At 44.5% G+C, this 72,089-nt stretch overlaps 1 protein-coding gene and 1 long non-coding RNA gene across 2 annotated transcripts; one reads left to right on the top strand and one right to left on the bottom strand.

Moving 5' to 3' along the window:
* Window positions 1-57,546: 57,546 nt before the first annotated feature.
* Window positions 57,547-58,689, bottom strand: LOC105528023. Its single transcript, XR_001004304.1, has 2 exons — window positions 58,204-58,689; window positions 57,547-57,730 (listed from the first exon to the last, which is right to left on the bottom strand). It is a non-coding gene; the product is annotated as an uncharacterized LOC105528023 (long non-coding RNA).
* Window positions 58,690-68,792: 10,103 nt separating this feature from the next.
* TNP1 (transition protein 1 (during histone to protamine replacement)) lies at window positions 68,793-69,398 on the top strand. The gene is made up of 2 exons (XM_011964570.1): window positions 68,793-68,961; window positions 69,161-69,398. Exons 1-2 carry the CDS (start codon window positions 68,823-68,825, stop codon window positions 69,187-69,189), a joined length of 168 nt encoding a protein of 55 aa, XP_011819960.1. The 5' UTR covers window positions 68,793-68,822; the 3' UTR covers window positions 69,190-69,398.
* The last annotated feature ends 2,691 nt before the right edge of the window (window positions 69,399-72,089 follow it).

The raw sequence follows: 72,089 nt of genomic DNA, 5'->3' as shown, positions 1-72,089 counted from the left end.
ACTTGTGGCAGAAATGGCTAGCCATTTAACAAACCTGTGTCCTTTCCTGCCAAGCTTATAGTTAGACTGCATTCCCAGACAACATTACAACCTGTTCGTGTGACTGAGTTCTGGCCAGTGAAATGTTAGACCTGGTCCATGAAAGAACCCCATGCATCATGGTCCAGTTTCTCTTTCCCTGTTAGGGGGCTGGATACTGATGCTTTTGGTGACCTTGGAAGCCACATGTTAAAGATGAGAGGACCTCCTTCACCCTGTGTTCTTACGAATGCTCTCCCAATATGACTGTATAAATAACTAAAAGGTAAACTTCCATTATATTAAGTTACTGAGATTGTCAGGGATTGTTGTTACAGCAGCTAGAGCTACTTTGCTAGTCCCCTGTGGCTAGTGACTCTGCCCTTAGCAATCAGAAAATCCCCTCTCCCTGACCACTGAGATTGTGCCTGTGATGGATATGAGACTCAGGCTGGACTAACAGAGTCACTTCCTGAATTGTGCTATGTACTCTCTTTCTCTGGAACCCATGGGGGCATTTTGCTTCCACAAAGAAAGGGAGAGGGACTTTCGATGACATCAATGAACTCCTGGGTCCAGCTATACCTGAAGCTAGACCACTCCTTGGAATGCCCAGTAGCATGAGTCAGCAGATGTCCTCTGGGCAAAAGTTATTGCCAGTGTATTTATATTCTCCCCATGGAAAGGGGTCTAACCAACACTGGAGGATTATTTTGGATTTAAGAAGAGTCCTTGGAGACCAGTATATCCTGAGTTCATCATCAATGATGAGACATTCAGAGCACCCCATCACACAAGGTCCTGCTGGTAAATCAGTGGGAGCTTGTATTTTACATTAAGGTCATTTTACTGTATTCCTTACACACCAGCTAGGCAGGTAGCTCTGATCTAGGAAATGAATCCAGGATTAGAGACAAGAATCAGCTCTGCCCCGGGTAAAACAGAATATTTGCCCCAAAATGGTGTCCTTTTAAGAATTTTGAATAATTTCGGAAGTATCTCAATTCCAAAGCATGGTGGTATTTTAAAACTTAGGGATGGTGTCTGGGAGGTGGAAGGAGGCACATAGAAACACATGGGGGTGCAAAGAGGAGGCATCAAGGACTAGACAGAAGGTGTATATAATAGGTTAACATTCCATGTTTAAGGGAAATGCCTGAGCATTGATCTGCCACACACTCATCCTTTGCATTTGCTTTTGTTCTCATCTTTTTATCACCTACACTTTGCATATATTCCCATAGTAGTGGTTTGAATTGTGTCCCCTCAAAATATATGTTCACCTCCTGACCCCCAATACTTATAAACATGATTTTATTTAGAAATAGGGTCTTTGCAAATGGCCATCAATGATAGACTGGATAAAGAAAATATGGTATACACACGCCATGGAATACTATGCAACCATAAAGAGAAACGAGAATGAGATCATGTGCTTTGCAGGGACACGGGTGGAGCTGGAAGCCATTATCCCCAGCAAACTAGCACAGGAACAGAAAAACAAACACCATGTGTTCTCACTTATAAGTGGGACCTGAACAATGGAACACACGGACACAGGGAGGTGAACAACGCACACTGGGGCCTGTCAGGGGTTGTGCAGGGAGGGAGAGCATGAGGATAAATAGCCAATGCATGTCGGGCTTAATACCTAGGTGATGGGTTGATAGGTGCAGCAAACCAACATGGCATATGTTTACCTATATAACAAACCTGCATATCCTCCACATGTATCCCAGAACTTAAAATAAAAGTTAAAATAAATAAATAAATAAAAGAAATAGGGTTTTTGCAGATGTAATCTAGTTAAAATAAAGTCACTCTGGATTAGGGTAGACCCTAAATTCAATGACTGTTTAAAAAAAAAAGGAGAAGAAAATTGGAATACAGAGACAGAGAGGACACACAAGGAAGAAGTCCATGTGATGACAAAGGCAGAGATTGGAGTGATGCAGCTACAAAGCAAGGGATGTCAAAGATGCTCAAAAAGCCATTGAAAGCCAGGAAGACGCAAGTAAAGACTCCTCCCTAGAGCCCTCAGAGGTAGTGTGGTCCTGCCAACACTTTGGATTTCAGTTTTTTGGCCTCCAGAACTGTGAGAGAATATATTCCTGTTGTTCGTTGTCTTAAACAACTAATTTTGTGATAATTTGTTATGGGAGCCCAGGAAACTAATGCATCCATGTTTCTCATATATGCATGATATGGTTTGGCTCTGTGTCCCCACCCAAATCTCACCTTGAATTGTAATAATCCCCAAGTGTCAAGAATGGGACCAGGTAGAGGTTATTGAATCATGGGGCAGTTTCCTCCATGCTATTCTCTTGATAATGAGTGAGTCTCACGAGATCTGATGGTTTTATAAGCTTCTAGCATTTCCCCTGCTGGCTCTCATTCTGTCTGCTGCTTCCCTGTGAAATGGTGTCTTCCACCATAATTGTAAGTTTCCTGAGGCCTCGCCGGTCATGCAGAACTATGAGTCCATTAAACCTCTTTCCTTTGTAAATTACCCAGTCTCGGCAGTTCTTTATAGCAGCACGAGAACAGACTAATACAGTGCACAAATGCAGACAAAAAAGAGGCACATGAAGCAGTCAGTTCAGTCATGAGCTAAAAGAAAATAGGTCCACCCAGCTGGCTAAATGCAACATATTCCAAAACAAGTGCTTGGAAGAAAGGATGTGTTCTTATATCTTGTTCTGTGTCTTCTCTGCCTGTGCCCATATGCAGGTAGATTCAGAATTACTCTCTAAGGATGATATTAAGTTTAGGCTGTGCCAACCCACTATAGCCCTGTGCCCAGCAGTGTAATAAGCCAAGCCTAGAAAGACTGCTCCCCCAAATTTTACCACTAAGGAGAGTGGAGTGGTTAAGGGTACAAGTGTGAGAACCAGACTTCTCTACTGTGTGACTTTGAGCAAGTTCTATATGTTCTCTGAGCCTCACTTTCCTTGTCTGTGAAATGGGCATAATCGCAGGGGCTACCTCCTGAGGTTGTGGCAAAGAGTAAATGATCTGATACCTATAAGGCATACAACATAGGACTGGCATACAGAAAGGCCTCAAGAGTTGGCTGTAAACTTTATTAGCAATTTCAGTGGAGACAGACCCTGGCAGATAAGCACAATGGAAAATCTTATGCAAAATAGCCTTCTCTGGGCCCTTGTTCCCCATCTCTCTTTTTCAGTTTCCTTTTCTTTCTCTGTCCTGTTTCTCTCTCAAACATTCACAATTTCACGGGTTGTCCCTGCCCCCTCTCAGTCTCTAGTTGCTCATCTATCTCTTCCTCTTGTCCTTGTCCCCAAATGCTCTACCTGCCTGTCTCTCTGTCGGCCTCTCCCACCCTCACACACGGCTTCATGAGGACCTCCTCTGCATCACATCATCTCCCATGACCACCTGCTCCATCGGTACATGACATTATTTATTAGGGATCTGGCTGACTTCATTTAAGGGACAAAACTCCTAGCCCCTCACCCTCCTCCTGCTTCCTCAATTTGAGGTGGAGACATCTGGAAACCGGTTTAATAAGGTGGCTGACAGGCAGCTGGTTCCTGAACTTCTCAGGGAGGCTCCAGGGAGCCATTCCGCAGAGGAAACCGGAAGCCAAGCCGGTGATGGACTGCCGGTCTCAGGGAGAATCAGGTCAGATGCTCCAGGCAGAGAGAGGGCTACCTCCCACCTGCACTTACAGGAGGGGTCCACATTTGTAAAGAGGAAGGAACAAAGGGGTGGGGCCGCTACAGAGGAAAGTGTTCTGTCCTTCCTGTGGTGCCCCCCACTAGCTCTGTAACCTTGGGCAAGACACTAGACCTCAAGGAGTCTCCTCCATTCACAGATGGATCTGACCAGATGAGTCTCAGGTCCCTTCCTGCCTTAACATTCTAGAATCCTGGGGTGCGGCAAAGCCACCTCGTCAGAAATAAGACAGGAAGAAAGAGCAGTAAAAGGCCAGCCACAGTTTATTGAACTTGACAGAGACACTGGGCTGGGTGTGCTGTGGGACATTGAGATAAATAAAAGGAATTTTGCAGGTTAAAAGAAGAGACGAAACATGGATCCCAATAATTCTCAGTGTTCCACATCAGAGCGCCCAGGAGTAGGAGCTTTTCCCAATGCTCTAGTCAGTTCATAACCAGATGGGTGAGACAAAACTTTCATGCACAGAGAAAACAGACTAGCAGGTGCTGAGTGGTATTGGTCAGGCATAGCCCCTATAGAAATTGAGGACCGACAGTTACCCAGAGAGCAGAGAGGAGTCCGGGAAAGCTTTCTGAAGGAGGTAGGACTTGAGCTGAACCTTGAAATATTTTTTCTCATGGAAAGAAGAGAGTAGGGGTTACCTGGGCCCAGTGAACAATGGAAATGCAAGGCCCCTTGTTCAAAAATGCCTTGACAGTGACAGCAGAGCATTAAACCAAGTGCAAGCCCTTTTAAGCATCAGAGAGGTCACGCTGCCACGAACCAGGCCCTAACACTGGGATACCTGTCCAGGTGCTGGAAGCATGCTGCTTTTTCATCTAGAAGATGGTTATATGAGCACATGCCTATGTAAATATCCTCCAAGCTGTACAGTTAAGATTAGTGTACTTCATGCACTTCTACTGTATGTATGTTTTGCCTCAAGGAGGAAGGTTAATACATACAAAAATTAAAAGCAGGACAAGAAATCAAAGGCTGCTCTCACACACGGCCTGGTTAGCCTGTCGCCCTTCCTCCAACTCTGCACACTGCCCAGAGTCTTCAGCGGCATTTATCACTCATAAACTCTCTTGAAAGGAGCTGTGATTTGGGGATTGCCACTGTCACATCATACTGCTACCCTTGGTACTCACATTGTTTTCTCCCCACTCTAACCACCATGCTCCCGGCTGAGAGTTTAAGCTGCTGCTTCTGCAGGGATTTTGCTTTCTCCTGCTATCGGGGAGGCAGCCCCTATCCTCTGTCTCAAGTTAACTAGAGGGGTGTGCTGGTATGAATAGTGTCCCCCCAAAAAATTCACGTCCACTCAGAACATCAGAATGTGACCATATGTGGAAACAGGGCCTTTGTAGATGTCATTAATGAAGATGAGGTCACACTACAGTAGAGAGGGCCTGAAATCCAAACTGAGGCTTTCTCACTTGAGATGGTGTGGCTCTGCTGAAGTCTTCCCATCTTCCCCTACCCAGGTCTGTATTAGGTCCTCTTAAAATCAACAGAGATGGAGCAATGACCTAAATATAAAAGCTTAAACAAAAGCTATCAGAAGAAAACGTAAGGGTAAATCTTCATGACCTTGAATTTGGCAAGGGATTCTTAGATTTAACATCAAAAGTACAAGCAATGAAAGAAAAGAATTTAGATAAATTGGACTTCAGAAAAATACAAACTTTTACGCAACAAAAGATGTTATCCACACAACAGGGGGGTTTTGTTGCTTAGCAGGTGACAGCCCAATGGCCACAGCCAGGGAGGATTTAGAAGGGAATTTGCAACAAGTAAGGAGAACATAGAGGGTAGCTCTCCAAGCAGTGTTCCCCTGAGCTGGGATCTGGGTCAGGTTTTATAAGGATAGGGTAAAGTGGAATGATCTGATAGGATCTTGGAATGAAGTGATGCCGGGAGGCAGGATCTGACTGGATCCTGCTATGTGTGCTTTCCGTTTCTTAATTCTATTCCCATTCCTTGGTCCAAGCACTTAGATTCCCCTTGTGGTTGCACACTTGGTTCATCTGGGCATGCTAAGGTTACCTGACCTTCAACCTGGGGGGTCATGGCAACTGAGAAACAATTCACAACTTTACTGTGTAAAACTTAAACCACATTCATTTGATGCAGTTACAAGGGCATTAGCAAGAAAGTAAAAAGACTACCTATAGAATGGGAAAAAATATTTGCAAATTATACATCTGATAAGGCTCTAACATCCAGAATATTCAAAGAATTCTTCCAACAGAACAATAAAAAGATATACAACCCAATTAAAGTACTTAAATGGATATTTCTCCAAAAAAGATATACAAACGAGCAAAAAGCTAATGAAGAGATATTTTGAGATTTTTTTTTTTTTTTGGTTTGTTTGTCTGTTTGTTTCTAGAGACAGAGTCTTGCTGTGTCACCAGACTGGAGTGCAGTGGTGCAACCACAGCTCAATACAGCTTCAAATTCAAGGGCTCAAGCAATCCTATGCCTTGGCCTCCCAAGGATTACAGGCATGAGCCACCATGCCCAGCCAATGAAGAGAGGTTTAACATAACTGGTCATTAATGGGATGGAAATCAAAACTGCAATGAGATAACACTTCAAATCCACTGGGATATCTATTAATATATTAAAAGACAAAAACAACAACATCAAAAAACAAAAAATAACAAGCATTGGTAATGATGTGGAGAAATATGAGCAAGGCAGGTGAGCCCCAAAATTGGGGCTTAGCCCGGGAAGGCTCTTGACTTCACTTAGGAAAGAATTCAAGAGTGAGACAGTGGCAGAAAACAGCTTTATTGGGGAGGCAGTTTTAGAACTCCATGACTGCTCCTGCAAAGCGCAGCTACCCCACAGGCAATGTGCTGAAAGTAGCAGCTCAGGGGCAGTTCTGCAGTCATATTTAATTACCCACTTCTAATTATATGCAAACTAAGGGGCAGGTTATTCAGATAGTTTTAGCAAAGGAGTGGGTAACCTCCAGGCCATTGCCATGGCAGGGGCAGTAATTTCCAGGTGTTGCCATGGAAATGCTAAACTGTCATGGTGCTGGTGCCTCTTCCCTGTTTCAGTCAGTCTTCAGTCTGGTCAGGAGTCAAATCCTACCTCCTACCTCATTGGGATGTAAAATGGTGCAGCCACTATAGAAAACAGTTTGGCAGTTCCTTAAAAAGTTAAACATTCAGTACTGTGTGACTTAGCAATTCCACTCCTAGGTATGTACTCAAAAGAATTGAAAATAGATACTCAAACAACTATTTGTTCATGCATGTGTATATCAGCCCTATTCACAACAGCCAAAAGGTGGGAAAAAACCAAATATTCATCAACAGATAAATGGATAAACAAAATTTAGTATATCCACACAATGGAAGATCATTCAGCCACAAAAAAAGAACAAAGTATTGATTCATTCTACAACCTCGATGAACCTTTGAAACAAGTTAAATGAAAGAAGCCAGACACAAAAGGTCACATATTATATGATTCTTTTTATATAAAATATTCAGAGAAGCCAAATCACTAGAGACAAAGCAGATTACATTGCCAGGAGGGTGAAGAAGGGACTAGGGAGGGATAACTTAATGGATATGGAATATTCTCTTGGGGTTATTTTTAAAAAGATTGAAACTCAAGAGAAGTGGTGCTTGCACAACATCGTGAATGCACTAAGTGGAACTGAATTGTATACTTTTTGTTTTAATTTTTCTGTAGAGATAGAGTCTCACTATTTGCCCAGGCTAGTCTCTAACTCCTGACCTCAAGTGACTCTCCTGTCTCAGCCTCCCACAGTGCTCAGATTATAGGCATGAACCACTGCACCTAGCCTGAATTGTATTCTTTTAAATGTCTGATTTTATATGATGTGAGTTTCACCTCAATACAAATAATGAATAAATAAATAAATACATGATTTTTGTAAAAAAAGGTTATGGAGAAAGAATAGTGAGTTGATTCGGACTCCTAGGAAACACTGATATTGCTATCTCGTGGAACACTGTAGCGTGACACATGTAGCATGTGACACATGTAGCTACACATGTGTAGTGTGTACACATGTAAATCACAGGTGTACATGTTAGCAGCATGGCTCTGGTGCCGATGACCTGGGTTGGTATCCTAACTCTGCCTCTTGCTAGATGAATAATCTTGGGCAACTGACTTAGCTCCTGTGCCTCATTTGTCTCATCGGCAAATGGAAACAATACTATTATTATAAGATGACTGTGAGAACTGAATCAACTAATACATGTGAAGTGCTTAGAGCAGGCCCAGTTTGTGTTAAGTGCCTAGTAGACCTGAGCCATTCTCATTCCTAAAAGTTTAGGAATTTCAGTCTAACTTTGTCACCTTCTGCCACACCTACCTCCTCAGTGCCCTGCCATGTTTACGTTTAAGCTCAGGGTATATTTATGAGGTAGGTAAGTGGGGCTACATCCAACCTGGGGGTATTTAAACTGCATAGAAGGATTGCTTACCAAGCAAGAGCATTTTGTGACAACCACTAGTTCTAGGAACAGAGCTGGCAGTGAAAAGAATATAGGACAAAGGAATAGCAAGGGGAGAAAAAGCAGAACTTTGGCCCTACCAAGCTCTTGGGAATATCTAAGTGAGCCTCCCACCCTGTCTGGTAACACTAAATTAAAGGTTTTGTCCCTTCCACCTCCCTCACCCTCACAGCTGTGCCACAGATGTTACAAGAAACATTAGAAATAACCAACATTAGGAATTTGCATATGGTTTCTGTACAGCTATTTAGTTAATACTTTGATTTAAATGGACTTCCTTTTTTCCTTCAATAAAGTTATTTATAGGAAATTTTATATTACTACTCTAAGTAACAACCTGCCAGCCAAATTCAGACATCCACCTGTTTTTTCAAATAAAGTTTTATTGTAACGCAGCCACGCCCATTCGTTTTGTATTGACAATAGCTGCCTTTATGCTACAACCACAGAATTAAGCAGTTGCAACCAAGCCCTTGAGACCTGCAAAGCCAAAAATATTTACTAAGTGGCTCTCCGAAGAAGAAAGTTTGTCCCTTCTCTAAGTGAAAACCAGTGCCACTTACCTTAACTAGAATGAAAACACGAAAATAAATATTCAAGAAACAAAATATTTAAAATATTGAATTCTTAGATTCTCTCATTTCCACTCAAAAAATATTTGTCCATCCTATTCATGCTGTCATTCTCTATCTGGTACCTACTTAAGACACGCTGCAAGGTCCTGGGATGAGGAGATGAAAAAAGTAGAAAGACCCCTGCTTTCACAGGATTCATGTTCCAGTGGGAAGAGACAGAGACTAAAAACTTAAGTATCCAAGGTTACCTTTAATTTTTATTGCAACAGAAAATCACAAACAGCACAGCGCATAGTGGGGTGACTGTGTGTTGAGGAGAGGGTCATTTTGATTGGCGGTTTAGGAAGACTTGCCTGAGAAGGTGAACTGGGCACAAACTCTAGCATTCCTAAAAGAGAACATAAAGTGCAAAGGCTAGTACGGGCTTCATAGATTTTTCTAGGTAACTGGATGCCATAGCAGCTGATGTCATGCCCCTCACACTCTGGTGGCTATGGATTTGACTTGGTCAGAACGGGTTTTTGGAAGGCTGCACATCAGCTTTACTGGTTTTGGGGAGGGACTGGACCTAAAGAAAGATTCTGAACCACAGGGGAGAACTGTGAAGGAAGGGTTCTCTGAAAGCAGATGCTGAGATGGACTTTGGGTACCTGATGTTTATTAGGGATCACCACACGTGGGAGAGGATAGATTGAGGAGTTGGGGAGGGAGAGATTAAATGCGATGCAGCCTGACAAGGTCTCGGCCAAGCTGGTGGGAAGCTCTGAAGTGGATATTGCTGGTCATCCCATCCTGGGTCAAGCAGAAATGGCCAGGCCTGTATACTCTGTCTTGCCCAGTCACTGGAGGTGGGCTGCCCTGAGAAGGGTGTGACCTTGAGCAAGTTTATTCTCTGCAGCTGAGGTCAACCCCAAGGGAGCTGACAGCTGAAAACCATCTGCTGACCACACACCCATAGCTGGGCAAGAAGTCCTGACCTGAACGGGGGTCTGGGCAGCGTGCCTCCCAGTCGTCCACATAGAGGAAAGGCCTTGCTGTTCTGCCCTGAACACCTCTCCCATTCTTCCCCAGAACCTCATAGCCAGCTGCCCAGAAGGGTTTGAAAATGACCTGAAAAGTGAAGCCTCGCTAAGGTGTCAGCTGGAACGACTTACCACACAAAACTTTTCTCTCAGGACTCAAATACGGGAAGTCATCAGGACCCAATAAATAAGCAAAGTTATTCATTCAGGCATCCAATAAGAAATGATGAGTCGTATTACTATGCATCGCAGTGAAAATCTCAGGGGGGATCTGACACTCGGCTAGGTTGGGGGTCGTGAATATTTTGCAGCAGTCCTTGACGCCCACTTCCTGAAGTGACTTGCGGTTCAGCCTATTGTACCACCCAGGACTGTTCAGTCCCCGGCACAGTCAGCCACCAGAGAAATGGGGAGAGATCTGTGATTCAGTTACTCACCAAAAACCACTGGACCAGGTCAGCTCAGAAGACACCCTGGAAATTCCCCTGAGGACCCCAGGAGTGCCTGGAAGTGAGACAGCGAGTAAGTGTGGCCAGGACTCCTCCTCAGGACAGGCTCCTCTGGGGGATGGCCCAGCAGTGGAAACCTCTGTTCATAGAAAACCATTTGAGAACCTCGATTTAAGCCAGTCATCTTGTTGAAAATAGAAAATACACGCTGTTGTGTGTAACCAGTGCCTGTTAGACTCCAGTCTCTGATATGTCCCCCAGGCAAGCAGAGGCCCATGGAAGGCAGGTACCATGTGGAAGGACACACAGCCAGCTCCTGCAGGCCAGGAGGACAGCCCCAGTCCTGGCCCCTTCGGTCCCCTGTTTTCTTTGTCACTGTCCACTCGGTGTCCCACCCTTCCCATGGCTGGTCCTCCCAGCTGCTTGGTTCCCCCATGGACTCCGTGCTGGGCGCCAGCTCCCCTCCACCCTGAACCCAGCTGGCCTCCTGCACATTGGCAATGCCATGTCTCCTGCAATCTGCAGCAGGCTGTTGCCATCTCAGCATCACCTAGCAATGCCTTCATCCATGTGCTTCCCTGTACACATCTAAACAGGGGTAGCTTTTCCACAGCCACCACTGCCCTGGAAAGCCCTGAGGGGGACAAGCATAGCAGCACACAGCATCCAGAGAGAGCAGCTGTGTAAGCGCAGTGTCTGCTGTAAGGGGGGTGCTGCCCAGAGGGATGAGTTTACATAGGAAGTGGGAGTGGCCTTCAATGTCCCTAGAACCTCTCCACTGGCCTCGAGGAGAGGTGCTGATGACTCTCACTGCCTCTGTGCCCAGAGGGGCCTCCAAGCCATGTTGGGGGCTCCGGGTTGGGACATGGTCTCCTGCTCCCACCCGCTTTGAGAACTCTGGCTTTATCCTCCAGAAAGCTTCAGAAGCTGCTGTTTGAGGAGCCAATTTCTAGTTACTTCCTTACTATCAGCCCACAGGCCTGAGCCCCAAACTGAATCCTTTGAAAAATAGAAAGTGAATTTACAAAGGTAAACACAGGGAATTAAGCGCCCCCTTGGTAGGATTCAGCAAGAGGATGATCTAGATTTGGGTGAAGGAGGGTCAAGAGTCAAACAATCTAGGTGAGTGTCTTTTTACCAGGCCTTCCTCCTCAGAACCCCTTGGCCGTGTGTTTAAGGTCTAGGTTCATCAGGCCCACTGAAGGGGAGCACATTAGGAGGTCTGGAGAGGCTGCACTTGACTCCACTTCTTGGGTTGCTCTGAGCATAGTGAGCCGTGAGAACCACTGACCAGATAGAGCCTGGTCTTGTGTCCACCACAGGACTGGCGAGCTTCTGGGGACGTTGGTTTTCTGTAAAAACGGATTGCATAATTTCTTTTACTTTTGGAGATTTTACTGTTTACAACACACTTCATGTATATGGTCTTGTTTGGTTCTCACAGCACCCTAGGATGTGGAAAGGAACTGTCACTGTCAGGAAAGGCCGACTAAGCCAAGGAATGGGGGTGGAGCAGCAAGTAGGGTAGGAGAGGCAGGCAGAGGATGTGGGCACTTGACTGGCTGAAGGGGCCTCCTAACAGCATGTACCCCCTACCCAACCCCACAACCAAATAATTCCAGCAAGAAGAAGAAAGAGTGAGGAGATCTTGAGGGGGTAGAGCTGCACCCAACAAGAGGGGAGGGGAAAGTCGCATTAAGGCACTGGAAGCCAATAGGACTGGAGTGGGGCGCATGCAAGGAGAGGAGGGGCAACAACCCCTTGTGCAAGGAGAGGAGGGTACCTGGTGGCTGGTGGAGGGGGAAAGAGCTGGGAGAGAAGACGCCCAGTATTGGAGGGCGTCAGGACCAGGCTGGTGGCCTTGGGAGAACCCTGAGAAGATCTGTTCTCTGCAGGGACCTGGAAGGGAGTGGCCAGCCCAGGATGGGTGTGAACAGGTCACAGTTCCTGAAGGAGACATCTGTCAGTCAGCATCTGTTTCCAGCCAAGCAGAGCAGGAAAGGCTTTGGGATGGCTGTGAGCCCAGGATCTGAGATGGGAAGTCATGACGGCATGAATCACCGGGGAAGGAGAGAGAGGAGAAGATGACCAAGGCATGATCCTTCCTTCTTCCACTCCACCCCTGCTCATCTCCATTCCTGTACCTCTCTCTACTCTGTCCCAGTGGCTCAGAGCCAAGGGTGGCTCCTCCTCTCACCTGACAGGATCCTCCTGAAGGCTGACTGCCAGTCCGCCCACCAACTCAATCATCTTTGAGGACAGTGGCAAAACTGCCTTTGACCTTGATTGTTTTTTTTAAGGCTAAAGAACATGATGTGAAATTAAGAAATAAAGAATGGATTAACATGAATGCCTTAAAGCAGGATTTCAATATTGCATGGTAGAGAAACGTATGTAGAGAACAATGAGGCCCCTCAGAGGCCATCAAATCTGGACAGGATCCTCTTAAAAGCGATAATCTTTCAGTCTCCCAGCTTCCACCTGGCCGTCCCATCTTCCACCTGGCTGTCCCATCTCCCCCCTTGCCTGTCTTCTCTGGATATGAAGAATACCTAATTCCAGGCCTTGGCATGATAATGCTCACCCCGTCATAGGAAAGAGAGTCACAGTTTCATTGCACTCATCCATCTTGCCCTCTTCCCCTCTCCCAGGACTTTCAGAGCAACAGCCTGGCTCTGAAGCTGACCAGTGATCCCAGGAAGTGTGGGAAGAAAAATAAAAAGACCCCAAACCAAGGTTTAGATGACTGTGCCAGGCCAGAAATGCCAAAAGCCAGGACAGGTAGGAGAGCTCAGCCCCCAGTGCAGTTTGCAGTGGGCCCTGGGGGCCTGTGGGCATGACCACTCTTACGCCAGACACTCTGAGCCACAGCTTGGCAAGCGACGCAAACACACATTTATACCTTCAACTCTCCGGTCCCCACAAACAAATGCATTTGGAGTGCCTAATTTATTTTGCTCCCCTCTTTCGTTCTGCATCCAAGACTTGAGTGAGAAGTGAATCAGTCTCAAAAAGCAGAAAGAAGGAGAGTAGGAGCACAGCCAGACCCTTGCAGGAGACGATGTCTGTGCCAGCCCCTCTTCCCTTCTTCTCCCCTGAAGGTCACCCATAGCCACTCCAACAGCTTCCTACCTCAACCACCATCATCTCTCTGCCCTGGGGCTTTCTCTGGCCTCCGGAATATGATCCACTTACACATGGGGCAGGTTGAGAGCACAGAGAAGTCAGCGTCTCAGAAGCAACAGATGAGGAATGGGAGTTGGTAGATAAACACCCAGTTTCCTCCTCAAGGGAGTGCTTCTCCGAATATCCCCATCCAGTCTGAGCCCAGGTACCCACACAAACAACCTGCTCATTAACACATCTGCTCCCCACATCCCACTTTCCCTATTTTCTTTTCTTTTTTCTTTTCTTTTCTTTTCTTTTTTTTTTTTAAGACAGACTCTCACTGTGGAGGCTGGAGTGCAGTGGTGCGATCTCAGCTCACTGCAACCTCCACTTCCCAGAGTCAGGCAATTCTCCCGCCCCAGCCTCCCGAGTAGTTGGGAGTACAGGCGCACGCCATCATGCCCAGCTAATTTTTGTACTTTTAGTAGAGACAGGGTTTCACCATGTTGGCCGCGCTGGTCTCGAACTCCTGACCTCAAATGACCCACCTGTCTCGGCCTCCCAGAGTGCTGGGATTACAGGCGTGAGCCACCACACCAGGCCCAACATTCCCTATTTTCTACCATGCTTCCTGGAATCACCTCATGAATAAATCATTGCACCGAAATTCTCTATTCAAAGTACACTCTGAGGGAACCCAAAATGAATATAGGATGGGGCTTAAAGAATCTAATATGGGGATCATCCACACTCCTGCATGGAGTATGTCCCTATGCACCACTACTGGGTCTGCCAGGATAACAGTCAACCATCTGAGAACCGCAGGCAAGAAGAAAGAAGGAAATGTGTCCCTCACTCCACAGACACTGCCCAGCTCTGAAACTGTTCACCGGAAGCTGGGTCAGGCTGCAGAACTCCCAGGCCCACAGGCAAGTCCTTTCACCTACTCTGAACCACTTTAACCTGGCATGGAAGTCAGTGGGATTTTGTGTGAGGCTACTGAGACATGCTCTGAAAAGCTGAGGTGACCCCAAGGCATGATTTCTGCTCAGAAGTGCCTATCCTGGGGAGTTCTGAATTGTCTGTCCCAGCCCCTGCAAAGATGCAGGCACAATCTCCAGGAAACCCTGGCAACCCAGAAAACACAAATCAGTGAGTACCGATCAAAAGAATTTCATATTGCTTGGAAAGAAAGACAACATCTTAAACTACTTACCGAAGAGTCTCAAACCTGAAGCCAGCATGTAGCCGCCGGCACGGGTCCCACCCGCACACAGCACGTGGCCCATCGCCTGAGCACTTGGGCTGATGACTCCCGGGCCTCTCTTCCCTGTGTCATTCATCTCTCTCAGTAGTTGACCTTTCATCTTTCAGCCCACCCCTGCCACTTGGCCACTAAACCACAGGAGAGGAGGAATTCCAGGGAGAAGCTGAGAGCAGTCTGGGTGGCCAGAAAGGGAGCAGCCTCATCAGTGAGCACAGGAGGGAGGCAAGTTCCTAACTCCTGAGCCCAGAGCCAAGGAGGTGGGCAGGGCTGGCGGTAGGGGTGACTCCCCTTGATTCCAAACCCTTGTGTATTTTCAGGGAAATTGTATCCATATGTTTCTGATTCATTAACACTTAACTCATCAACATGTTATGTGATGAGCGCTATTTGAAGTCCAACACGCCTGTTTAATGAGACTAAAGAGCTTTTTGACTCTCTTTTATTTTTTGAGAAAGGATGGGATTTTTATTTTCCTCTTTTCTCTCCAGAAAAGCAAACAGTCATATCCTGTACAGTGATTCAGGCCTACGAAACTGACATCTTTGGAAAGACGACAAGATAAAAAGGCAAAAGTCCGTGTAATGGACTCGGATCTGCCTTGACCAAGGTGATCTTCTCTTGACACCTTATCTTCTCAAGCTTCTGCAAACATCCAAACTCCTCAAGTAACAGAGAAAGATGCTTACAGCCAAAGGATTCTTATGGCATCGAAGTTCCTGAAGTCCCTAACTTACCTGTTTATCGCTATCACCTCCTCATCATCTAGGCCTTGCCCAGACTTTAGTTACATAAATTCTGTTCTTAATGAAAATCTTCAAGACAAAGTCTGAGGAAGTGTGAGTGTGGCAGGGGCCAAAAGCAATTCTTTAATGGCTATGAAGGTTTAGTCTCCAGAATCAGTTGAACCTCAGACAGAATAAGGTCGCTTGGACGAAAATGGAACCGTTGGATAAAAAGAGAAGCAGGAAGAACTGAGCATCCAGGACATAAGGTACCAGATTATTAACGAAGGAAACTGTAGAATCTTCTATTCTCTACATCCCAAATTAAAGGGTGATCAGACTCACCTTCTTCTCATTGCATCTCTGACCTACTAAGTTGCTAATTAGCTGCCCTTCCCAGAGGCAGAAGAATGGGTAAGATGACCTTCGGGGACCCTTGCTCCCCCAGGGCTTTTACCATTCTCTCCATTAGCCCAGCTTAACTCAGCAGAGCCCACTAAGAACAGAGGACCATTATGTCATTCTTCTCTTAAAACCACAGACTCCCAGGGATGAAAAGGTCAGACGCCTCCAGTGCCCTCTGGGGCAGCCCATAGTTGCTGGTGCTTTGTCATGCCGGGTGAGGAGTAATCTTGGGCTCTCCCAGCTGGTGAATCTAGCCTCCAGTCATCCTCTCTCATTCAGCCAGGGCAGAGACTTGGCGGCATGGATGGATTATTCTGCCTCCTGAGCAGAGCGTTGAGGTACCATGCATGAAGATGGCAGTTTAGATGCTGGAATGATTTCACACACTGAGAATGGGGGTAGGAAACAGAAACCATCTGTGTGCAAGTGAGTGTTGATGTCCGCTGAATACCTCAGACCAGTTATTCACTGCAGGGATGACATCTAGGCCTACATTGCTTTTCCCTCCCATACCAGGGTTCCAACTTATGGATGGAGTAATTCCTGTGTCAATCAACACACCTTTATTAAATACCAAATACCTGGGACAGAGGGAGAAAGAGAGACAGAAAAAGAGAGAGAGGAAGCAGCCAAAACAGAAGCCTCAGTCTTTTTACAACCTAACCTCAGAAGTGATATTCTATTGCTTCTGCCATATTCTCTCCAATAGCAGCAAGTCAAGTGTAAGTAAGACTTACTTACTGTAAGTCCAGCTCATGCTCAAGGTGAAGGGGTTCCACAGGGTGTGAATACCTGGAGGCAGGGATCACTGGGGGCCATCTCGGAGGCTGCCTTCCATGTACCACCAGGGTGGAAGTCAGAAGATGTGCATTCAACCTGGCTCAGTCTCTACCACTTTCTGGGCATAAGCCTTGTGCCTCTTGGATTTCCATTCTATCTGCAAAGAAAATGAGTTAAGATTTTTTTTCATTGATAAGAGCCATGACATAGTGCCCTTGGAGAGTAGGTGGCAGACCCGTCAGATGGCTAAATGCCTTGAAAAGTCAAACATCCGTTTCTTTTTTACAAAAAACCTTCTTCCTGGGCCACATACATGAACCTCTTATTGTCATAGCCCTCCCGAGGAGGACACCTCTTTTCTATTGGGAATGCTTCCTGGCATCTAACCTTCCATTTGTTCCACTGAAGCCTTGCCCCTTCTTATCCATGCCTGTTCTTATTGGTACCAGAGACACTTTTGCAGGTTTATCTCTCTAATAATCTTTACACAATTTAAACATGGAGCACCTGGCCCCCTGGGTGTCTGGATGACAGATGACTTCCCACCAGTGAGCCAGATCACCAGTGCCTAATTCAGACAGGAGAAGATCGTGTTCAGCTGCCCTTTTCCACATGGCTCATTCTGGTATTGACTTGTTCTATGGTCCTTTCTTGACCAGGCACCATCAAGTCAGGAAAATAGTGAAGAGACAGAGGCAAGCTATGATCAGGCCACTGCACTCCTGCCTGGGTGACAGAGGGAGACTCTGTCTCAAAACAAAATAAAAGAACACAAGAGAATTCAAATTGGACATCAGAAAGCCCAGCCTACCCCCATGAGGCCTGCTGAAAACTAGAAACACGAATTAAGGAAAGAAAGGAAGAGGAAGAGGTTATCTGAAATGGAACTTAACAAGACTTAGCACTTGACTGGGAATCTCTCTGCCTCTTCCCACAAGACATTTGTGAAGGTCATTATCTTTGTGGTCAGGAGGAAGAGACTTGAGCTTCATGTCCACAGCCAGTTTGTCAAGATCAGACCCATTATCTGTTTCACATTAAGCTGTGAACCATTCTTAAACTTATTTCACAGTACCTTAGAGTAGTTTTGAGTAAAGCAAATCCTTTCTTTAACCTAGGATTAAATCCTACTAGACTTCAATGAACAAGAGTCACCAGAATTGACTTTCTTTATCCTAACCCATGGACAGTTACCTTCCCAATGTCTTATGTGTACCACTGGTTCTCTGAAGGGAGCCACACTTTATTAAAACTGTGGATATTACCAGGAAAAGATCACAGGTGAACCTCTAGGTCCCAAAGAGTGCTGGGACTCAGGACCCCATCCAGAGAGTGGATGAATTCTAGCTCTAGCCCTCCTCACCCAGGACCATGTGCTGAAGAAGAATGTGGTTCAGGCCATTGGAGGCATGCCCGAGTGCTGCACAGGTAGGCTATCAGCCTCACCCTCCACTTCTCTCCTGGCCTCCCTCTCAGAGCCTCACAGGACTGGGAGGAGAAGGTGCCCCTCCAGGTGCTAATGCTGACTTCTTTCTGGAGCACATACAGCCTGGCTAAAAAGGACTAGCTGTGTGAAATGGAAGGCAAAGCTCATAAATGACCTATGAATTTTACTCACTGCCATAAACACATCAGAATCAAAAGAACTTGATAGTCCTTCACAACCTCCCCAGATGTCTCCCCCTTGGCATTGAGAAGAGAGCCTGAGAACCATGACCAAGGCCAATTTTGCCTGAGGCTCAGGCACATGCACCCCCTTCTAAGGGGACCTCCTGATGCCCATTAGTGACTCACTGATGACAGCAGCAGCCCCAGAGTGACTGCAGAATTCTTCCTCCTCCTTCTACGTTGACCCAATGCCCAAACCCTGCCTGCCTGCTCAAGTGCACAGAACAGGTTTATGCATCATCCTTGAAGCCGTGGCCCCTTTCAGTGATCAAAGGACTGTAAGTACCTAAAGTCAAATGTGTTCACTATTATCATAAAGCACCCACCACTGTGGGCACTGTATTCTGTTTGTAATAAGAATCATCCCATTTAACCCTCAAAGTAGCCCGATAAGGATAAATGTTTGCAAATGAGAATGAAGGAGATTAAGAAATAACATTACCAAAGGTCACACAGCTAGAATGGTTGAGCTGGGATTTGGACCTAGGCAACCTGACTTAACTGCCACTCCACGAGGCCCCATGATATTTCACAACTCTCAATAAATGTGGCTAGAGGTAGCTTCTATCTGTTTGGAAAGACAAAACCATGACTAACACATCATATGTTTTTAAGACAAGCTCTCCCTAGGGAGGTTGTGTTTTCCCAAGGTCGGGTATCCAATTTGTCTGAGGGCCTAGGAGATGGGGGCCTCTTTGTCACCCCTCTTTTCGGGTAGCACTGCTAGAGAACAGCCTTATTCTCGGAAGTCAACAATCCTCCCCTACAGCCCATGCCCTGCCTTCTGGGGTAGCCCCAGGTTTTGCACACCAGGCAGGGTAACATGAGGGACAAAGGGTAAGGACTTGGAAATGGGAGTCCGGCCTCCCCTTGTGTCCTTGGGCTCCCCTCAGACCCAGTGCTTAGAGACTGTGATTTGGGAACCAGAAGGAAGGGCAGAGACAGGCATCTGTCATCTTGGCTGTAAAGCTACTATCTCTCATATTAGGCATCTGGTATGCACAGCCTCTAAGGCTCTATCCAGATGTGCCCCTGATCACCTCACTGTAGAAGCTAGAGAAGAACCACCAACATAGCAAGGGGCAGAATGATCCCTGAAATTAATTTGTGGATGCAGATTTTTGAGCTGTCAGGGGCCTTAGGAATCACCCACTACAGCTCTGTCATTTTACAGATGAGGCAAATGAATTCTAGAGAATTGCTTTTGAATTCCTTTGTTAGGATGAATCCAGTCATGAGTAACTGAGTTCACATTTGTTCATTAGCGCTCCCACCACCTGCACTCAGGAACTCATCAGAACTTCTGTGAAGCTTTGAGCCGGCAGTCATAGGAGTAACTCTTTGGCCCAGGAAAATGTATGTTCAAAGAAGAAGTATTCCAGAAAATGAGACAATCCTAAATAATGAGACCATATGATTTATTATCCAAACTGGCATGCTTTTGAGAGGGTTAGAGTAGGGCAAACCAAAAGAAACGGGGACGTACAGCCCCAATAACCGTAAGAAATCATAGAGTCCTTCTTGGTGGAGAAGGAAGCATTGTGTAAGCATTGACTTAGGATGTAGAGGCCTGAACTGGCTTATTCATCCAGTCAATAGACTCTTCCTGGACCCCAGTGCACCAATGAGACAGCTAAGGGCCTGCACGCTCACAGCCTAGATTTTGGTGGTTCAGCTCCTGTTATAATTAGATGTGTCTTTCACAAGCCATTGCTCCTCTCTCGGCCTCATTTTCATCTTCAGAAAATAAAAGCATTGAACCACATCACCTCTCAGGCCCCTCCCTTCAAGCTGTAGCGTCTGGGAATCTATGGGACCCCTGGCTGAGAAAGGGGGTCCCAGCACAGCAGCCTCCCACTTTGCCAGCCCAATGCACTAACAGCAGAACACATGGCCTGGCTCCTCAGGCTCCCCAGGCCCTTCCCTCACCCAGCCTGCCCCAGCTCCCCCTACAACCTGTTGTTGCTCTTCCTGTTTGATGAATGGGAACATCTCTATGCTGGGAGACCCTGGGAAGGAACTGTAACACATGTGCACGGGCATTCACAAACACACATAAGAACTGGGATAAATATTAAAAGCCACAACATTCAAACAAGTGCAGAGGCCATGCCAAGAATCCTCTGGCACTGCCTCTGTGGAGCACCTGGTCATGTTTAACCCAAGCTGCAAATATGATTTCCATGTGGGGACTCCCAGCAGGGATGGTGGGAGCCAGACTGGACGTCCTCAGCATGAGCCAGGCTAGCCTGAGTCACCCCATTTTCTCCTAAGGGACAGGTTCCACCCCTGCCAGGCAACATCTGACAAAGAGGGAGAGTGCAATCCCTCCAAGTCTTCACCATGTCCTCACTTTGGATGTGCTCTTTTGCCTAAGCTCTGCCACCACCTCCCTGGGAGCCAGCAGATGGGGAAACAGAAGGGAGATGGCTGGTAGGGCCCACTGGCTTCCCTCGGAGCACCTCAGCCTAATAGAAGTTGTCATGTGTCAGCTCAGGGCATGAGCAGAGCCCTCCCGGGCAGCAGCTGCTCCAGCAGCTTACAGCCAAAATGGTGCTGATGTGAGTGAGGCCCAGCTCCGAGGCCAGACAGAGGAAGGAGCCCAGGACCCATGGCACAAAAACAACCAAACAGCAGGTGAAGGGGAAATGGACTCTGCATACAAAGTTGACCTCCTGCCTTTAGTTCGCTTGGACCTCAGTGTTAGGGATACCACCTTTCAGATGTGGTGAGCAACAGAAAAGCAGGAAGGACCAGATAATTTGGAACCCACCGCTAAGCTTTGTTCAACTTTTCCCGAACATCCCAGATCTTGGAGTTACAGATCCAGAGGGATCATGGTATCTGACACTCTATTCTGCAAACGAGCACCCACACTTACGTAGGTTCCAAGGACCTATCCGTGTGGTTCAGCTAGCAGAGCCTGAGTCATCCAGCCCAGCATTTTGCTTTGTACAACGTTCTCATCCCTACTCCTTACCAATAAGATAATAAACATCATAATGGGATCAACCATGGATTTATTCATTTACTCTCTATTCAAAGTATCATAATTCTTTGGTTTTAAATCTTTACAGATCTCAAAATATCATATTTTTGCAAATAACTGTACTAAATTTGTAATGTGGGCTATTCCAATAACAATTTTTAATAGCTAAGAAAGTTTAGAAGTCTGTTTAAAAACTTAAATTTTAAGGAAACTATAGCATTTTACCAAATGCTGAATTTTCTTTATAACTAGCCAAGACATACTAATTGTTTCTGATGCTCCAGTTCCCCTTAATGAAGCATCTGAATTTAGAGAACATGGGTCTATTTGTGTTTTACATATTCCTCATTCAAGAGGTCTTGTGTTCCAGTGAGCTCTTCTGTAGGGAATAATCAGAAAAGGTGGTAAGTCTTTGCAAGAAATAGGTAAAGGAGGTAAAATTGTTAAGAAAAAGTTGAAAGTTTTGCAAAGAAGTCATGGAAGAGAGAAGAGCACCAGTAGTGCTATTAGGAGGAAGGGGATTGATGGGTCCAGGGGTATTGGCTAAGACTTCCAGAGGGCTAAGCCTTTGAAATCACATGTGTTGAGAAGGAGGCTTGAGAAAGACCCATGCAGTTCTCCAAGCAATTTCAATAAAAGCTAACCGAAGCATTCAAACATTCCAACTTACCATGGCCCACTGTGTTTCCAGAGACTGCCTTAGCATCCCAATTGTAAAATCACATTGGTCATTGTGTGGCGAGCAGATGCAGAAAACACGCCTTTTAACATGCTCATTATAGGAAGTAAAGCAAAATGACTATCTAGCCTGTCATTAAAACAGCAGGGGAGTGAAAGCTTGAAAAGTTCTAGCAAACAGGGGGAAATAAATGGAAATTAAATGGATAATAGTGGATATACTGTACCAAGAAGGTATGTTATCATATCTTTTAAAAAGGCCGAGCACTAAATAAGGGTGCCATATTTTTAGTGAATATATTTATTCATTATCTAGTCCCTTATGAATTTTGTTGTGCCCCCAGAATCCCCCCCTTCCTTTTTTTTTTGAATTTTTAAGTTTGTTAATAGTCAACTGGTAAATTTTCTTACTCTGTTTGTATGTGTGTTTTTTGTTTTGTTTTGCTTTTTTAAGAAAACTTGCCTTCCTCTTAAGGGACACACACACACACACACACACACACTTAGGAAAACTCAGGAGTATGACTGATCAGTAACAAACCTGGAAAATTAGGGAATGACACAGCCTTCATATGGGGGTTCACATATGCCCACCGTGCAAAGGGAGATGTCAGGGTGACAGGGTCACCAGGCGACTGGTTTAAGGGCTGGTTTAACTAGTTCTCTGGTTTGAAAGACATCACACTGGAGATACAGACCTAAAATTGATTCTCCTTTCTGCCACTCCTTAGCTTTGGAACTTTGGATAAGCTATTTACATTCTCTGAGCTTTCATTCCTTCACTTATAAAGCTAAGAAAATAATGCCTACTTCACAGCACTGTGGTGAGGATTACATGAAGTGATGTTTATAGAAAGCAGCTTGTGTGCTATAAATTGCTTTGCAATTTATAATTGCAATGGCTAAATCTCCAAATCTATGTCAGTTTGGAATCTGAAAAGTGATTAAAAAAAAAAAAACTTTCTATTAGAAAACAAGAGGACGGGTACAGCCGCTCATGCCTATAATCCCAACACTTTGTGAGGCCAAGGTGAGAGGATAGCTTGAGGCCAGGAATTTGAGACCAGCCTGCTCAACATAGTAAGACCCTGTCTCTACAAAAAAAAAAAAAAAATTTTTACTAGTTGGATGTAGTGGCAGGCACCTGTGGTCCCGGGTACTCAGGAGGCTGAGGCGGGAGAGTCACTTGGGCCCTGGAGTTAGAGGCTGTGGCAAGCTATGATCACGCCACTGCACTCCTGCCTGGGTGACAGAGGGAGACTCTGTCTCAAAACAAAATAAAAGAACACAAGGGAATTCAAATTGGACATCAGAAAGCCCACCTACACCCATGAGGCCTGCTGAAAACTAGAAACAAGTTGATGGAAGTTAATCAAAACTCCTTCTCAGGAGAGATTTTCTTTGCACAAGGTTGCTCCACTTCTGAGGACGGTAAAGAATAGCTATATTTCTTCCCATTTTTTTGTTTTTGCTTTGTTCTTTGCCTTTTAAAAATTTGTATAAATTCAAGGGGTCCAAGTGCCGTTCTGTTGCATGGATATATTGCATAGTGGTGAAGCCTGGGGTTTTGGAGTACTCATTGCCTGACTAATGTGCCTTGTACCCATGAAGTAATTTCTCAGCCCTAAGCCCCCCCCACCCTCCCACCCTTTTGAGTTTCCAGTGTCTGTCATTCCGTACTCTATGTCCACGTGTACACATTATTTAGCTTCCACTTATAAGTGAGAACATGCAGTATTTGACTTCCTGTCTCTGTGTTGTTCCAGTTAAGATAGTGGCCTCCAGTTCCATCTCTGTTGCTGCAAAAGACATGATTTTATTCTCTTTTATGGCTGAATAGTATTCCACTGTGTCTATATGCCACATTTTCTTGATCCATTCATCAGCTGATGGACACTTAGGTTCCTTCTATTTGAAAAGAAGGTTGACAAAGTGGAAACTTTTCAATTAAAGGCGCCTTCAGAAACACCACTGGTCTTATTTATTACCTACTTCAATAACCATGGTAAGCTACTGAGAACTTACTGCATTGAACACACCAATAGCAAGCTTATACGTACTTAGCTGTACTCCTCACAATCCCCATCCCACTCATGCAAGGCAAGAGTTACGTTATTCTGTTTACAGATGAGAAAACTGTTCATCCATCTTAAATAATTCATCAGTGGTGACACAGCTAGTAGTAGAGCTAGGAATTTGGTCTCGATGTATTTAACTCCAAAGTTTTTTTTTTCTAATTATGCCAAACACCTGTATTGGTTTTCCATTTGCTCCATAAACAATTACAACAAACTCTGCAGCTTAAGAAAACACATATTTTTTATCTCATGGTTTCTGTGGGTCAGGATTCTGGGTACAGCTTACCTGGGTCCTCTGCTCAAGGTCTCACCAAGCTGCAAGAAAGATATCGGCCAGGCTGCATTCTCATCTGGAGGCTTGACTAGAGGATTTTATCGACTCAGCAAGGAGAATCTCTCACCTGAGCTGGGGCCCAGTTTCTCTTTGAAGGGCTTTCACCTGATTAAGTAATACCCACATGGGATAATTTCCCTATAGATTAACTTAAAATTAACTGACTTCAGGACCTTCCTTATATCTGCTATTATTATATTGACTAGAAGAAACTCTCATGTCCCACCTACGTTCAGGGGCAGGAATTATGCAGTTTGTGAACACCAGGGGACAGGAATCATGAGGGCAATGTGAGAATTCTGCCTGTCACACTGTCTCCCTTGAGTTGTGGTTGCAGGAGATGCAATCACAAAGAACGCAAACCTGAAGTAGAAAGGGAATTGCCAGTTCTCTTCTGCCTTGACAGTTTCCTGTGGAATTGTGGTTAGTCCAATGCTAAAATGCTAATTTGTCTTTAATGTCAGCAGCAATAGAATAGTCTAGAATTTGGTCTGGAAGAACAGAGGCTGTCAACCCTGGCTGCTGTTAGAATCACCTGGGGGAGGTTTTGAAACATAAGCATGCTCTCTCAGAGATCCTGATTTAATTGGTGTGGGGTGGGGCCTGAGCAACTCTTGTTTTTGCTTTTAACTTTCTGAGTCCCTAATGTGCAGTCAAATTGAGAATATCTGGAGCAGTGATGGATAAGGTGTGATGTGTTTATTCCAAGAGTATGTACAAGGCAGTCTCCTGGGATGTGAGATTGAAACCTTCAAATTACAAAAAAAAAAAAAAAAAATGTATTTTTAGGTTTAAATGAGCAAAAAACTTTAGACTTCTAGTTTCTAGTCTGACACATAAAGAGCTTGAAAGTCATCACTCCCATCCTCACAACAAGAGCAAAGCAGAACAAGCTGAATATCAACAACCTGTTTTAGATTCCCCAAAGAATTGAGTCACAGGGAAAACCACTGCTCCAGCTCTGAAGAGACAGGTGCATACATAAAGTCATGGCTTACTGGAAGTAGAAGCCCAGAAGGAGACGCCAAAGCTGTCAGCTGCAGTCAATATCAGTAGGAATGCTTTAAATTATAATCAATGAATTGCTGGAGGCTCCATGTAGATTTGCTTGACAGTTAACATCTCTGAGGGGGCCCAGCCTCAGAAAGGGCCCCATGCTTTTCCTGAGTTTTACCTCACACCACCAGGTTTTCATTGTAAAGGTCAGAGAAAAATCTCCCCTGGGAGAGAGTGGGAAGGGGCAGTAACCATTATGAAACATATGAATAGGCAGAACTCTCTATTCTCCTTAACAAGGCTTACCCTCACCCTCAAGAGAAACAGTGTTACTGAAGCCTGACCAACTGGGGCTTTACCAAAGTCTGACCAACCAGAGGAAAACAATATATATCCAACTCTGACTCATGAAAAGACTGAGACCCAGTCAGAGTACTATAGACTGTTTCCCTTTTTCCCACATTTTACCGTATCAACAGTGCATCTCATAATAACAGGGTATTGCAGTTCAAAGAAATGTACGTGTCAAACCCTACTTAAGAGGTTTTTAGGAAAACCTAAAGACAACAGGAAAGACAAAAATAAGAACACTAGAGAAAATTTTGGCCTTTGACACCCAGGAAAGAATCAGTGAACTTGAACAAATGTCAATAAAAACTTTTAAAACTGAAATGCAGAGAAAAAAAGAACAAAAACAAACACAACAATATATTCAGGGACTGTGGGACAATTATAAAAGATATATACATAATGAGAATACCAGTAAAGAAAAAAGAAAAAAAAGGAAGAGATGAAATACTTCAAGAAATAACGTCTGAGAATTTTTCAAAATTAATGACAGACGGCAAGCCAAGACCCAGGAAGCCCTCAAAAGAGACTAAGCAGGATAAACACAAAAAATATATACAATAGCCATATCATATGTGAACTGTGAAGAAATCAAAGACAAAGAAAAAACCTTGAAAGATGCCAGAGGGGGGTGATAAAATCTTACCTACAGGGGAACAGAATAAGACTTAGATTGGACTTCTCTTCAGAAGCTATGCAAGCAAGAAGGTATGGAGTGAAATATTTAAAGTGTTGAAATAAGAAACCACTGTAAAACCAAAGAAAATGACTGAAGCAAGTCTCAATCAATTTAGAGATTTATATGGTCAAGGTTGAGGACGTGCCTGGGAAAAAAGAACACAAAATCACAGGAACATCTGTGATCTGTGCTTTGTCCAAAGAGGGTTTGGGGACTTCAATATTTCTAGTAGAAAGAATGAGCAGTACAGAGGAAAGGAAAGGGAAAAACGGGGAGGGTAGATAGAAGAGGCAAGTGGTTGCATTCTTTTGAGGCTTTGATCAGTGTTCACTGAATTCACATTTTACATGTGAAATCTTAGAGGGGGTTGATGTGGTTTGGGTATTTGCTCTGTTCAAATCTTCTGTTGAAATGTGGTCCCCACTACTGGAGGTGGAGCCTGGTGGGAGGGGTTTGGGTCACAGGGGCATATCTTTTGTGGCTTGATGCTGTCCTTGTGATAGTGAGTTCTCGCAAGATTTGTTTTTTTAACAGTGTGTGACATCTTGCCCCTCACTCTCTCACTTGCTCCCACCCCTGCCATGTGATGTGCCTGTTCCCACTTTGCCTTCTGCCATGAGTAAAGCTCCTTGAGGCCTTCCCAGGAGCCTAGCAGATGCCAGTGCCATGCTTTCTGTATAGCCTGCAGAACTATGAGCAAATTAAACCTCTTTTCTTTATAAATTACCTAGTCTCAAGTATTGCTTTATAGCATTGTTCTTGAAGTTAGGCTGCAAGATCAGTCTAACACATAAAATTGGTCGTGAGAGTGAGACATTGGTATAAAGATACCTGAAAATGTGGAAGCAACTTTGGAACTTGGCAACATACAGAGGCTTAATGAGTTCAGAGGACTCAGAAGAAGACGGGAAGATGAGGGAAAGTCTGGAACCTCTTAGGGACTGGTTAGACGGTGGTGACCAAAATTCTGATACTGGTATGAACAGTAAAATCCAGGCTGCTGAGGTCTCAGATGGAAGTGAGGAACTTATTGGGAACTGGAGCAAAGGTCATCCATGTAATATCTTAGTAAAGAACATGACTGTACTGTGTTCATGTCCTAGAGATCTGTGGAAGTTTGAACTTGAGAGTAATGACTTAAGGTATCTGATGGAAGAAATTGCTCAAAAGCAAAGCACTCAAAATACGGCCTGGCTGCTTCTAACAGCCTATCTCAGATGGAGGAGCAAAGAAATGACTTAAAGTTGGAAGTTATATTTAAAGAGAAAGCAGAGTGTAAAAGTTTGAAAAATTGATCAGGACAAATATCCATGTCATATTCTGCTCTTAGCCCCACAATCTCATGTCCTTCTTGCATTTCAAAATACAATCATCCCTTCTCAATAGTCCCCCAAAGTCTTAACACATTCAACATTAAGTCAAAAGTCCCAAGTCCTAAGTCCAAATTCGCATCAGGAAATGAATTCCTTAAATCTATGTGCCCGTAAAATCAAAACAAGTTATTTACTTCCAAGATACAATGAGGGTACTGACACAGGGTAAACATTCCCATTTCAAAAGGGAGAAATTGACCAAAAGAAAGGGGCTACAGGTCCCACACAATTCCGAAACCTAGCAAGGCAGTCATTAAATCCTTTTTTTTTTTTTTTTTTTGGAGATGGAGTCTTGCTCTGTTGCCAGGCTGGAGTGCAGTGGCATGATCTCAGCTATCTGCAAACTCCACCTCCTGGGTTCAGGTTCAAGAGATTTTCCTGCCTCAGCCTCCCAAGTAGCTGGGACTACAAGCATGCACCACCAAGCCCAGCTAATTTTTATTTTTAGTAGAGATAGGGTTTCACCATGTTGGCCAGCGTGGTCTCGATCCCTTGACCTCGTGATCAGGCCACCTCAGCCTCCCAAAGCGCTGGAATTACAGGCATGAGCCACTGTGCCTGGCCCATTAAATCTTAGAGCTCCAAAATAGTCTCCTTTGATTCCATGTGCCACATCCAGGGTGCACTACTGTAAGAAATGGGCTCCCAAAGTCTTGGCAACTCTGCCTCTGTGCCTTTGTAGGGCACAGTCCCTGTAGCTGCCTCCTGGGTTGGAGTTGAGTGCTTGTGCTTTTTCCACGTGCATGATGTGAGCTGCTTGGTAGATCTCTCATTCTGGGGTCTGGAGGACAGTGGCACCTCTCCCTAACTCCAGGAGGAAGTGTCCCAGTGGGGACTCTGTGTGGAGCCTCCAACCCCATATTGACCCTCAGAACTGCCCTAGTAGAGGTTCTCTGTGAGGGCTACAGCAGGCTTCTGCCTGGACACCCAGGCTTTTCCATACATCCTCTGAAATATAGGTTGAGGCTGCCAAGCCTCCTTTATCCTTGTACCCTGCAAGCCTGCAAATTGAACATCACGTGGAAGCCACCAAGGCTTATGGCTTGCAACATCTGAAGCAGTGGCTGGAGGTGTACCTGGAACCCTTTGAGCTGAGGCTGGAGCTGGAGCATTCTGGATGCAGGGAGCAGTGTTCTAAGGCTGTAAACGGCAGCAGGGCTCTGGGCCTGGCCTACAAAACCATTCTTTCCTCATAGGTCTGTAGGTCTGTGATGGGAGGGGTGACTGGAAGTCTTCTAAAATGCCTTCAAGGTCTTTTCCGTATTGCCTTGGCTACCAGCATCTGGCTTTCTTTCAGTCATGCAAATATCTCTAGCAAGTGGCTGCTCTGCAGCCTACTTGAATTTCTCTCCTGATAATGCTTTTTTTTTCTCTGCCACATGGCTAGGCTGCTGTAGCTCCAGCCTCAGCTCAAAGGGCTCCAGGTACACTTCTAGCCACTACTTCAGAGTCTGCAAGCCATAAGTCTTGGTGGCTTCCATGTGCTGTTAAATTTGCATGTTTGCAGGGTACAAGAGTAAAGGAGGCTTGGCAGCCTCAACCTATATTTCAGAGGATGTATGGAAAAGCCTGGGTGTCCAGGTAGAAGCCTGTTGCAGTCCTCACAGAGAACCTCTACTAGGGCAGTTCTGAGGGTCAATATGGGGTTGGAGGCTCCACACAGAGTTCCCACTGGGGCACTTCCTCGTGGAGCTGGGGGAAGGGGCAACTATTCTCCAGACCCCAGAATGATAGATCCACCAAGCAGCTCACATAGTGCATGTGGAAAAAGCACAAGCACTCAACTCCAACTTACAAGGCAGCTACAGGGACTGTGCCCTACAAAGACACAGAGGCAGAGCTGCCAAGGCTTTGGGAGCCCATTTCTTGCAGCAGTGTGCCCTGGATGTGGGACATGGAATCAAAGGAGATTACTTTGGAGCTTTAAGATTTAATGACTGCCCTGCTAGGTTTAAGACTTGCATGGGGCCTGTAGTCCCTTCCTTTTGGCCAATTTCTCCCCTTTGGAATGGGAATGTTTACCCAGTGTCAGTACCCTCATTGTATCTTGGAAGTAAATGACTTGTTCTGATTTTATGGGCACACAGATTAAGGAACTCATTTCCTGATGAGACTTTGGACTTAGGACTTGGGACTTTTGACTTAATGCTGGAATGAGTTAAGATTTTGGAGGACTATTGAGATTGTAATTTAAAATGCAAGAAGGACATGAGATTTGTGGGGCTAAGAGCAGAATATGGTATGGATATTTGTCCTGACCAAATCTCATTTTGAAATGTGGTCCCCAATGTTGGAGGTGGGGCCTAGTGGGAAGGATTTGGGTAGTAATGGCAGATCCTTCATGGCTTGATGCTGTCCTCGTGATAGTGAGCTCTTGCAAGATCTGGTTGTTTAAAAGTGTGTGGTGTCTTGCCCCTCACTATCTCTCTTGCTCCCACTGCTGTCATGTAACATGCCTGCTCCTGCTTCACCTTCTGTCATGAGGAAAAGCTCCCTGAGGCTTCTCAGAAGCCTAGAAGTTGCCAGCACCATGTTTCCTGTCTAGCCTGCAGATGTGAGCCAATTAAATCTCTTTTCTTTATAAATTACTCAGTCTCAGGTATTTCTTTATAGCAATGCAAAAACAGCCTAACAAAGGGTTAGGCTGTAAAGAAAACTGTGCATTCATCTGTCATTCATGTGAATCTGAATTTTCACATAAGATAATTAAACATAGAGTAGAGGAAGTAGTGAAATACACATTTATCTCAGGTGAGTGGAAGGATGACTTCTAGTCCTGTCTTTGCCCTGTACCTGTGAAGATAAGCTGTTGATTTACATTGTCAGGGTGAAATTCAACAGATCTCTGTTTTAGGGTAAAGATCTTAGGCACCACAAAAAGTTTTCTTGTGAGCAAATTGTGAGGGAGCCCCCCTGACCCCAGGGGGTATGTGGCCTTTCTATTTTTGCAGCTATCTACATTTAGGAACAAAATAGGAGGCAGTTTGCACCACTCAGTTCCCAAGCTTAACTTTTCCCTATGGCATAGTGAGTTTGGGGTTCTGAAATTTTATTTTCCATTTATACCATCAGCCTGGAATTTTATATTCAGCAAAGATATCCTTCAAAAGAAAGGTGAAATAAAGACTAGGCTTTCTTAGACAAATGAAAATTGAGGGAATTTCTCATCAGTAGACCTGCAATTAATGCTAAAAGTTCTTCAGAGGAAAGAAAAATTACATAGGTCAGAAATGTGGATCTACATAAAGAAAGCATATTAGAGAGGATTAAATGAAGGTAAAATAAAATGTTTTATTTTTCTTATCTTAATCTAACAGATAACAGTTTGTTCAAAATAATGTTACCAAAAATGTATTTGATAATTATAGCTTATGGATAAGTGAAATGAGCGACAGCAACTTTGTAAGGGACAAGAGGAAGAATTAAGAATATTTTGTTGTTAAAAGGTTGCACCACCCATAAAATGGTATAGTGTCATTTGATAGTAGGCTTGGATTTGTGGTAAATATACACCACAACCTCTAGGGCAGACACTTTTTAAAAAGTGTAATTGATACACTAAGGGGAGAAAATGGACTTATATTAAATGTTTGATTAAAATAAGAGAAGGCAGAAAAAAAGAGTAGAAGACAAAAATGAAACAAAGAATGAGGAAAATGAATGGAAAATTGTTGTAAATATGATAGATGTTAATACAACTATGTTAATAACCAGTTTAAGTGTAAGACTGTCAGAACGAATAAAAAATAAATAAGTCCCAACTGTATATTGTCTATAAGAAGCTTTAATGATATTTAATAATAATAGAAAAGCAAGTATACAATTCATAAGTACCCATAGTAGGCTATATACTCAAAATCTTTTTTTGAAGGTGGGAGTGAGCAATCCAAACTGTTTAAAAGCTACTCATCGAGAGTAGAACACTTTCAAATTTCATCGTGCATGGGAATCACCTGGAGACCTTGTTACAATGCAGATTTTGGATCACTGAGCTTAAGATGGAGCTGAAATTCTGTACTTCAAAAGAGAACCCCAGGGATTCGGATACTGGCCTGCCCCAGACCTCACTTTGAGTAGCAAGGGTGTAGAAGATGTATTTCAAACCCCAATAACTGCCACTGCATCTAAGAAGGAAACATAAGATCTGTACTACTGACAGTTTTCCCCGCCCTGAAATGATAATGCATCACATACTACTGGTGAACTTATTTTTTTCTTTTTTAATATTTTAGGGCAAACAGAAATAAGACTGTATCTAAACGGTAAGAAAAAAAGTGAAGAAAAAAAGAAGGAAGCATAGAGGAAGGGAAGGAGAAAGAAAGAAAGAAGAGAATTAGGAATGAAGAGAGGAAGTGCTATGAAATGAATATTTCTTTTTGTCAAAGCTCATGTTGAAATTTAATTGCCCCATTGTGACAATTTTGGGAGGTGGGATCTTTAAGAGGTGTTTGGGTCATGAGGTCGTCACACTCGTAATGGACTAACACTATTATCACAGAAGTGGGTTTGTTATCTCAGGAGTGGGCTCACTCCATCTCTTCCTCTCTTTCACTACCTCTCTGCCCTCTCTTCGGCCACCATGTGATGCCTTCTGCCATGTTATCATGCAACAAAAAAGGCCCCAGCAAGGTGCCAGCACCTTGATATTGAACTTCCCAGCCTCCAGAACTGTGAGCCAATAAATTTCTGCTCGTCATAATTTACCCGGTCTCAAGTATTCTGTTATAGCAGCACAAAATAGACTAAGACAGGAATTAATGAGTTAGAATACAGGAGAACGTTACTCTGTCTTTGGGGTCATGAATCAAATAACACAGAAAGTAAAACTTACAAAGATTTTAAAAATCAAGATTTTACTTTTATGACTCATTCAGACCATTTTAAGACTTACGATTACACTATAAGGAATATTTTGAAATAGGGGTCTAGGGAGCAGGCTTTAATTGTTCACTTTCAGCCTTTATGGCTACTGAAGGAAATCTTGTGATGGGACCTCTATGAAGGAGAGGTGGCAGAGAGCCAAGTCCTATCCAGCAGCCTTAATTCTTGGGAGAGTGTTTTGGGAGAAAATCTTGATTGTCTAATAGTAGCCAAAAGCCAGAACAAGCAGGTTGGAGTTCAAGACCAGCCTGTAGGAAGGGAAAGGAAGCACTACAGGCCCAGATGCTTTGCCATCCCTTTGGCAAAAGCAAATTCTGAAGACCCTCAACAGGTGGATTTAAGGGGGATATAAATTATTGTGAGAAAAGAGGATAAAGTTACAGATTTAGAAAGAATTCTAGAGGTTACTTGAACTACTTCTCTGCTTCTGATATACTCCTCAATATGGCTTCTGCTCTCTCTACTCCCTTTATATCCTTTCTACCAAAAGTTCTAAGTTCACCTGTGACCTCTTAATTTCAAAATCTAAAGAACATTTCTCAGTATTTCCAACAGAATATTTGGCAGCATCTGCCTCTAGTATCATCAAAACAATAAATAAATAAATCATACATATATTTTTTAAAAAAAAAACAGATAAATACATAGGCTTTGAGGAGGAAGGGACTGGTTCACCAGCTCAGGGTTTCTTCCCACACCCCTGATAAAAGGTTAGACTCCTCCTTTGGCTCCTCTTCTAACCAGTTTTTCAGTGTCTGAATGTGTCTCTCTTAAAATGTGGTTCCCAGAGATAAAATGTATTTTTCATGTGAGGTTTGACCAAGGGAGAGTACAATGAAAATCTTCCTATTTTTCCTGTTGACTTTTCTAAGAAAGAAGTCAAGTGCAAGAGCTAAAGAGAAGAGTGTCACAGTGGCCACCCTAACGCTGATCTTGTAGATTGCCTCCTTAAAGTTCTTCAGACAAATGGATCTAAGTTGCCTTTCCACAAGCCAAACCTATCCAATACAGGATCGTAATAAAATAATACGTCTCATTAATAATAATAATAAAATAAATATAACTAATTTATAATAATTTTTTTTCAACAAGTGGTTCCCTTTTCTGAAAACAAAACACTGGCTACATAGGAAAATAATGTTATTGTTTGCAAACAATCTTATAATTTCTTGGCAACTTCTGTTAACAAATTACTATCCCATTAAAGTGAAAGCTAAAACCATTATAAATTATTCCCTATCTTGTGCAGTTGATTCTGAGATCATTAAGTGGCTGGAATATTAATGAAGCTAGATAATGCAGTTGGTGAGACTACAGTAAGCAACTGATTGCTTACAGTATCCATCTCTGCTACTGACTCTGATATTTGGCCTTGAGAAAATCATTTCCTTACTTATCCTCCTTTCCCCATCTGTAAAATGGGCCTGTTGGATTTTTAAGTTCTGTTTTGCCTAGGCTGATCCGCCTGGCCACATTCCATCTTTTCTGCTCCAAACATCCCATGGCGTCTACAATCACCTTTGTCTCCTTAGCCCTACCTTCTGAAATCACATTCATTCCCCTACCAGATCCTCATCTCTCCTCCATTTGATCTTCTTCTGGGCACCAGTCCCACAGCTTGCACACACCACCCCTGCAACAATGCACCAACATACAAGGAAAAAGAAACTGCATTCACAGACCCTCACTGAGATTTGTCACATTAAAATGTATCTAAAACACAGATATGTAATTGGGGATGAGGTTAGTTTCTGTATTCTGACTTCCATTGGATTCCTTGGGACTGTAATAAATAGTCCATGAGAACAGTCCCTGAGGAAAGTGACCTGTCACTAGGCCTCCCTTGGGGGCAGGAGACCTGCAGTGTTAACTTGGCTCCACCTCCACTTTACCAATAGACTCAGCCCTATTTCTGGGCTCCTTTTTTCCCCAAGCTGCCTCGGGAGATTCAGCTTATCTCCACCTTTCCAGTGGCCTTGGAGAGTGGTGAAACTGGTTTTTCCTGAGGTTCTTTGAGGCACCTTTGACTTTGCTCTTGGTTCATTCCTTCCTCAGGACCCCCTTTAAAGTAGAGGTCGGGGTTATCTTGCTTTCCACTTAAACTCTCCATTTTCAGGTTTTTCTACCGAGGAAGGACCTGCAGGTCACAGTATAAAGAGTGGTACAGAAAAGAATGCAGGTTCTCATTCCCTAAGCAGTGACCCATTGAATGGATGCTGGGGATTTATCCCCCTCTCTGTCTCCACATCCGCAAAGTCCAATCCACGGAGATTGCACTTCAATCTGTTTATACCACTCTCTGCAGAGAGGGCTTTTACCACCTCCTTCAGCCACCCATCTCTGCACCCAGTACAGGAAATTAATATGTTTATCTGCCAGAATTTACCCAAGTAGCCCTTTTCTGAGGATAAGCAGCATTTAAAGAGAACTACTTATGGGAGGCGGGGGCGGGAAACCAATGGGTTTCTTGTATTTTCAAGCTGATAATGAAAGAAGGAAGCCAGAGATGAAAGTCATCTGCATATCCAAAATTTTATCCCATTTATCAAAATCTTCCTAGAATTTAGATTAGCATGAAAATCTGTTTTCTGAAAAGTTCAAGAATTATCTGCTTTGACATAAACCCTTCCTGCATTCAGAAAATGAATGTGTTGTAGCTTTAAGAAGGGCAACCCTACCCTTGTTCTCACACCAAATTGCACTCTACATTCGGAGCCCTTGAGCAACTGAGCTGAGGCAAGTAAGTGCTGAAGGTGCTGTGCAGCAGGCAACTCCTGGAGTCCTGCCAGGCAGACATGGCAGGGTACAGCCTTGCACACACATGCTCACCCACACTGAGGTCGTCACTGTTTGGTGTGACGGCTGTACCCACTGAGCAGCCAGGGATGATTTTTCCCTCCCTGGGACATGTGGCAATGTCTGAGACAATTTTTAGTTATCACAGCTGGTATGTGGGTGGGGTGGGGCACGGGGGGTTGTTATTAGTATCTAGTGGATAGAAGCCAAGAATGCTGCTATACTTTCTACAAAGCCCAAAACAGCCCTTGCTCAGCCCAAGATGTCGATTGTGCCGAGATTGAGAAATGCTACCTTTAGAGTAACCAGTTTGAGAAAAGAGCCATTTCTCCTATGTATTTTCAGATCTACCATCTCCCAAGCTCCAATTCTGAATGCATTCATTTATTCTCTCATTCATTCATTCATTCATTCATTCTATATGCATATATTGAACTCCTACTACTGTATAACAAACCCTGTGTAGGTGCTGAATAAAGTGGCAAGAGGAAGTAGCCATGATCCTTGTCCTTAAAGAGAATGCAATCATGCAGGGAGAGAGATCAACATTAAGAGTATATACTTGACAGCAGACATTGTTCTAAGCACTTTGCTTATTCATTTAATTCTTACAATAGTCCTATGGGATAGGTACTATTATTATTCCTGGGTCATCAGTGAGATCATTGAGGCAATAGGTAGAGAGGTTAAGTAACTTGCACAAGATCACACAGACAACAGGTAGTGGAAACAGGATTCAGGCATAGGCCAGCAGGTTACAGAGCCCATCTATGCTTTTAACCAGCATGCCATGCTGCCTGTCATGTAAACAAACACACAGCTGGAATGGTAGTAAATTATTCAAAAAGGAGAAGAAAATGAAGCTTTGAATGGCTATTATAAAAGGAAGTATAATACAGTCAGGAGGCTCTGAAGAGAACTCCTTGAGAAAATGGCACTTGGGCTAAGATCTGAGGAGTTGACAACCGAGACAGAGAAGGGTCTTCCAGGCAGAGGGACAGTATGTGTATTTGTTTTCTGTTGTTGCTGTAACAAATCACCACATAGTGGCTTAAGACAACACACATTTATTCTCTTACAGTTCTATGGTTTAGACACGTGATGCAAGTCTCATTGAGCTACAATCAAGATGTTGGCAGAAGTGCATTCCTTTCTGAAGGCTGTAGGAGGAATCTGTTTCCTTGCCTTTTCCAGCTTCTAGAAGCTGCCTGCATTCTTTGGCTCATGGCTCCTTTCCATCTTCAGAGCCAGCAATGTCTGATTGAGTCCATCTCTCATCAAATCATTCAACCTTTTATTCTGCTCCCTCTGCTACTCTTAAGGGCCCTTGTGATTACACTGAGCCCACCCAGATAATCCAGAATGATCTCTCTATGTTAAGGTTAGTTGATTAACAACCTTAATTCCATCTGCAACCTTACTTCCCCTTTGCCAGGCAATGAAACATATTCACAGGTTCTGGGGATTAAGGTGTGGACATCTTTGGGAGGTCATTATTCCGCCTATTACAAACAGCATGTCAAAAGCCTTGCAGAAGAAGAAAAGAGACAAGTATGAGAGGTGGCAGAAGGTTCACGTGGTTGAAACTGAGGAAAGGAAGGGAGAAGTGGACAGGAGGCTAGGCCACAGAGCCAGACATGATGGACCTTGGAAGCTACATTAGAAATGTGGTCTTCTTCCTGAGAACAAGGGTTAGCTCTGAAGCATGTTAACCAGGGCATTGGTGTGACTGGATTAGCATTCTGACAACAGGTGGTAGAGGTAGGTGTTTCACAAGGAGAGAGTAGAGGGAGAGGCCAGAGTGGGGCAGGTGGACCCGCTGGGGAGGGGAGGGGGTGCAGGTGGGAAGTGATGGCAGTCTAGAATGGAATTTAAGATGGAGAGAGACAGGAAGATGAAGATTCAAGAGGTGTTTCTGAGATGAAATCAGTAGAACTTGGGTTTAGGGGAGTAGGAAATGGAGAATGAGAGAGAGGGAGAAGTCAGGAAGGCTCCTGGGCTTGGGTGACCAGTGGTGCCACAGAGAATGAGAACAATTGAGGAGGAGCTCATGGAGGTGGGGGAAAATTGGCTTTGAATGCATTAAATTTGAAGTGCCCAAAAGGAAATGCCAGCTAGGCTGGTGGATTGGTGAGTCAAGAGCCCAGAGGAAAGGCCTTATTTATGGTTGCTACAGTGACTGTTGGATAATTCCAACTCCATGTCCTGCTGGCATCTCAAAACCAATATATCTCAACCAAATCTGTTACCTTCCCCCAAACCAACTTTGACACCTGCATCCTTTTCCCTTTTAAGGCACCATCCTACAAGGTCAGAAGTCTTATCTGACTTATCTTACCAGGCGCTGTACAGGGCAGCAATGTGTCTGGACTCTTGTAAGAGAATAATAAACATGGTAGAATAAATAACTGATTAAACCAATGAATTAATCAATTACCTCTAGGTCTCTTTCTCTGGGTCCCTCTGCCCCACTCCCTGAATCACACTCTCTTACTCTGTTTCTTTTGGGCAAAAAGTCAGGTCTGTTTAGTTTACAAAGACCTGGGGTCAAATTGTGTTTTGACCCTAGCACCTGTAGCCACAGGACCTTTGACCTTAAAACTGCAAAGGGCTCTGTTTCTTTAAGCAGCTCAGCCAGACACTCAGAGAGAAACTTAACAAAACTGACAATCATTGCTGGATTTTATTATTTGTTTGGGTGTCTAAAATCAGAGTTATTTCCCGTAAGAGATATGTTTCATAAAGCATTGCTAAAAACTGATTCACTTAAACATAAAATTGTAGCTTTTTCAATCAGATAAATATATTTCCATGTAGATATTATTTTGTGAATTCATGTTCTTTGTCCTTTAAAGTTTCCAGGAACTCTACACTCATTCACCACACAGCACTGCAGTAGAGAGAGAAGCAACTGCTCACAAAGGAACGGTCCACTGGGTTAGAGCCTCCCTGAGCTTAAACCTTAATTAATCAATCACTCAGAAAAGCATCCATTAAGCTCTGCTGTATTCAGCACTGTAAAACAAAAAGAATTACAGACATGGTGCTTTAAAAGCTTGTGGGCTGAGACTACTTTCTGCCTTTTGCTTTTGCACCATACTTGTTAGATGTTTAAACAAGAAATTGAACAAAAACACAGCAAAATGTTAAAAAGAGTTCTGGAGTTCTCTTTAGATCGAATGTTAGCTCATTCTATCACAACAAAACTGCAGTCGGATAATTTTCCTTTTCTTCATTCACCAAATGAACGTTATTGAATACCTATTATTTGCCAAGCGGAGGGAACACAGCTAGGAAGAGTCTGCTCCAGTTCCCCATGGGACTCACATTTGAGAAGGAGGAGACAGTCAATCAGCACTAGAGAAACAGAAAAATACTAAGCCTTCATGATTGCAATAGGACTGTGTGAAATGAAGAAGTACTGTAGGCTCGACTTTTAGGAAATGCCTGTCACCATAGTTAATATTTAAGCTAAAATATGAATAATAGGAAAAAAGCGGGGGCATAATACAAAAATCCAGGGGAAGCATCCCAAATATTTCTTGACTAAAAACTACATAAAACAGGGACTGAGCCCTGTTTAACATTACAGTCACTGGAGTTACTACACAGAGTGTTAGCTCTGGGTACTCAAAAAGGAGCAGGTATTTACGGTCTTTAAAATATAGATAATCACCTCCAGGACCTACCTAACCTCTTGACACTTTGCAAGGCTCCCTAAACCAGTACCATAATCACTACAAAGCTGTGCTTAGAGGCATTGAGCCAGCAGATCCAGCCCTTACCCCCATATCTGGGCACAAAGACTCTTTTTTTTAGGCTAGAAATTTTCTAACCTTGACTCCTTCTTTCTAACATTTTTCATTTCCCATTTCTCTTTTACTGGGTTCAAGGTTTTGCCCAGTTTCCAGGTGGGTTCTGCTTTGGCACGTTAGGAGTAACTGCAGAAAAACCCCTCCCTTCACTTCTGAACCACAGTAAAGGAAATGCTTGGGCTAGAAAAAACAGGAACCACTTCACCTCTCTCCCTGCTCCCCAAAATACTCCTCGTAGCAGACTTGGAGCACAGATTCCCTCAGTCTTCTCTTCTAGGACATCACATCCTCCACCATAGGAAATTCCTTCTCATGACCAGTTCCTCCAGCTACAACTTTATTCCATGTATGGAGCTGGTTCTTGCTGCTAAAACCAGTGGCTGACTCTTCACAGACTCAACACAGCTAAGGAAAAAATTGGTGAACTTGAAGATGGGTCAATGGAAATTAAACAAACTGAGGCACAAAGGCAAAAAAAAAAAAAAAGGTAGAAAATATAACGAAGTGAAACAGAAACAGAATATAGCATCCAAGAGCTGTGGGATGATAAAAGTTAATGGCTGGACATGCAGTCATCACATAAACTGGAAGGGTACTAGGGTTATTAGTTCAACCTGTCCCCACCTAACCCCTAGTTATACAGCATTAACTTCAAAGTCACCCTGAAAGTCAACTCCCAACCTTAATTTCTCAGTCATCTTCCTTGGCTAGCATATTCTAATATTCTAATATAGAGATGGTCTTAGCAGTGATGAAAATGATGTTCTCATGGCATAGTTTGGGGGTCATTAAAATAGGATTGCCAGATAAAATGCAGACCATCCAGTTCAATTTGAATTTCAGATTTTTAATCTAAAGCATGTCTTATGCAGTATTTGGGACATACTTATACTAAGAAAGTATTCATTGATTACCTGAAATTCTAATTGAATGGGGCACCCATATTTTCATTTGCTAAATCTGCTAACTCTATATTAAAAGTTACCATGCAATCCACTCAAAAGTCTCTCCTTTTTGACCATCCACATTACCTCCCCCTAATAAAACCATGGATTGGTTTATCAGGTCTACCAGGCATTAACCTAAGCCGTAGGCGCTTGGTGAAGCACGGGGCATACCATGGAAGAGTGGCAGGAGAAAACCTGCCACAGAGGAGAAAAGCTCTGAGTCCAGAATCAGAACATCCTGTCCTAGAATCAGCTCTGCCTCTTACAAATTGGGCACCTCACTGAACTTCTGTGTCTCACCTTCCCAGCGCATAAAATGCCAATTACAGTCCCACTTAGTCCGCTCTCCCAAGCTCTCAAGTGATCCTCAGCACAGCTCTCCACGGAAACATAATTTGAAAACCGTATAGGAAGACACGCCCATCTGGCAGTGGTATTATTGTTCCTTGTGGGAAGAAGTGAGAAAAAGACCAAGCCGCCAGGTAGAGGGTTCTGGATACGGGAAGGAAAGGCCCCAGACGCTCTTTGCCTGTCTATCTTGCCCCTCACTGCCATTAGCAACACCTGCTGTCATCAGACCTGCCCACTTCTACCCCGACAAATTGTATTTCAAACCATTATTGGTCAATAGTCTTTATTTTTGGACTTTGCCATCATGAGCACCCCAGGCGCCACCAGGCTCTGTGATGTCAGTGTGGCTGAGCTTGGCCTGGTCAATTCTCAAAGGGGAAACTGCCAAGGGGACTGTGGGAGGGCTCAGTGATACGAGACCCTGTCCTCTGAGCCAACTCTGATGACAGCCAGGTGAAGTAAGCCTCCGTTAGGGACACCATTCACCTGCTGGCTTCTGGCCTCTCTCTGGCGATGATCAGTACCCAGCAAACTGCCTCGGGCATGAGTAACAAGACAGGTTTATTTCACGTGGCTCCTGGCGAGGGAGCAGTGGCCTGGATTCCATACATCAATAAGAGGACAGACAGCAAGCTGGCATTGGCCTGGAATTAGTACTCCCAACCTGGTTCTCCAGGGATGCTCTGCCATCTCTTGAGACTCCAGACTCTGAATCCAAGGCTCAACTGCCCCATTTTAGATGCCTCATGAGCCTAAATGACCTGCCTGCAAGGCCAGATCCACCCCTCCCCTGCTGTCTCTCCCTCGCCAACATCCACGGCAGTCTCCATGTTCAGGAGAAAGAAGCCTTAGGTATTTCCTCTGAATCTGAAAAAGAGAATTTGCATGAGCAGCGGCAAGCTCCCCTGGGCTCAGGGGCTATTTAATTATAAGAGGGAACGTGTTGTAGTTACAGTTAGAGAGGCTTGAACTAGACAACAGGAATTTGTACACTGCCACTGCAGCATGAGGACACAGATTGGAGATAGTGGGACATGTTACCAAAGGAGGTTACAGACAGCCCTACTCCCATGTTTTCTGATCCAGAGACAAGGGACTATGGCAGGCCCAGAAAGAAAACTCCAGAGACAGAAAAATTGTGATTCTTTGCACTATGAAATAAGCTAGAGCACAACTGAATGTCTGCTTGGAACACGCGACATCCACAGGAACATCTTTAAACACAGAAGGTCTTCTCAACGCATATCTCTGGTGATAGGACAACAGGGGGCTCAAGTTTCTCCAGCTAGTAGCAGGTGAGTTGCACCCAGGCTTGTCAATTTCATGCACACCTGACCCAGTGGATCATGCTGCCCTCCAAACCTCCCTTAGCTTCCATGTTGACCCTGGGCACTACAGGTCTAGGAATGTGCACAAGAATTAGACAGCTGCATGCTCTTACACACATGGAGCCCATCAATGGCTGTTCAAAAGTTCAGTCAAGGAAGGAGAAGCTAAGAGGGGCCCCTGGGGAAAGTGTAGAAGGTCCCACTGGGAAGCTGCCTCTTGGGCTCCTTTCGGAGCAGGAGCACCTATCTGGCCTGAGGCCTGTCCCTACTGGCTCTCTCTGAAATGGCTTCTCTCTGTCCCTCCAGACCAGATCTGGTTTCAAAAGACTTGGAACTCTCCAAGCCCTTGCCTGCTGTGAACTGATTTATTTGGATCCATCTGTCAGAGCGTGACTGAAGAGTGTCCAGCCAGCTAGGAGCCCAGCTGCAGCAGATGTTGTCTTGGAATGCCCTGCGAAGTGAGGCTCATATGGATTTTACCCGCCCGTTCCACTTGTTCTCTTTTTGCCCTCCTGGGAAAGACTTGGAAAGGGGTTGAGAACATCTGCATGACCCATGAGAACCAGGAAAGTGAACAGGGCATCTTGGGGGCCACAGAGCAGTAAGGAGGCAGGCGTGCTGGTGCAGCAAATGGCGGGGCCCCTGGCTCTAGCCTGTGACTGCACACATAAAATAAATGTTGCTGATACAAGGGTACGTACCATTTATTAATAATAAAATAAGCAACACTCTCTATTGTAAGTTCCATATGACCAATGGATTCTCACAGAATGTTTTTGTGAATTTTTGCCAAACTCTTGTGTCTACGGTGACTTTATCATTGCAGTTCAACTATGATTTGACAAAGGGCTGTGTTTGGCAACAGCTTGTGAAACTCTAGAAAATTTAAAAATTGGAGTAGGAGCTCTTGGGACCCAGTAGAAGCTGGGTCCCATATCCCACTGAGGCGATCTCTCAAGTGGGCACACGAGGGTAGGGGCTGTCCCTGTCTATCTGTGCCTGCAGCAGTCATCACCAACCAACCCAGTCAGCCAATCACAGTTCAGCATTCAAGCTGTTCCCTGAATTGGACCTGCTCGCCTTAAATCACCCAAAGAAGAAAGCCAAGCAAGCAGGATCTGATAAAGTAGGAGCAGGTGTCCACAGGGAGCAGGGCCAGGGACTGATGGTGGCAGGTGGTGGGTAGCCAATAAGACTCCATAGACTGAGTGGTTCAGAGTTTGGAGAGAAGCAGCAGGCATGGAATGGGGAGAGCAGGAGCCAGGGAGGGCATTCCTGGTGAGAGGGATGGCATGAGGAAAGGCACGGGACAAAGGGCTGCCTTTTCCGGCACGCAGATCACTCTTAGATACCGTCACTAAACAAATGCTTATTGTCCACTGTGTGCGAAGCACGGTTCTAAATTAAACAAAGTCTCTGCTCTGATGGAGATTACATTCTACCAGGGAACAGACCCAATATACAGCAAACAAGAACCCTCCATGGTGGAGGATGCTATGAGCCAACAGCTTTTATTTCAATATAAGGAAGAACTTGATGGGGAGCCTAATCCCCAGGGATGTTAAACAGGTGCTTCTCAAAGAAAAGTCAAGTATGGCTAAGCAAAGAAAACCAGGTACCTTTCATGCACAGCTTCTCAAGGCCCTGGTGCTCGTGGCCGTCGGGAGTCATCAGCAGGAGCTGATGAGCCGTAGTGCTTGTCAAACTTGCTTTATGGATGGAAGAAAACAAAAACATGAGTTGGGCTCCTAGGTGGAGAGCCAGAATATCTGACATCCTGGGTAGCCAGTGTGGGGATGTTAGAGCAGGTAGTCAGGCAGACATGAGCAGGGCTGGAGAGGGCTCCCTCCCACCAGCAATGTCTGGTGACCCTCAGATGATGGTCAGGCAGTTGCTACACTGTCTCTCTAAAAGAATAACTGGTCACAGCTGGTGCCGGGGAAAGGCAGTCTCCCAGTAGATAGAAAACACCTGAAGCTGGTGATCAGCAGCAGCTTCCTGAAAAGATCTCAGGAGCTGAGCGAGTGAGCCCATGCATGGGCTCTCAGAGGCAAAATGGCCAAGTTTAACTGATCTATGACCTTCCTCTAAGAACGCTTGACTGGTAAGGGAAAAATGCCTCAAATGAGCATGTACACAACTTTAGTAAACTCACTGCACTTGCGGCCCCTCCTAAGTGCTGGCAGGCCACTGTGCATCCTAACAGCCCACCCCAAGGGAAGAATCAGGGGAGAAGAAGTGTAAACTCTGGAACCTTCCAAGGTTTAAAATCCCAAGTCAAGAACAGAACAGTGCACTTCAACCTCTCAAATTGCTTGCCTGGCCCTCTAACAAGTATACTTTACTTCCTTTCATTCCTGCTCCAAAACTTTTTAATAAACTTTCACTCCTGTTCTAAAACTTGCCTCAGTCTCTCCCTCTGCCTAATGCCCCTCAGTCGAGCTCCTCTGGAAAGGCAAGAATCGACTTGCTCCAAACTGGTATGAATTCGCCACTGCTCACAAGAATATTACTTCAATGTCTGAGCTCCTGAGACCTGAATAGGGGAAATCAGAGGAGGGGAAAGGCTGATCCAGAAATGTAGCTACTCCTGTCAGCCCAGCTGCTGCTTCTCTGCATTGTCCACAACCCCCAAGTCCCTAAGAGAAATTAATCCCCCAGTGGCACTTGCACGGGGTAAGAGCTCCCACCTGGGTCTTTCTTGTCACAAGGGCCAAGCCCCGTGCTGTGGAGCGATAGCCCAGGCTTGGCAAACAAGCAGGCCCTGGACAACTTGTTTCTGGCCAGACTCCTGTGAGAGCAGTTGGAGCCTCCAGAGAGCTCACAATGAGACACAGCTCCTGGACTCCAGATGAACTAAGAACTGACAGATTAATTAGGCTTCTCCAGGGACTTCTAAACTGTCCCATTGGGCCACCAGAGATCCTCCAAGGTGCCTTGGGAGGTACTGAGAAAGATGACAAGCAGCTGAGGGATAGGGCTTCAGCAACTCCTGGCCTCAGCACGGAAGATCCCTCTGCTCTCTACTGACGCTCTGCACAGAAAGGTTCATCTGATCGATAAGAAGAAAAACATATTTGCAACACATGGAGGGCTCCAGCCTTTGCCTCTGGCCCCTCCAGACATACAGCCATCTCCTAAACTACTCTCACTTCATAATAATCCTCTGACTTCTCCATGAACTTGGCAGTTGCCAGATACTCTTCACACACTCAGGTCTGCCTGTCTCCCAGTTCTGGAGAAGGGAGGCAGATGAAGGAGAAAACTCAGACCCAGCGAGGAGAAGGAACCACAGCTGGTAGCAGAGCAGGGTTGGCCCAGGACAAGCACTGTGTCAGCGGCTACACAATCTGAACGTCCCCTCTGACAGCCCCTGCCACCCCTTGCTCCCAGCCCACAATTCCACCTCACATCAGAGCTGCTGCCCAAGAGCTCATGAAAACCCCTCTGTGCTTTTTGGCCCTGCGGTTTAGTTCCACACACAGCACACTTTACCAGTTTTCGAGCCAGCCCCGAATGACAGTCATTTTCCCCAGGATTAAAAATCCCTTTAACTGATCCTTCATGCCACACAGGCTGAGCCTGGGAAAAACATCCGGGAGGCACATCTGGTCCACCAGCCGACCTCCCTCACAGACGGGCCTTGATGGGCATGAGCCCTGGTTCCTGCTACACCACCAGGAATGTGGCTTTGGGTCCCAGCCCCAGCCAAGAAGCTTACTCCACTGAGTAATCCTAGTGCCTGGAGAAAGTCAGCAAACCTCTGTGAGCCCGTTTCTGCTTCTTGGCAATGTGGGGAAAACACACCCTATTAACTCACTTCACCATCCATTATAGCAAGCAAGGCAGTGGCTAAAAGGCAGTCAGAATCCTTAGTGAAGGCAGAGCATCTGCAGTAATTCCAAGTGTCTGTTCTCTTGCAAGATTGTTGAGAGGTGCAAATGCATATTGTTAAGTGTGGGGGCAGGTTCACATAGTTTCGGTTCAATTCCTCTTGCTTTCCTTCAGCAGCCACCCAAAAGACAGCCTGATCTTGACAGAGGCTTTGACCATGGTGATTTTCACAGAAGCCCTAGATAGTCACCCCTTATCTGTCTTGGGAATAAAGTTGCTGAGGGTTGATTAGCAAAGTAGGGAAAGTGCAACCGAGGCCTGGCATTTTCTAGAGGAGAGATGGCAGTGGCGACAGGGCCCATGGGGTGGGGAAGGAGGTCAGCCGTGTGAGTGGCTCCATTCCTATTAGTGGCACCACCAGCAGACCTCCCTGGAGCCAGCCAGTCCGGCCAGACTGATTAGGCCAATTCACTCTTTATCTGGGACAAGCAGATAAGGTTGTGGCCCAAGAGGGGTGGCTATGGGATGTGCCCAGCTGGAAGGAGACCCAAGAACACTGTAGCTGATGGAGAGGGAAGGGAAGAACAGGAAGAGTTCTCTCAGGAGCCTCCTTTGTGGATTTCAAATGATCTCCAGTCAAGATGGCACTAAGCCTCCTAACATGCCCCACCTGAATACCTGAGGCTGGCAGTTCTCCAACTCTAGAGAGCATCAGAATCACCTGGGGGGTTCCTAAAACACAGGTGGCGGGCCCCCACCCCGGGTCCTGCTTTAGCAGATCAGGCAGGGACTAAGAATTTGTATGTCTAACAAATTTCCTGGTCATGTTGATGCTACCGGTTCAAGCACCACACTTGGAGAACTGCTGCCATAGGCCCTTGACAAAACCTACCTGTCCAGCTCCTCCCCAGCCTCATCCTTAGGCTATTCCTCAAATCCATCTCCCTCATTGCTCCTGAGACCCTACTTCCAAGAAAGCCCCTAATGAGGAGGGATGACCACCTCTCTCCCCACAGTCTAGGGTCGTATAGGCACTGAGGTATGGGACCCTCCTGGGCTCCACTTCCCTCATTTTAGGGTGGACTAAGCAATATTTCTTTTTCTTTTTTTTTTTAAGATGGAGTCTCACTCTGTCACCCAGGCTGGAGTTCAGTGGTACAATCTCAACTCACTGCAATCTCTGCCTCCCGTATTCAAGCGATTCTCCTGCTTCAGCCTCTTGAGTAGCTGGGATTACAGGCGTGCGCCACCACACTTGGCTGATTTTTGCATTTTTAGTAGAGATAGGGTTTCACCATGTTGGCTAGTCTGGTCTCGAACTTCTGGCCTCAAATAATCCACCCACCTCAGTCTCCCAAAGTGCTGGGATTACAGGCGTGAGCCACCGCGCCCACCCTAAGCAGTTTTTCAACAAGCCCCTTTCCACACTGAAGTTCCCTAAATCCATGGAAGGGAAAAGAACACCAAGCTTTAACTGGGAACCTAGCTGGGGCCGGCTCTGTTCTTCCCATTCATCTGGACACCGGATTACACAGATGACTTCATTTTGAGCATCCACTCATATCTACACCCCTAAATACATGTCTGAAGAGTTTTTCAGTTGTCAACTTTCCCTCATTTTCCTCCTGTCTGCTTTCTTCTCTTTGCCTCTTCCCCAGACTTAATATTTAAGCAGAATTTTATTTCTGCAGATGTTTGATCCATTTTTTTCATACCTCAGCTGGCCACCTTTCGCCTGGGACACTCTGGTGCCCTCCCAGAATAGAATCTTGTCCACAACCATCTCCCTGACAGGCTTCCAGATGCTGCCCTGGCCAGAATCAGTCACCCAGGCTGCACCGGAAGCCACCTGTTGCCTGGTCCCAGCCTTGGCCTAAATCATAGTGGGGAGCCCTGGCAAGAGGCTCAGTGCCTGCCCTCTGAATTGCTAGCAAGATCTCTGGTACCCACACCAAGGCCTTGTAAAACTCCACAAATTTTTGTGAAAAAGAAGTGTCCCTGCAGGCAGAAGGCCTACACTGCATCACTATTTCTGCTGTCAAATGACAGCTTCAGGGTCCCACAAGTGAGAGAGGGGCAGACCCCTGCCTGGGCTAGAATTCTGTGGGTCTTGGGTCTCCACACAGAAGTTGCTCAGTCAGAAACCCCCTCTGTCCTCCAGGTGTCCTGCCAGACACATATGCTTTCTCCCACCTGACTGTCACCAATAAATCATGGAGCTGGCCAAAGGCAGGTTCTCCTAACATTGCAGGCGAGAAAAGCTGAGATCCCCAGAGCAAAAACAACATGCCCAACGTTGCGCAGATAAATTCTTGGTGGAGTGGGAAAAGGGTCAGGGTCCCCCAGACTTGAACGGCTCACTTTGCTTTGACACAATTTGGCCCTGGGTGCTGTTGCCTGACTCAGATCTGACTGCATGTGCCAGGGCCAGGGCATGTGCCAGGGCCAGCCTGCCCTGGCCGGTCTCTACTCTGTAACCGGACACAACCATGAAGGACATCAAGAAGGGGGCAAGGGAGCAGAAAAGATATACAAAGGGATTTGAGCGGATTTGGTTACAAAGTTGCACCAGCCATTTCCTGGAATCTAATGGGAGCGAGTTCTGAGAACTTGAAGGGGTGGGGAAGTAGAGGGGGGAGGGAAAAAAAGGCAGATGACTGGCTTGCGGGGTGTGCAGTGGGGAGGAGAGATGGGCCCTGCTCTTGTGGCCAACAGCCAGGCAGGCCAGGCTCCTGGAGGCAGGAAGGGGCCTGAGAAGTATCTTTCCCCAGCCCTCAAATGATTTCTGCAGCCTATGGAAAGCCCCCAGGCCTTCCAATAAAGCTCCTTCTAAGCCTTCTTCCCAAAGCCCACTCTGGGCCTGGACAGCCTGGAGGGTTGATGTGCTTCTCCAGGGCTGGTAAGGACAAAAGGGAGCAAAGGTTCCTGGTCCACCCAGGATGCCTTTGCCCCTGGAGACAGGGAACCAAGGCCCTCTGGTGCTGTTCTTGTCTTCTAGGCCTTCCTGCCCCTTTCCTCTTGCCTCCTCAACCCTCTCCTCTCTTCCTGCTCTCCCTCTGCTTCCGCCTTCACATTCTTCTTCTTTCTGTAGAACTTCTCCACCTCCACCTTCCTCTACCCTTTTGGTACTTCCACATTCCATAATGCCCAGTTGAGGACAGAGGCAGAACCTCATCCTGAACCCCTGCCCACGCTGAGCAAGTGGGGTTTGGAGATAAGAGTCACAATGGGGACTTCACTTCTCACGAGTGATTCAGCAGCCTCCTGCATACTTGCTCTCACTCTCTCTAAGCCTCATTCCTGCCAGGAGGGCCATGTCTGCCAGGCCCAATCACCAACGTGGGGAAACCAGCAATCCCCTATTTTTCCAGAAAGTCCCCCCATCATCACACACTTTATTTGCCCTCTTCCTTTCCTTTCCCCTTTACCCACAGGACCAAGGAAAGATGGAGATCGCTCACCTGTTCCTACCTCTATGATAGCTGCCTACATTGGCATGAAAAACACCAAATCATAAGGCAAGACAAGGAAGCTTCACCCACTAAACCACAGGCCCCTTGAGGGAAGGACCTGTGCCTTTTAATGTTGTGCAACAAAGCCACTGTGACTTTGTGGCTGAATATAATTATTACTTTTATTTGGAGCTGCACCAATTTTTTTGGCTTTTAAGGCCAATGTATTACTTCTGTTATTTAAATGTTGAGAGAGACATACTGAGGCATGAATTAGCAGCTCTTGCATACTTGGATACTCCGAACCCAACATATTTTCAATTGAGACCATCCTGGAAAATCTGTTATGTAAAGGAGATGATGCATACTATCCCCAGCTGGGTCTGGGAGAGATATGGAGTAGGCATTCAAACAAGGTGTGTCCAATTGCTTAGTTGTTTCACTAAAGAAATCAAGATGGCATGGGTGGAAAGCCAAAGGGGATGGAAAGCCAAAGGGGATGGAAAGCCAAATGTCATGACCAGCACTGTCTGCAGATCACCCATCAACACTCCTCCTACTGTCTGACATCCTATTATCAATTGCAGATTTTGCTAAAAATTAAACCAAGTCAGATGTCTCTTCTCAAAGTAGCCCACAGACAGGGTGCCATCTCAGGATCATCTAAAGCTAGTGCGGGAAAGGCGAGTCCCTTTCTTTAGCAAACAAGTCTTTTTGTCACAACCCTGACTTATTCCTGGGGCCTGCTGGGTGGTGTACACAGTGACTGAGTCATATATATAGTATGACCTTTGAGGGCGATATCATGATAAGATGCCCACACAGAAGTAAAGCCAAGTTCCTTGGCCTTGTGTATGAGGCTCCCTGCTTGTGGCTAGTTTTCCAGACTGAAAAGCCCTGTTTATCTTTCCCACTCAACCTCCTCTGAGAAACTTTCTGATTCTCCTTAACTTTATTGGCATTTCCCTTCCTGGAACTCCCAAAGCACCATGCCTGAATCACCCATCTGGCCCTTACAGCCTGTCGGCATGGTAAGTTGGCTTTTTTTATGTCCACATAGCTGAAACCACCATCTCTGTGCAGATCTCCCAGGAGGTTCTTTGCACACTTCTCCAGTTTTGTTGTGCTTTCTCTTCCCAAGTGACCCCTATGGGTGACTCCTCTTTGGAGGGCCACCTTTGGCCTACTACAGCCACTTCACTTGCATACAAGCAGAGAACCTGATATGCCCAGGAACCTATGACCTCATGGGGTAACCCCTTGTTCCAGGGCATATATCAGTCAGGATCTAGTCTCAGACAACAAATCACACCAGTTATTTTAACAGAGAGAATTTAATATAAAGAATTATTAATAGTATTAGGAACAGAAAAGGCTAAAGGGGATATTATTAAGGTATCGAAGAGGTAGCAATTATAAGCAGCTAATATCTTTAGTCTAGGGGAACACAAGGGAGCATTAGAATTATAAAACTTAAAAGCTTGAAGGGAGACACTCACAGAGCTGATCTGCACCCCTTAGAAAAGGAGCTGCTTCTCTGCTGGGGCTGAAGGGGAGGGCTCACCATGCTGGGACCCAAACCCCTGAGCCAGATGATGGCCGATGGTGTTTCTGTGGGAGAACAATGGACCTAGTTCTACAAGTGTTGACAAAACTGCAAACTGGTGTCCCTGGCTGCTACTGGAAGGAACTGTCACTGCCAGGGTGAGAAATCATTGCTATGTGATACTGATAGGAGCGGAAAGCATGACGAGGAACAGAAAGCAAACAGGAAGGAGCACTGGCCAGGCCAAACTAGAGGCTGCCTTACAGAGATGGGATTAAATTTATTCACCTACAGAAACACTAGAACCATATTACTGCCATGTATATGAATTTCAGGGACAGTTTGAAATTAACAGAGGGCAAAGCCAAAACTGAAAGAGATCTACTTTGATTCAACTTGCTCATACTCTGATGCCCATACTCAGGAATGGAACTGTTCTCTTTCCTATATGGGTTAGTTTATTCTGGGAAACAGTAAAGAAGATGCCTACTTAAGTCACTTAACCAACTAGGACCTTGACTATGGAAACCACACACCATCCCAAATAGAGAGGATCTCAGGGACTGGCTATTACAACCTTCCCCTCTCCTCCCACCCACTAGCAGACATTAACAGATGAGGAAACGAAATCACAGAGGGACCAAGTGATCAAAGAGTGGCCAGGACTAGCCCTGGAACTGGAGTCATTCTTTTGTTCAACAAGTATTTATTGATCATCTATTGTTCTCGCCATGGGTTTAGGTTCTTGGAAAATATCAGTGAATAAAACTCCCAGGAAATCGGGAAAACTAAAGTATAAGCCATACTGTGGCAAAGAGATTTTGTCTGTATCTCTTCTTCCTAAGGTGCTCTCTCTTTATTACTTTAGGAGGGCTTCGTTTTTCACTTATTTTATCTGCAGACCTCATCATGAAACAAAACACTTTCAGCGAGTTGTTGTGCTTAAAAGGAGAAGCTTGGAGGGGCAACAGAATACAGTGCAATGAACACTGCATTTTGCCCCCATGTTCCACTGGCCTCCATAGTTCTGAAAAGTCTAGGACCATACCAATTTCAAACATCCTGCTCTTGTGACAGTACGTACTGAGAACCTTGTTTCTGCATGGTTAGGTATATATGTTCATGTTCACATTCTTCTTGGAAAGAGACTGGTGCCAGAGACTGGTGCCAGGCACAACAGCTCCCCCAGGTGCTCTGGAGGAATGGCCTGTGTTAGACAGTGGTGGGGATCAACTGGTTTGGAAATTAGCTCACCTCTTCCATGAAAACAACACCCTTTTTTTTTTTTTTTTTTTTTGCTTTAAGTTCTGAGATGCACGTGCAGAACCTGCATTTTTGTTACATAGGTATACATGTGCATAATGGTTTGCTGCACCCATCAACCTGTCATCTAGGTTTCAAGCCCCACATGCCTTAGGTATTTGTCCTAATGATCTCCCTCTCTTTGCTTCCCACCCCCCAACTGGTCCCAGTGTGTGATGTTCCCCACCCTGTGTCCATGTGTTCTCACTGGAAAACAACAAACTTTTAAGAGATCTTATGGGAAACCTCAGAGATAATGGAGGAGCCAGGGTTTCTTTAGGGGGATTGAAAATTCTTACATTCTATTTTTCACATTTCCAATGATACCAGGCCCATTTATTGTTGATGATAGACATGAAGGTGCTTTGAGCCTATAAAATAAGAAAAGCAAAGAGAAGCAAAGGGAGACAGATAAGGCATTGGAAAATATAGATGTGGCTGCATTTCACCCTTCACCTGAGTTCGAATCAAGAAGCATGGCTTGTGCTCACCGATCCAGGGAATGAATTGAAATTTTGTTTATTCTGGTCTTTGTTTTTCCCTCTTCCTCTTGATCTCCATTTTTTAATCTTTTCCTCTGATTTTCTAGTTTAACTCCTGGGAAACAAAAGGGACAAAGGGAAACTGGGCTCCAATTCTATCAATCAACTGTCAGAACTTCTACAAGGTGCTTGGTCATGTAAATTAAAATTTCAAGAGTTCTAATATGTATCTGGGTTATCATTTCCCACATAATCTTAGAAATTTGAACATGGAACACCTGGTAACCCATTTAGTACATGGATACACAGAAAATAAGGGTGTAATGATGGGAAGGTAAATTCAGAACCTTTGAAAACTCTATTAAATATCTCAAAATGGAATTATCTTTGAAGAATCTATTTTATGTGTTTTGTATATGCTTATTTCAGCTGATACTATAAAGAAGCACTTTTAGAATCCAGGGAAGACAAGGAACCCAGAATGAATGTCCTTCATACATTTTCTTTTCCTCTGATTTTCTAGTGCTCTAACCTACATAGAATAGAATAGTGCTCTAACCTACCCCAAATAAATAGAGGCCTCCACTGTGCTAAAAGTCCTCTGAGCAATAACAGTTTACAACCTCTCTTAGTCACCCATGCCAGGTCATTGCCAAAGTTCACCTTTAATGCTCTCTCACACTGCTGATGGGACTACAGGTCAATGAAACCTCTCTGAAAAACAATTTAGAAAACATATAACCCATTTGACCCTATAAATCCACTTTTATAAGCTGTATTCTAAGAAAATATAAAAAATACAGACAATACTGAATAAAGATGTAAATTTTTGTATACATTTTAATAAAAATAATTAGAACTGCAGTAAATATAAGATGTTGGTTCATAGATTGTATAAAACAAAATGATAGAATATTATGTAGTCATACACATACATACAACAATGTTAGCATGATGCATTTTCTGTCTCCGTTTTGGCTGAGGCCCTAAAAAAGCAGAGAATAATATATCAGAGAGCAAGTATTCCTACCTATCAAAGGTGCTAGGCAGCCCAGGGGGCAGTTAACATTCCCAGAGGAAACCTTCAACTAGGAGAGGATGGAAATCCATTACGTGTCCCAGCCTCCCCGCATCTGGAGAGATAATTCCAAGGTGCATTCCACAGTTTCTCAGAGGGTCTCCAGCAGGATTGAACCCCAGTTGCTGATGACAATACTCAGCTCAGTAACATATTCTGTATTCTCTTCCTTCCCTGTCCCACGTGGCCTGTCCCCTCCCTTCCGCTTCCTATAATCTACCTCCCATTACAAAGCCTGGACTCAAGTTCTTATCTCAGGTTGTATTGGAAGGTGAGATAAAATTCAGTTGCCCCCAAAATATACCAATAATATCAAATACTCAGCAAGGGAATTATGGATTTTGAATACCAAAAACTCAGGAAGGGAATTATGTACAAAGAGCTCATTTCATCCCCCACCCAAAGCAGGAAAACACACAATGAAAATGTGGCTCTCTGCTTCAAAGAGGGGAGGGGAAATATATTGAGAATATACACAAACGAATAATCTAGTGAGTTGTCTTGCTCCAACATTATCATCTCATCGCTGCCATTGTTGTTGTCATACACCAACAATGCAGGTAGAGATCAGTCAGGGTCCCCGCCCTTCAGGAAATCACAAAACTGGAAAAAGACTCACAGGTCCAGGACCTGTTTAAGGCAATTCCTCTGCCTAACACAATGTTCTTGCTGTCCCAGCTATCAAGAAAGCATTTCGAGAACACAGTGTTATACGCACCAAAAAAATAATAATGAGTGTCAGGGGCAGGAGGACTATAATGTGTTAGGAGTCTTCTGTCCCAATTTGGAGCCCAAGTCACATCCAGACAGACAACTGATTCTCGTCTCTGTGGTTATAATTCTTATAATTTCCTCATTAATTTCAAACTATGCTTCAGGAAAAAGAAGGGATTCTGAGGCTAGCAATGAGATAGACTTGATAATGTGTGGTCCCAGTGATCTGAATAAAGATCCAAAAAGCAGGTTGCCCTGTATACAATTCCAGATGCTTGTCCTTGGATCCCCTACCTAGAATATCAAACTGTCCTCATTACTGTTTGATAAATGTGGGCAAGAGAGCAATGGAACCAACACAGCTGGTAGTGCTAGCTACCAAAAGTTTAGGACAGAGGTTACAAAATCAAATGTCTTCAGAGCTCAGGCAGATAGTATAAAGTAACACAAGCAGGGATTTGTGGAGACAGGCAAATTGACAAGTACGTGCCTCTTCCGAAAGATGCTTCTGAGCGCAAGCCAGTTAAAATCTAGTATTGATAGACATTGCACATTTTTAAGAGCAACCAAGAAGTCAAATATCTAGATTTTACATGAAAGTTCCTGACTTTTCCATGGTGGCAACTAATCCAAATGTTTTCTGCTCACTCCATATTGGCCTGCATAGGACGTCAAAGAAAACATATTTGTGGGCTGTTTCGGTTCTTGGGCCACCAGTTTGGACATAAGTTATGAGAGTTATCTTCTGTTATTGGAGAATGTATTGAAAGCGCACCATAATGGGCAACTATAAAATTTTGAAAAGCAGAAAGACTGGAGAAAAGTGTTAGGTCATGAGTTATAACCGAGCAAGAGGGACTGTACTCAGATTCACAAGCTTATGCTCTCTAATCTGGGACCAGTTTCAGCACCTGATATGATGAGTTATAAAGGATAATGGTGGCTGTAACATTATGACGCTAGTTGCATCATACAAAGCCCTGACCTGATAGCTGCCTCCTCCTGTCACTGATTTAATTGCCTGAGTAGCATCTGGCTTAGGACTAGTAGGTTCTGTCCCCTAGCCCTACTTCCCTGTACTCCTTAAAATACCCTTTTACCAGAAATATAAAATTACCAGTCCCATGAAGACAAGTATAAAGATAGCCTACTGCAGAAAGGTATCCAGAAAGAGGAAGAAGCCCCTGAGTAGAAGTAACAAGCTACCGCAAAGGGTTAATGAAACTCTTAGGAAAAGGAAGCATAATATTGACACTTAGGTGAGATCCGGAGAAGGAGGATTCAACCTCCCAGGGGCTGGAGGAATGAGGGTAGATAGAACCCTGCCAGCCAGCTCTACCTACCTCTTCGTTTGTGTGACTTTTTTGAAGGTATAATAGCACCACTCTGACTTGGGTCTTAATTCAAGCACATCCTAAGCTGTATAATCTTAAGCAAGTTAATCATTCCACCTGTTTCAATTATGAAATTGGGACCCTGATTACCTCGATGCTACAACTGAGATAAATGAAATAATGATTCCACAGTCTCTAGTGTAGGGCCTGACAAACTGCAGTCTGCAGGCCAAATCCAGCAAAGTTTAACTAAAACAAAGCCAGAGCCATTCACTTACTATGGCTGCTATCACCTGCAAAGAATAAAACACCTGCTATCTGGCCCTATAACTCTGTCGGGGCTCTCTCGAGTTGCCCTATCACCTCGTATAACTCACAAAAGCTGCTGTAAGGTATAGCTTGGGTCATGGTTGCTTACCTCATACAAGACTTTCATCAATAAATATTAAATACCCTAGACAGAAGATTCAAATGTTTCACATCCTGTAGTTCTCTACTATTATCAATTTCAAAATTTTCTTCTAAGTTTCAAGTTTGAACATGTGATAGATCTCCTGGTACTATTAGATTTATTCTGGTTTTCTCCTGGACTATATGTCTTAGACTATATACACTATATGTACATTTCTTAGAGTACATAGACATGTGAACAGGACCTGGCACGTGGGCATTATTCAATAGTAAAACATGTCCTATGTAAATGTAGCAAAAATAGTGAGGGTGGTGTGGAGGACTGCACCAGAATGACGCAGGGAAGGCTATTGACCTCTTTGCCTTTGCCTTCTCCCTGAGATTATGTCAGTGTATGCACAACATGATTACAGCCTACTACTGCCAGACACACTTATAACCTGTTACTGTAGCCAGTTACTACCAGAGGTCCCTGTAACCTGTTACCATGGCCTACTACCATAAGACATGTTTATATCCAATGATATAGCTATATTACTACAGCCTGCTACCACAAGAGCGACTTGTATTATTACTACATACACTACCTCAGGACACCCCGCTCTTGCGCCCAGGAACACCTGCCATAACATCTTTAAGCAGTAAATTGCCATCTCTCCGCACCCCTACACTAAGACCGAATGTGACCACCAAAGAGCAAAAGCAATCATCAAAGAAATGCAAGAAGCTCATCAACATCTAGGAAATAGGACAAAACCCTGGGGCCCACCTAAGTCAGCCAAACAAGAAAAAGGCAGTTTCTGCATCTTTCATGTTCCAAAGGAAATAGAGAATTGAGTTGTGAGGCCCCAACCTTACAGATTAGCTTTGGTCTTGCTGGTAAATGATTTTTAAAGATTGCATTTATGATTCTCGGGGGCAGGCAAGCTGTGCTTAGCAGAACTTTTGCAGTTTAGTGGTAATGGATTGGGAGTAAGAGATGATTTGGTACCTTTACATAAGTTATGCAAGGTTCAGGTTTAATTACACAAGGGATTCTATAAAGCTATAAGAATTATTTGATCCCAAATTGCCGAAACACTACATGATATCTAGAGCATACTACCAGGAGAAGCTCGAGGATGTTGTCCTTTAAAGAGTTCCAAATGTACATATGCCTTTGTAAGCGTATGTTGTGTCTTTGCACTTCCTCACATTTACAATTCCAGGACTTCATGATGGATGACCTGGGCTTGTTTCTAGGAAAACAAGCATCTTCATTTCTGCTAACAAATGAATGAGAAGTGTGAACTGTGGTGATCTGGTGGTTCACCTGTTTTAGCCTGCACTGGACTTGTTTAGATGGTCTATCAAACCAAATAAGCCCTTATCATATCCAGAAAGCACCTCAATTTATCCCAAACCAAAGCCCAACCACAAACATCATAGTAAATCTTTCAAACAGGAAAAAAAGGGTAAACTACATATTTCCTCCTGACTCATGTGGTTCTCCCTCTACTTATCACACCCATCTGATTACATGAAGGGCTAGGGTTCTAAGGTCACCCAACGTCACTCTTCAGCTGAACAGTAACACTCAAACACACCTTTGTCAGAGAAAGAAGAGAAATTTTATTTAGAGACACTGGGGTGGAGAGGAATAATCAATGATGATTATGGTGGTCTTGGGCCTGTACCAAAAGCCTTTCTTAGTGCTGGTTGTGGGAGAACACATGGCCCAGAAAAGCCCAGATTCAAGCAGCTTCTTCAACCAAAACATTGACATATTCTGCTGACTAAAGAGACAAATAAGAATATTAAAGATATACACTCCAAAAACCCATGTGTTTTTCATATAGGGACCTTCCCAACTCAGTTTCCCAGAGATTCCATCAAATAACAGACCTTCAAAGAGTTTGAGAGTCCCACCTCAAAGAGGTAGTCCAGGGTTTGTATGATCTCTCTTTACTGCATGGACAAGATTAGAAGGAGGCTCTACAGCACAAAGAAGACAAGCCATGAGCACAGAAAGCCTGGCTCTTCACAGGACTCATGGGGAAACAGGGAGAGAGTTGGGTGGTTGTTTTTTATTGGTGGGTGGGTGTTGGTAAGGGAAGGGATTGTTAGAGAAGTACTGGGGCCAGTCTTTAGAAGGTGATAGGAGATCTTTGCTTATGAAGAGGCATGACAGTTTGGGAGACTGGCAGGCATGGGTGACAATTCCTCAGTCCTGAGAGTCCCCTTTATAATCAGAAAATGTCATCAATACCTTGTCTTCTCATTCCTTTTCAGAGATAATTTCCTTGCTTTTTGCCTCTGTGGGGAATATTTCAGATGACATGCTGAATACCTACATCTGCAGGCCTTCACCATCTTCTGTTCCTCAGCTCTGGTCAGTACGAGGTTTTGGTTGAAACAGCAATATCCACCTGCTCCTACTTTTGTCCCTCTCTCCTACCCTAAATACATTTGTCCAAAGCAGTCCACCCATCATTTCCTTTATATAGTGGCTTATGACATGGACCCTCCTGGTAAAGGGACATGATGATTGATGGTGCCTTGTCACAATGGCTGAAAGTCAACATGAAAGCTTGGTTGAGTGGTTGGGGCAGTACTGAAATGTTGGATAAAATTAAGAAAATGCCTATTGGGATTCCTTAAATCAGCTGGCTTCCTATCAGGATAGCCCATTGGAACCCCCATGAATTACAGAAACCAAGCAAAATTCTCTATGCCTTTCAAATACAAGTCTAGCATTTTTAAAGCCTTTGTCTGCTGACACATTTAGGCATATATTCCTGGTTTCATTGCCTTACTTCTAGAAAGAGCTCCTGAGGGAGGATTTGAATAATGTACACTTTTTAAATGAATGTATTGAAGTATAATTGATATACAATTAACTGCACATATTTTAAGTGTACAATTTGATAAGTTTTGACATAGGTATATACCCATAAACCATTACTACAAATCAAGATAATAAGTACGTTCTACTGTGCTCCCTTTGTAATCTTCCCCTGCCCCTCCCCCAAGTTCTACTCTAAGTCCCCAAAATGTGGAATTTAAAGCTCTATTCCAGTTCATTTTCTAAATCTACTACCCCTGCCCTATCCCCTAGATCCCCACAGAAATATAGCTTCAACTTCAAGAAGCTTATATCTGGCCGGAGAAGGCATCTTCTATTGGTAGATATAAAATGTAACCAAACAAAGAAGTAACCATAGAGTATAGGGCCTTTGTTTTGAGTCTTGAAGCACATATGGAAGTTGAATAGGTGAAGATGAAAAAAATAGTACAAATCACTGAATTTCCTATGAACACCTGTACTTTTTCTACTTTTTAAATAACCCAGTTTGGTTATAACAGAGGTTCCCTGAAGGAAATAATAAAGGACATGGCTAAAAAGCCAGGTTGGGGTTGAAGATGGGGATATGGAAATTGAAATGCTTTAGTCAAAATGTCTACATCTTGTAAATGATAAAGAGTTTCTCAGATTGAACTGAAGAGTAACATGATTAGCCTTGCTTTATGAAGTTTCACTGGGCAGCAGTTTGCATGAAAAAAGAGACTCCAGCCACCTCCATGGTGATGTAGCCCAAAGGCTGATGAAGGGCTGCCACCTGGCATCATAGAAACATGGGCCTCATAAAGGGGGAAGAGCCCAACAACACACCTGGGCTTCAAGCCTAAGCAATGTAGCTCTGGGTGGTGCCAACCAGAAGGGTCAGGTTGGCAAGAAGGTCCCAAGAAATGTCATCTCCTCTCTTCCCTAAAAGCCTGGTTTCAAACACACTTCCTGAACAAGGGCTGTAGTGATTCACCCACTTCAAGAGGGCCAACTTCATGTTGAGGTCGTAGGGGGTGGAGGGGTGGACGTGATCATCCAAGCATCCCCCAGTGTCCCTCTAATATCCCACCTCTTGCAGACGCCCAAGAGGCAGAGAATGCTACAGTTCTCTTGTCATTCTTTTAACATAAGACCTAAGGTTTTAATCCTGGGTAGGGCAACAAAGGCAGAAAAGAAGAGAAAGAAAGAGAAGGAGGTAGAGTTGTATTTAAACCACATATGTGATGCTGAGCTTAATGTATTCTAACTCTTCTCTGATTGTCAGATGCTCTGCAGGAATCACCTAAGGTAAGGACAGAGAAATGCGATGAGGTTCCTCAAGCGCTCACACAGTGACTGACTCTTAGTAGGTCCCCTAAAAGTGCTCTGACCACCTCAAGTGTCACAGCTTCCAGTTTTGCATGCCTTACTTTCAACCCCATTCTCTCAACCCCATGTCTCTATCCCATTTGTCTACAGGGCATCCTTGGGGACATTGGACCTGTCTGGTAGACATTCAACCTATACAAAACTAAAACCAATTTTTTTCTGTTCACATCTGTTTCCCGCTCCTGTATCTACTCAGCAGTCATTCACTATTCACTTAGGGCAGCAGTCTAGGATTAAAACTTTACCCCTCCACGTAAATCATGTCAGTATTTTATAACACACCCCATTCTTCTCCAACTCCATGGTTGGCTTGGGTTAAATGGCTTAATATCACTAGAGAACTTACCATGTTGCAGGCACTTTCCTACAATAGATAACAAGTTAGACTTCAAGTCTTCTGTTGATAGCTGTCTTTATGGTGAACATTAAGTCAAAGATATCACCCTCTGGGTAACTGACCATCTTCCTCTGCATCCCTTCTGTGGCAGCAGTTAGAGCACATGCACTAAAATTAAGTAGATGTGGATCTAAATCCCAGTTCTGCTGTTCAGTATTTGCATACCCTTGAGCGATTTCCTGAAGCTCTGAGCCAGTAAGGAGGTGATCTCCAACTAGGTGTTTCATCTCCTCATTAGTAAAATAATAGGATTGCCATTAAGCCTGAGTCCTTCTCTCTTTAACTTACTGAAGATTTTTAAGGCTGGGAGAAATATAATGATTTGTCCACATGTAGTAAGTTGAGAAGCTTGGATCCAGAAAATCAGTCTGACTAAATATTGGAGGAAATCATCCCAGGTCCCCTGCTCAGCCCTTCTCTTGTAGATTGGTTCACTGACTTCATGTGGACTTTGTGATATCCCAGAGAGGGGAAGACCCAGTCTTCTTTGCAGCTGGGCTCCTTCTGTCTCAGAGCTGAGAATACAATCTTCAGGCAAATGACTGGAAAATTACCTTCAGGCCCTAACATCTCCCATCACTAAGTATAAGCACTAAGTGAGTGCATTCAGCCACACTAGGATACAGCAGAGCTGCATGTACCCTAGGACTCAGCCAGTTTCCTACAGGAGCATAGAAGAAAGCACCACTAAAGGAGAACAAGGAGAAGGAAGAGGAAGAGGGCAGTGATTGGCAAGGCTTGAGGGTAAGAGTAGGAGAAGTGAAGACAGGAGTAGTACCAGCTATGGATAGAGGATGTGTGTGAGGAGGGGAGAGGGGAGATGGTCATGGACCCAGTAATGAAGAGGCTAAGTTCATTCTCAGGCAAATGGCACAGCCTCAGTATGAAGCAAGTCATTTGCAAGTATTCATCAATCTCCCATTATGAATAGGAGATTTGACCAGCTCTCCTGGACTATAAAGGTGAACAAGATAGGGATTTTTCAATTTAGTTATCTGGTATTTGCCATATGTAGTGCCTTAAGTGAGGCAGAACAGACAGGGTGGGCTTCATAGTCATGGGACCTGTGCATCGCAAACGGTCTTATGCCCACTTACCCACACTGATCCCAGATTTATGCTCTTCTGTCACCACCTTGAAATTCTTAATAACTTTTTAGCAAGAGGCTAGCATATTCATTTTGCATTGAACTTCACAAATTATGTAGCTGGTTCAAGGGAGACATAACTTTTTTTATCTGGAGCATGTGGAGTCCTAATAAGTAACAACAAAGAAAGGACGCAAGGTGGGGGAAGGCCGGCCCCAGGCTGGAGGAGAAAAATAAACAATTTTTCTGAGAAATGGCTAAACACAAATAACCTGTGGGCACAATGACCTCCTTCCCCACATAGACCCAGCAGCACAACGTCATTCTGCACATAAATCCTATAAAACTCCCCTCCAGCCCCTGCCTCTTTGCAGACAGCCCCTTCTTTGCTGTGCTGCCCATTGCTTTCTTGCAACATACCTTCATACTTTGTCTAATAAATCTGCCTTTCTTTACCTATGATTGTCTTGGTAAATTCCTTTACTGCCCACAACACCAGCCCTAGCTAGTCACACCCACAAGAAAGCAGATGTCACAGGAAGTAGCAAGTAAGCTAGGCCAAACCAGAGCTAAAGAGGTAACAAAATCATAAGGGAAAATTTGGAAAATGTCAAGTTAGCCTTGTGTGCCCATCTGAAGAACTTCCTGTGGCTCTCCTGCTCTAACCAGAGACTTTTAAACCTCAGTTTTGTCTTTCCTCTCTTGCAACATGAAGAAAGTGCACTTTCACTGTTGCAGTAGTCTTAGAAAACAAATATTTCTACATAGTGACATGGTCCTTACTAGAACCCCAGAACATTTCCATGGTATGACCTACTACATTTCCTCCCCACCAAATAATAATAATAATAATAACAACAGTAATAAGGCTGCCAAGTATCTGGAATTTCTTGATCAATAAAATCTGATTACTTCCACACTCTAAAGCATCTGGGTCTTTCTTTGGTCCTTACTAAAAACAAAAGCTTTGCTTTGAACATTTCTCTAGGCAAGTCCCATCTGCTTCCCCAGAACAAGAATGTAATGAAGAGGGAAGTGTTACTAAACCTTTGTGCTTTGGACCACAGAACTTTAGGATTAGAAAGAGCAGCAAAAGATCTACTTTTTTCTTTTTATTTAGTATCAATACAACTAAACCTACTTTTTGAGATCTCCAAATATGAGAATTCTGCCCCAAAGAACAATGGGGAAACCTGACAGTGACACTGTCAAGCAAGCCTTTATTGCCAACTCTCTCTTTTAAGAGTTTCAGGACATGTAGTAAAATTATGCTTTGAATCTGCCTGTTCTTCTCCCTCAATCACCACTAAGACTAGGAAGTAGAGGCTTGGCAAGCCAAGTCAAAGAGGTAGGGCTCATTGTGATGCTCTCTCTTGGCCCAACCTTGGTCAGTAGAGTTAGTCAGATCTCCTGTATCCAATGCACTCTACCAGCCTGATGGTCACAATGCTTTGAAATCACCCATTATGAAGCCATTGACCTTCTTCATGTGTGGCAACCTCAGCCTGTCTCTGTGGTCCTTTTCCCCCCTTGATAGCAACTCTTTCCCCGCTTTCAAAGGGTCAGGTGCCCTAAAACTCTGAACTGATGGCCCTTGGCAGGTGGGATGATTTTAAGAGGGCCAAGGCTCCTGTACATGGCTCTTAGCACACAAGGGGAGAAGAGAAAAGCAGACCAAATGCACAGAAAATAAAAAAGAGGCCAGAAATTATAATTGCAGTGCATCATTGCATAGTGGCAGAAGCCTGGACTGGAGATTAAGAGATCTAGGTTTGAGATCTCACTTTGCCTATGATTTGTGACTTTGTCTGTTACCCTTCATCTCAAGGTCTATTTATTATAAAATTGTTCTCTAGCAACACTCCAACTCAAAGTTCCTTACTTCAGTTGCTGGATGGATTAAAACATATTATTCGTGACCACATGAGGCCAAATGATTTTAATATGTGTGATATTTTTGTACCATAACACCCTTTTCTAACACCCTGGGATGCAGCCCTACTTTTAACTTAACAGCTGAATGGAACTGTATTTCCAGTGTATTCGGAAAAAGGACATATTTTTTGTTACTATGTTATAGATGGGGATTAAGGGAGGCAGGTTAGTGGCTAGTGGTCAATGTGAAAACTTTATTTAGAACCCTCTGAAGCATACAATTTGAATTTTCTTTATGCACCATTATACCGTGTAGTTTTATTGTTAGTGGGACTTGGAAAGACAAAAGGAACAGAAATGATCAATTTTCAGAAGTCTGAAAATAATTAAAAGCAAATGAAAGTTTGAATGCTCTCAAAATGAGAACTTGAAAGTTGTCCAGAGGTCATCCAAATTCATGCTCTGCCTCTAAAAAGGACTACTTTTTTCCAGTTCTCCCTCTTTAATATTAGGTTCCTTCACTGTGATCATAGCAGGCATGCATGAAAGAAAAGGCTAATAGAGTGGAGACTCAAGGACAGGTTTGTTTTTAAGTCGAGAAGGGAAGGCACTATGGTGCAGCAGGCAGTCCTTGGCCTGGGGTCGGCAATCTTGTCACTATCCTGGCTCTTCCACCGCCCAGGTGTGGCCCCTGAGATAAGCCTCTTGGCTCCCAAAGAAGCAGGACAAGGTAGACCCTAAGAGCCTCCCATGACCATTGCTCTTGTGATAAATCTCTCACTTTAAGCACCCCAATCTCTCTCCTGAAAAAAGCAGAAATTGTTTACTGAAAAACAATTTGAGAATGCAGCAGAAAGAATAGGAGAGAAGCCTGATGGAAAAACGGGAAGGAACACCACCATATCTTCAGACAGACTCCAGGCCATCCTCAGAACCAAGATGCTGCCTATACCTCCAGAACTGGATGAAAAAAAGGTGTATGGAGTTAAGATCCTTCCCCCCTTTTGCTCTGCAAACTACCCCTAGGCCTTGGTCTCTGGCCTCTTCTTATTCCCTACTGAAGACAGTGAATGTGTTCTGAGTTCAGAGAGCTCTGCCCCTTGGTGAGGCACCTCTGTCAGCCACTTTCTCCTCCTCCAATCTGTCCCCACGCCCCTTTGACCTGTTCGAACAGCAGCAGCAGCAGCAGCAGTAGAGAAGACAGGGTGTGCATGTGAACAGGGTAAAAGGCCCCTGCTTTCCAGCCGAGGTCAACATCTGGAGAGACTTAGATTTCAGAGAGGGATTCAGACTGAGTCATCGACATGTGTAAGGACTGTCAGCAACTTTTCCGTGTTCCCTCTTCATAAGCCCCAAGTCTCAGCCTGCTGGGAAGATCCAGCCCTATGAAGGCATCTGCTGTACTCCCCGGGAAAATTAATGGAGTGAGTTTGAATTGGAGAGGTAACATGGAATCTAACTAGAGATCTGACTTCCAAAACAGTGACACCCTAAGCCTACCTTTCCTAGCCTAGGAAAGGGACCAGTGAGAGCACTGGCCCCCAAGCCCTTTCCTGCACTGCAACCCAGGCTACCCGTCTAGGAGATGCAGACACCATCCTGTCCATTTACCTGTCTCCAGGCAAGACATCCCTGGGCCCCAAGAAAGAAAAGGCTGATAGTGTCTCTTCTCAAAAGGCCAGGAATTTAGTTATCTCTCTTTCTGTGCCAACAATGATCAGAACATAGTCATTTCCTTTCATCAAGGGGAAAAAAAGTTAAGTCCCACCAGGGAAACTAAGGTATGAAGGAAACAGGTTTATGGGGCTGTCCCTGTTAGTCCTATGCTGAGTTATTTGAAGTCACTCATATGTCCTCTCTGTGCAAAGATAGCAGGAAAAAAAATGATGAGACAGTCAGCAGACTGGATTAACAGATGGTTCTCAAGGAAAGGCCTCATCCTGGACCTGCTAAGGGTTAGAAGTAGCTTACTGGGCTCTATCTAAATTGCTGCTAGCTTGAGCAACACTGGGGCAGAAATGGAAAGAGAAACAGAGACAGGCAGCAGTGGCCAATGCTCAGCTCTGCTCCGTCCTCCCTCCAGGAGGTCCGATACAGGAGCCAACCCAAACAGCCTACACACACCCACGCCTTGAGTGGCCTGTGAATCGCCTACCCCGTGCCCCACTGGGTTTTCTGCTGCTCAAGTTTCTCAGCATGGGTGTCTGGAACCAGAACTGCTCCTCAACTCTGGGCAAAGGGGACTTTTTTGTTTGTTTCTTCATCAGTTCCCAAGTCTGGCTGTCTTCTTCCCTGTGATCTCAACTTCTCCTTGGCACAGCAGGTCTTTTGAGGGTGGGAGGGACTGAGGAGAGAAATAGTATCCAATCTTCAGGACCATCCAGAAAAATACCTCTAAAACCAAAGAGACCAGTTTCTCTGTAAACATTATAGCCAATGGTGTCAGGCATGAGAGGCGGGCACAGAGCACCAGAGGACCTGTTGTGAGGACAATGTCTTCTCTCTTCCCTGCCTAGAAATGCCCCCACTTGTGCAAAGTCACTGTGATTGTGTTGAACTATCCTCATAATACACCAAAGCAGCTAGACTGAACAAATATTTACTGACCACCTAGTGTGGGCCATGCTAGTACCTGTGGAAAATGCATTAGAAATAAAAGGTACAGTCCCTAACGAGAAGGAGGCTATCGCCAAAGTCAGATCATTTCAGAGATCACCTAGCCCAACCTGCTTATTTATAGAACAAGGGAGCTAACGTCCAGAGAAGTCCAGTGAGGACCAGAACGAAGACACACCACCTCCTGTTGAAACCAGTCTAACACACATGGCTGGCAATGCAGGCATAAAACACGATTTCACACAATTAGGGTTGGTTGTCTAGACTTTAAAGCCAAGGTCATATGGATAATAAACTCTGAAGAAGTTTCAAAGGACAGTGAAAATTTGGTAAGTTGGGAAGTCTTCCTTAGAGATGTGGGACAAAGTGGGAAGGAACAGGATTTAGAAAAATAAAAGGACTTTTTAGTCACTGACCAAATGCATTTCACAAATATTTACTGAGCTTCTATTCTGTGGCAGGACTGATTAACTCCCAGGGAATATTCAGTGGTGAGCCCAATTTCTCAATTCCTGCTTTCACACAGGTCCCAGCTTTCATGGGGGCATGTTTGTAGAGGAAAGAACCAGCCTTGAGTGGACACAGAAGGTCTGGAGTACCAAAAAGCAAGCCAGTAGTCTGTTTTATAGAACTGCTTCTTTGTGTGAATAAAAGTCACCAACAAATCACCAACAGAAGGTCTCCAGAGAGACCTGCCTGGAAGAGGAAAATGGAAAGTGTCACATATGGTGGCTATTCAAGGAATCTGGGTTTCAAAACACAATTTGCCATCTATAGATATCAGAAAACCAGGGAGTGGGGCTTGAACTACATTCGCTCTTCTATTCAACCAACTTTTGCTAAGGATCTCCTGCACACAAGATGCTCAGTTCTTGAATGAGGATAATGGCAGTGGAGAGAGAAGGAGGGACAAATGGAAGAAATAGCAAACAAGTTCTATAGAAATCTGAATGAGGCGGGCACAGTGGCTCATGCCTGTAATCCCAGCACTTTGGGAGGCCAAGGTGGGCGGGTCACCTGAGATCAGAAGTTCAAAACTAGTCTGGCCAACATGGCGAAACCCTGTCTCTACTAAAAATACAAAAATTAGCTGGGCGTGGTGGCACGCCCCTGTAATCCCAGCTATTCGGGAGGCTGAGGCAGGAGAAATGCTGGAACACAGGAGGCGGATGTTGCAGTGAGCCCAGACTGTGCCACTGCACTCCAGCCTGGGCAAAAGAGCAAGACTCAGCCTCAAAAAAAAAAAAAAAAAAAAAAAAGAAATATTTTCAAAAGCATTTACTATGAGGTATAATGAAGGAAAAAGGAAAGGCTGGATGACTTATACACCAATAATCCTTCAATATATCTATTTGTAAGTGTCAAAGGCACTTCAAAGCCAGTATGTCATACCAAGTACATGATCATCACTCTCCCCATGTCTGGCCTTTATCCCCATGAATGGCACCAGCATCCAGATAACTGCATTATGCAGAAACAAAAGCCACACCCTTGACACCATCTGTTTCACCTCCCAAATCCAATCCATTACCAAGTCTTGGTCTCTTGTCTCCCTTATATCTCAATTACCCTTCCTGGCCAGACCTAAGCCATCATCAAATCTTTCTCTCTACTGAACCATTGATGTTGATAGTAGCATCTCCCTTTACACGGCTCCTCCAGTGAATACATCACCCAGTTGGCACCCTCTAATCTCACAAGCCATCCTCTTAACATTTTCAAGGGCTTCCCAATGTACTTGATCATGGTTTGATCTCTCTCTCTCCAACCTCATCCTGTACCATGCAGGGAGTTTCCCTCTGTCCTTCTCCAGCCAAAATGACTCCCTAAGTACTTATTCACTGACTTATGTAGACACCAATGAATGGCTTTCTCCCTAGTGGGCTGAGAGTTCCACGAGCACAGTATCTACATGTTTTTATCCTCCACTAATTTTCTACCACCTAAATGTATGGCATATGCTATGTGATCAATATCTGTGACCAAATTTTAAAAAACGATTAGGTTAATTGTTCTGAACCAGAGTCATTTTGTCCCTCACTTCCCCAGCCTCCCAAAGAAACAAGTGGCAATGTTTGGGAATATTTTGGGTTGTCATTAGTGTCCAGTGGGTAGAGGCCAGGGACGTTGCCAAACATCCTAGGATGCACAAGACAGCCCACCAAAAGTTACCCTGCTCATTGTGTCAATAGTGCCTAGACTGAGAAATCCTGACCTAGATGAAAAAGAAGGAATATTTCTATTTTGATCATATTGAATTGGGTTCTCTAGAGTCAAGTCCTTATAGAAATATATTTATTATCTCCAGATGCTGTGAGAGACTTAAACAGTGATGCATACACACCCACTCAATGACTGTTACATTTCCTACAGGCAGGAGAAGCATATTCGAATGGTCTCTTATACTCCTCTGATGCCTGGCACAGGGCTGGGATTCGGTTGCTCAATAACACCTCTGGGAAAGCCTCACTTAACATCAAAAGGACCTCAAAACTAAGGGAAACCCTTGAGCTGCATGAAAAGGACCACCTTATTTCACATATATGACCAAAGGGCAGCAAAGGTGAGTGACAGCACAATAGAGCCCCGCCCACCTGCTGAGCCACGCCCCTTCCCTGTCACAATGGCCAAGCCCTTAAATATCCAGACTCCTGGCCCCCCGGCCTTGCAAAGCCCCTCATTTTGGCAGAACTTACCATGTCGACCAGCCGCAAATTAAAGAGTCATGGCATGAGGAGGAGCAAGAGCCGATCTCCTCACAAGGGAGTCAAGAGAGGTGGCAGCAAAAGGAAATACCGTAAGGGCAACCTGAAAAGTAGGAAACGGGGTGATGATGGTGAGTGAGGAATGGGGAGGAGACTGCCAAACTTAGGCACACATTGCTGCCAGGCCCTCCCTCTTGGAGGCAGCCCTCACAGGACCCTGAAATCTTGGCCTGAGATTATTTCCAATAACTAAATGCAGATTTGAGCAATAAGAGTATTGATGGGAATGTTCTAATTGCGTCTCTGTTGCAAACCTGTCTTTTCCCACAGCCAATCGCAATTACCGCTCCCACTTGTGAGTCCTCAGCGGGCTCTGCCCTGGTGCACTTCACACAGCACCAGGCAGCAACAAGAACAGCAGAAGGGGGACTGCCAAGGAGAACTGATGTTAGATCAAAGCCAGAGAGGAGCCTATGGAATGTGGATCAAATGCCAGTTGTGACGAAATGAGGAATGTATATGTTGGCTGTTTCTCCCCAACATCTCAATAAAACTTTGAAAGCAGAAATGTTTCCTTTGATCCTTTGGTTGGAAAGACTTGAGTTCCTGAGCTAGGTGGGTTTGGGGAAGAATTGGCTAGTGTGAAACCATTAAATGTGACTTGGAAAATATCAAAAGTAATTTGTCCTCCAATTCCCTCCCACGGTGGTCCTACTCTGGCCACACACTATCACCATATTTGTCTTCATCCCAGTGTGCTGTCTCCCTCCCTGACATGGAAAGGGAGAAGAGATAAAAAGGGAGAAATGCATTCATTAGCATAAACCAAAGGATTCAAGCTGTTTTTGTTAGAGCTTAAACCAAAGGATGCAAGCTGTTTTTGTCAGAGCTTATATCACAGAGGTGTTGAAAGCTAAACTAAATCTAAAGACTTGGCCCGGAGATAGAGATCATTTGGAGGCGCTTTTAGAAGCTCTTAATTCATTGATCATATGGGCAGGATTAGCAGGCTAAGAGATGGGAACACCTTCTGGACAGAGATCAACATGCTATTTGTAAAGGATCCTATTAGTAACAGTGGAAGTGATGAGAGTTTAGATTTCTTTAGGTTATTTTGGTAACTATGTTGGGCTTGAGGTGGGCAAGACTGAAGAGTGGGATATTGCCTCGTAGCATGACTCTGTCATAAGCCTTAGTCCAGTGTGCCTGGAAGTAAGAATTGTCTCTATTTGAGTAGGCCTTATTAATCATTTGACAGAGAACTGACTTTAGGGATAGAGCTGGTTCTGCTCATTTAGGAAATTCCTAAGCCCTCACTTTACCTTGTCCCTGAGTTGTAACACAATTTATGTCTCTGGTCAAGGATATGACATTCACCCACTCAGAGGTGGATCGTATTTTTCTTAAGTGTTTCCTGTTGCCTCAGAGGTAGCTCCAGGGTAGAAATGAGACTCATATTTAAACTCAAGAACCAGCCACCCACATGGTTTCTGGGGAAGTAACCAGGAAAGGGTATAAGCAGGAAGGAATGAGGGGGCATGAGGTTAGACACGAAGTTTCCAGCAGTCAGGGGTGTGAGACATGGGAAGAGGACACTATTAAGTCTGAGCCTCATGCAAATGTGTGGGTACCAGGATGTTGGGATGAAAAGACTATTAAGGGGTGGCAAGGAGTGTTCCTGTGGGTCAGAAATCTAGAAATGCAATAAAAAACATGTTCATTTTTCAGATAAGTCATTTCACTTGTTGGGGTAAAATATTTCAAGTCCTCACTCTTCCATAACCCTAAGAAAAGAATGCACATGCTGATTCAGTGCTGTTTTCAAGTTCATGTGAAAAACATCTCTGCTGACCATCAGGCACACAGATACTGCAAAGTTTCCCATTGTCAGTTTCCCTTTTTGTCAAATAGGGATAGGGAAGATGCTTCATAGCCCTGATCCTCCATGGTTATGTCTATTTTACCTCCTAAATGTAAACTCAGATTAGTCTCAAATAATCCTGTGTGTGTCCATAGTGTCACTGAACGAAGCTCTAACTTCTTAGAAGTTTGCACATTTCTGATCTGGATTCCCTCCTTCGGAAGCTCTGAAAGAACTCATCAGCCATGGCTCTCACCCAGCTCTCACGCCCCCTGGGACTTTCTCTGCCTCTGTATAAAATATAAATGCTCCTTGCAACATATGAAATCTATAAAATAAATCCAAAAAGTAAAAATGGTTTAATTATTTTAATGTGCTTTTGCTGCTCTTGCTGTAAATTCTTTTAAACTTAGCCTTATAGGTTGGGTTCTCAGGGAGCAGAGATGGAGTTTGAATGCAAGATGTTTATTAGAGGTCAGTACTTGAAGAGGGAGGCTGCATGGTTGTATAGAAGAAGGAGCCGAACAAACCATCAGGCAGTATAGCCAGGCCTTCATACCCTTTATACCCTACCCGGCTGGGCTGCGCCTGTAAGAAATGGCATTTCCCTGCTGAGGCAGACTCAGAAGGGAGCATCAGCTGGAGGTTGCTTGGTGGACCACACACCTGCAATCTGAGCAGCTCACCTCCGTGTCTATTACAATTGCTCTCTGGATCATCTGTATCTTTCAGCTTCTGGTCCCCATCTTCCCCTTCTGCCTCTTCACAGCTTGCTGCCTTGCCACTTCCTGCTATGACTGTGTGTCGTGACTCTTCAAATGCTCTTGTGCACAGCTCACTTCTTGTGGATTGCCAATTTGCACAAAGATGACCTCTCCCATAGGACAAAGTCAATAGTCAGGAACAAACTAGAATACCATGATGCTGAGTGTGCAATATTTACTTCCCTCAGGAAACTTGTTATGATTAGGGAGCCACAGATCCCTGCAGATGGTCCAAATGAAGACGTTGTCAAAGGGATTATTTACAGAGAAGAGACACCTAGAGCCTAGCAATGGGGTCTTCAGACCCTTAGGACTGAGAAGGAAAAAGGGCAAAATAGCACGACAGGAGCCCATTGACAGCCAAAACTGTGTGTGGGGAGGAATGGTTGTGAATGGACCTCCTGGTAAAATCTGTACTAGGAGGATCACAGCTGTTGTCAGGCTCAGACACAGGGAAGAAACATTCCGACATTTATCTAATCTCCCGCTGCTGCTCTCATTGGCAAAATTCAGAATTCAGCAGACAAGAGACCCCAGGTGACACAGAGCATAAGGGCCAGCCCCCTGGGGCATCAAAGAGCTGAGAGTGTTGGATAAAATCTCCAAAAATCCAACAGCGATAGCTGACACAACT

The sequence above is a fragment of the Mandrillus leucophaeus genome, unplaced genomic scaffold, assembly GCF_000951045.1.
Source record: "Mandrillus leucophaeus isolate KB7577 unplaced genomic scaffold, Mleu.le_1.0 Scaffold70, whole genome shotgun sequence".
NCBI lineage: Eukaryota > Metazoa > Chordata > Mammalia > Primates > Cercopithecidae > Mandrillus > Mandrillus leucophaeus.
This window is presented reverse-complemented; position numbering and strand designations above follow the sequence as displayed.

Bases quoted from the DNA above. Each gene is read 5' to 3' on its own strand.
- TNP1 (XM_011964570.1), top strand. From the start codon at position 68,823: ATGTCGACCAGCCGCAAATTAAAGAGTCATGGCATGAGGAGGAGCAAG. The intron at 68,962-69,160 runs GTGAGTGAGGAA...CTTTTCCCACAG, and splicing joins TAGGAAACGGGGTGATGATG to CCAATCGCAATTACCGCTCC.